We start from the raw sequence: 68,236 nt of genomic DNA on the forward strand, positions 1-68,236 counted from the left end.
TTGATGCCATTGTTAGCACTGCATGATACCTCAATAATCAAAAACATTATGGGGGCACTATGATACTTACAGATTTCAAAGCTTTTTCATCCAATGGAATAAAGGTGACTACTAAACCTGTATTTAGAACTTATTTTCCTCTCTTCTATGCTGTTTGCAAGATACTGGAAGTTCCTCCTCCAGCTCCTGTGACACCATGGCCCCCTGTTTCCAGGTCAGGCCAGTGACTGAAGCTAATTACATCCTTCTTGCATGGGAGGAACCATATTGAGTTGTTGATGTTTCATTCTACTATTTTGAAATCAAAAGACCTCTGCAATCCATGGAATGCATGGGCAAGCTATGAAAGTATTATGTGCAACAGTGTATATGATCAGAAGTCCTGAATACACTGTTGGACTAGCACCAACTTTATTAAATACAGGGTTGTTGGTTCAGTTGCAAAACAATTGCATTTCAAGTGCAAAAGTATCATGTCCTAAACACCTAAGGCTTTATGCACATCTTATAGCTTCGTATCAGCAGTGGATGCCCTTCTGGAGGGAATTTAGTCCAACCTGCTGCTTGAAGTACCATTGTCAAGTGGTACCATACTACTGGTGTCAAGTCAGCCACAGATTTGTTTTAGCTGGGTCTTGAAAAGTTCAGAGTAGTGACTCCATCTGAATACACCCAGAGCTGGGGTGTCCAGGATTTGGTTTTTATGCTGGGCAGCAGATAGAATGCTGTATAAGAAACATCTTCTGTTGCATTGGCTAGTTGAGGGCCAAACCCAGAAGCCAGAGCTTCTCACTATTTCCTGCAGAGAACATTTTACCCCAAGAGGGGTGGAAGTCTGGTAGTTAGTGATAATTATTGTGAAAGTGATATGCCACTAGGGATTGTCAAGCGTAGTCTGCTTAATGTTCTTCTAGGCAAAATAAAACTCAATGGCATTTTGTAGTCAAGATCTGTGCAAGAGGTGCAGCTCTCTCCCAGTAACCTGCTTTTTGCAGCTGCTGGTCTCTGGTAAATACTGTTAAAAGCTCTTTTTCTACTGGAGAACAGTATAAATAAATAATTATCACCATTCCCAAAGCTGTACTAATTGCCATTAAGTGGGCTCAGAAGGAAACAGCTTACTATTATCATGCAGACAGCCCACTAGAAACTACGCAGTTCCCAGTTTCTGAGAATGTGCACTTTTGGATGAATGGACAAGCAGTGCTGGCTTCTAATGCTTTATGGTGGAGGGGGCTGAATTACTGAATTGTGTGTTCCTCTGTGAAGAAAAGATGTCATTTATAATGTAGGTGTGTCACATGTAAAACTTTCAGTAGGTTTCTTCAAACTCCAATTTGTGCCTTGCTGAATGTTTCTCTTGTTCCTAGTGACTTTCATCTTCCTTCACAAATTCCACAAAAATTGGGCAGGAGAGATTTCTTCCAGTCAGAAATTGCATATTCCTTAACACATTGCCTTCCAAAATAAAGACAAAATTTATCTTAAAGGTGATATGGAAAAATGATACAGCCCCAGCAGTGGATCCTCTATGTAACAGAGAGTGAGTAAAACCGTCTGCGTTGCCTTCCCAGCCACTGCAATTTGGCTGTGAGCTGCAAAGGAAACTTCTCCAATTTGCTCTCCATAACTGAAGCCTTCAGGTTATCACCAATTTTCTGAATCAGTACCAAACATAATGATTTTTTTTTTTTTTTTTGTCTCATTCCTAATATAAAAGGGAGTCAAAACTAAGAATGCCATCTTATGGAAAAAAGAAGAGCTGCTATCATATAACTATAATCTTTCCTAACAACTGCCCTGTGTCTGATTTGTACCACTAAACCAAAGATATAAGACTAGAAGAAATTTCACAGAATCACAGAACTGTTAGGATTTGAAGGGACCTCTGGAGATCCAGTCCAAGCCTCCTGCCAAGGCAGAGTTACCTGAAGCAGGTGACACTGGAATGTATCCAGCTGGGTTTTTGGGTTTTGAATGTCTCCAGAGAGGGAGACTCCACGACTCACCAGGGCAGCCTGTCCCAGTGCTCTGCTACCCTCAATGTAAAGTAAAAAGAGGTGAAATTTATTTTATTTTAATTTATAGCCATTGCTCCTCATCCTTTAGCTGGACATCACTGAAAACAATCTGACATCATTCCTCTTTTCAGAGGTGAAAAACCTCTGACACTTACCTTTGAGGTATATATATGTATTGATGAGGTTCCTCTCAGTCTTCTCCAGACTGAACAGGCCCAGCTCCCACATCTCTCCTCATAAGAGAGACGCTCCAGACCTCTCATCACCCTCCTGGCCTCTGCCAGACCCTCTCCAGTAGCTCCTTGTCTCCTTACTGAGGAGCCCAGAAGTGGCCACAGCACTCCAGGTGTGGTCTGGATAGGGCTGAGAGGAGGGAGGGACCTCCTCCCTTGACCTGCTGGCCACACTCATCCTGAGGCACCCCAGGATACCACTGGCCCTTCTGGCCACAAGAATACATTGCCAGCTGATCCTTGGCTTGTCATCCAAGACTCCCAGGCCCTTCTCCACAGAGCTGCTCTCTGGTAGGTGAGCCCCCAGCCTGTGCTGGTACTTGGGGTTATTCCTCTCTTGGTGCAGCACCAAACACCTGCCCTTGTGGAACCTTATTAAGTTTCCTTCTGCCCAATCCTCCAGTGTGTCAAGGTCCTGCTGAATGTCAGCCCAGATTTCAGGTGTGTCAGCCACTCCCCCAGTTTCATTTCATCAGCAAACCTGCTGAGGGTACATTCTATACCTTCCCCAGGTCGTTGATAAACAAACTCAATTAGGCTGGACCTGGTGTTGATCTCTGAGGAACATCACTGACTATGGACCTCCAAGTGGATTCTGCTTTGCTGATCATCATGCTCTGAGCTCTGCCATTCAGCCAGTTCTTGATCCACCCCACTGCCCATTCATCTGACCCACATTTCCTGAGCTTACCTAGAAGGATATTACGGGAAACTTTCAAAAGCTTTGCTCAAGTTGAAGGAGACATCTACTGCTCCCCCCTTGTCTATCCATCCTGCCATGTCATCATAGAAGGCCATCAGGTTGGTCAAGCATGATTTCTCCTTAGTGAATCTATGCTGACTGCTCCTGGTGACCTTCTCTTCATCTCTATGCTTGTTGGTGACCCCCAGAATATCATATTCCATCTTGTTTCCAGAGATGGCAATAAGGCTGACTGCTCAGTGTTTTCTCAGGTCCTCCACCTTGCCCTCTTTGAATATCAGGATAGCATTGCTCAGCTTATCCATTAAATATTCTTTTTGCTTTTTTACTTTTTGAAATATTCCTGGTTATATCCAGGAATAGGTATTTCTCATTTCCTGTTAAAAAAAAAACCTGTAATGCTCACTGTTTTCTCATGACACTCATTCCTCTGTGTAAAATTAATTTGGTGTTTTGAATTCAAACAACACTTCATTTTTAATTGGCCTGTGAAAGTTAGAAAATGAGGAATTTGATGATATGAAAATGAGGTTTATCTCCTTCACAAAAATACATCTAAGCCTCAGAAATCAATCCTTCAGAGTTTTCCATTAACATTGCATTTCATGGTACAGGCAGGTAAAACTTGAATGAGGCTGCAGTTTCAACCAGATTTCTGAGAAATATAAATAGCATTGATTTTCTACTTGCTTTCTACAAGCAAGTCAGTGAAGTATATCCCGTGATTGCAACAAAAGTAAAGTCACCTGGGCTTATTTGGTTATTTTGTTTGGGTTTGTTTTTTTTTTGTCAGAATTTATGGTAATGCCAGAATCTCGGTCTTTATTTTTTTAAAAAAGGCAATTACTGTCTAGAAAGGAACATTTTGTCTCTCTGGACGTTCACTTTTGTTGAACTCATTCAAACTGGTAGTTGTCCTTGGAAAAGGCTATTTGAGTTGAGCTCCTTTTTCTCCTGCCCATACAGTTGAAAAACATTTTTTTTCTTTTCTCAGACTTTTTAACCTAGTTGTCCTGCCATTGAAAGTAAATTCTACTTAAATATCCATAACTGAAGCCATAAATACCTAGCTATGTGTGTGTAGCCATGGCATCCAAGGACGTAAGAGGAGAGCAGGCTCTTTGTTGCCAATGTGCCACATTTAGAAGATGCTATGGAGACCCTTTGTGGGAACAAGCTCTTTCTTGAGAGATTGCTGTGAAGCAGTTTCATATGTGGGACACATGCTGGTGCTCAAGTCCATGCATGACAGAAACATGTAGTTTTCTGTGGAAACCTTCTGTAGAAAAGATGCTAAACGGGAGGCACCATTTCTACCATGTCCCTCCTTGCTGCAGTTCCATGCAGGCATTTCCCATCTGAGGAGGGAAAGGCATGAAGCCTACATGAGCACTGAATAGAGAACTGACTATTCCTGCAAGCTGGCACTTGGGGACATGGCTGTGCCTGGGCACAGGGAATCACCAGCTCTGTGGATGGAGACAGCTGCACCCAGAGCAGAGACCAGCAGGGCTTAGTGTAGCTGCTGGATGCTGGATATGGATGCTGGACCTCAGCCCTCAAGGAGCCCATGGGAAAGCAGCTGGGCCTGGGCTGGTGCCAGCACAGAGGGACTGCATGGAGACAAAACATCCAAAATTTCTGCTTAGGCGATTTCAAGCTCCAGTTTTCTCTTGATGGCATGCTGGCCTGGAAATAAGCAACAGCAGGAGAGTCAAGAGCCCCTCACCCACTGCTGGATGGTCTCCAAAGCCTGGAGCAGTAGCTGCCATTGCTCCTGCTCCACTGTATAGCCATGGAAACTCTGGAAACGTCCCTCTTGGCCCAGCAGCCCCAGCAAGCACTCTTTGCATCTTAGCTGATTTCAGACAGCAGTGGCTTCCCTGTGTCTGAGGTACCCGAGGTGTCTCTGGCCACAGCTGACCAATGGTCCACAGCAGGAGTGCTCTGTGGGCCTGGCACAGCCTGGGTGTCCTGGCTGACCACAGGCACTGCCATGGGCTGCCACACGGGGGATGGGAGAGGGACAAGCCCTGGAGCCTGCTGGATGGAAGTGGCTGGAAGCCTGGTGGCACCCACTGCTGCAGCTCCAGGCAGCTACACTGGATCAAGGCCTGTGAATTCACTCCTGTGTCCAAAGACATGATCCTGCTGGCTCCAGAGGTCTAGGACATCCATGCTGCCTCCTGTGTCCTGAGTACTACAGAAGCCAGCATTGCCTTCTCCCTCCAGCCACGTGTACTTCTTGGGGCTGTGTTCTGAATAATCTACATGCTTATTTGACAAAACTTCTTTTTCCTAAAGAAACCAAAACAAAGAGAAAAACCACTTGCAATTGCACAACTTATTTCCAAAAGTATTTATTCTGTATTATTATTTGTTTTCCAGCCAAAACATGGAAATGTCTTTCCAAGCCGCTGTTGTCTTCCAGTTTAGCACCTGGCCTATTCAGCCATATCTTTTAACAAAATCTTTTAATTTAATCTTTTGATTAAGTCTTATGTAAGAAGAAACTCTGCCTTGATAAGGAGCATGTTTCTGTGTAGTTAGCCACTTGCAACCACCTGTAAACTCTCTGATGGTGAAAATGAGGAAGACTGATCAGACACATCTCAGGACTACAAAACAGGCTGAAAGCTGTTTGGTGCCTATTAAAATCAGGTTTAAATGGATGTGATTGTAAACTGAGCTGTGTGGTTTTTGCAATGTTTCAGAAGCATCCCTTGTTATAATAATGGATATCAAGGTAGAAAGCAAAAATGGTGTTCATATTATGGCCAGGGAATGGATGATACCACAGGCAGTAGCTTAAAAAGTTAAATACTTACTTTATGATACTTTTCAGGAAAAGCTTTACAGTTATCAGCAAGTGAAAATGGATCATTGAAATTTATTTTAAATGCATTCTAAATGTACAGTAAAGTTCTGGAAAGATTGTTGGATTGGGACTTTATACTGCTTTTTATAGTTGGAGCATTTAGATACTCTTGAAGGAAATTTTCCCTAGGACATTGAGTAGATAATTTTGGTTTTTTCTAACTCAATATTTGCCAGAATGAATAAAAATTTTGGAAAATTTCAGAGAAATTGCTGAAGTTCTGTGGAGTGCTGGAGGCAGCTGGAGGCCAGGTAGATAACCAAGGCACCTGTGGTTTTAGGCAACTGAAATGAGCCTCAAGTCAACCCAGTCAGTGGAGCCTGGTGTTCCATCTCACCATAAAGCAGACTCTTATTCACTGGTCAGTTAAACAGCAGCACAGGCTTTACAAACTGTACCAGGTAGATATCTGCTGAATATGAAGGGATTTATACATCCAGAGCACGGCTAGACACCCATTACTCAATTATCCCCCTCTTATGTCAAGATATCATTTCCAAATGATGAATTGTAATGGTATAATTAGATGATGTAAAGAATAAGTATGTTGTAAATTTTAAAAAATCTTTAATTTTTTCCTGAATCAAATTGGTTAAATGTAATACAAGTAAATGGACTGCTAATGGCAACTCAGATGTTAATTTTAGGTGACAAAATAATAGATTTTTATCTCCACTAATAAAAAGGCTTTATTTTTTAAAATCTTTTATTTCAGTAGTTTAATGTCAGTCATACATTTTGTTTCTCATCCCTTTCATTCATATCCAAATGGGCTGGAGACATAGCTCTAGGCATTGGCATACTATCTAAGGTAGTTTATTTCTAAAAAAACCTTGCTGATGAGCAGTTTGCACATATATTATACATGTACTTGGAAGGAATGTTGGAACTGATGCATGAACTGGCAGCTTGGAGAATTGTGTGTCTTTCAGCAGCAAGGTCAATAAACATCTCATGCATGCCACATGCACGCTCTTGTGGATAAAGTAACACTGCTTTTTTTATCAAGAATATTGATTTTTTTGGAAAGCGGAAAACAGGATGCGTATGTAGTGTGCTCACTGTGGATCAGAGAGAAATCTACCAGCAATGTATATTTATTACTTCCATAATCAAATTTTCTTTGGTAATAATATATGTTACTGGAAGGCAACAAATTTATCTAGTTTCATCTTACACATGTGCACACAAACAAATCTGCCTGTCTTTTACTGGAATGTAACTGGAGCATCAGTAACTCCTGCAGTTGTTTACACATTTACATTCTATATTTCTTTTTTCATGAGGGGGACAATTATTTCTTCTCAAAAACATTCATCTTTCTATTTTCAAATGCCTTGAATTTGGAGTTTCAAACAAGCAAACAAAAGAATTACTCATGTAAGTGTTTCTTTTGCGTTGGCTGAGTCTTATGGGAAGAATGAGAAAATAACTTCCCAGTGATCACTCATGGGGTTTTTTAAAGCAAATCTGGATCGAAAAACCAAAAAAGCATGGAGTGAGTCAAACATAAGCTCCATTGAAATGGAATATCTTATACTATGCCAGTGAAAACTGGACTTGATTTCAGTGGTTATAAGTTTTTTAAATCTGCTGCTTGGCAGGCCCAAGGCGCTTTGGCAGTGCAGCACTGAGTGAGCTGGGGAGCTGGCAAGGCTGACCCTCAACACATGGGTCACCAGCCCATGGGTGACACTGTTCCTGCTGTATGGGCATTTTGTATCAGAATGTGATGCCAAAACTTTCCTTTTTATATAGGTCTTTTTAGAGTGACTAATTGAACTCTGGCACTTACAAAGGCCCCAGAAACGTGGGCTGAAGGCCAAATCCCTCACCGGAATAAGGAATTGATGCCTGCTGGGGCCAGACCAGCACTCTCACTCTGACTAGAGTTTCCTCTCTTTGTTCCTCTCCCATCAGTACGCTTCCTCCTATCCCCTGACAGATCTATTGTCCCATTTTTTTGCCCACTGGGATAGGTTAATCTTACTGTCTTTAGGATAGACTTACCATGCAACATCTGAGCAGCTCTGACCTGCAGACCTAGAGAATATCTCTTGTAAACATTGTAGATACTGTAATTGTGGAAGGAGAGATATGTGCAGCTGGAACAGTAGTAAGGTTGAAATAATAATATGGTTTTCTATAGTCTGTTCTGGATTGATTCTATGTAGCAAGTGTTTGCACAGGAGCTTGTACTGAGGCACTGTGGTGGCTGTACTTCTGAGCACCTCATTCCTAAAGGTATCCTATTCATTTCAGGATATTCATATTCATTTCAGAATATCATATTCATATCCCTGTAGAGGAGAATTGAGATGGCAATCCTTATCTTGGCTTGAAGTGTCTGCTGCGGAAAAAACCCCAGTCTTCAGACCCAATCTATGCCTTCTATCTTTCTGCACTTAAAATGAATTTCTAGGGTAAATCCCACTGCTTTCAGCTACTGCTACTTTGGTGAAGCTGAACAGGAAGCATTTTGAACTGTGAAAAAATCATAATTTAAATGGGAATGTATATGACACACTGAAATGACACTTAGAAGATGTACGGTCCTGCAAGAGTGATAGTAGAGCAAGTTGTCTAGAGTCAAGCACAGACTGAAGCCCTCAGAAGGAAGAGACCCAAAGAGCTGTCCCACAAAATAGCTGAATACAGAGCAACTAGGAATCCAGCAGGTACCATGAGTGGAAGATATTTGACATCAGAACAGGATACAACCTTGAAGTTAAAAACAGAGTGACGTTTTACTTTACATCTGATTCTCCAGCTCTTTGCCAGGAGGGTGTTATGTTAAATTTGCTTTCATCTTCCTAGTAAAACATTGCAATTTTTAATGTTTTAAGGTATTTTTTTAAAGAACCCCAAACCCTCAAGGTCTGTCTGTATTGTCTGATTCATATTCTCCATAAGCAGCAAAAACATCAAGTAGATATAGAAGAGGTGACAGAGGAGATCAGGAGTCGCAGAAGGAAGAAGGAATACAAATCTCAAGGCATTTTGATGACATTGAAAAGTTTGCATGCCACTTTTTCCCCCCATCTAAGTCTATTTCTTTATTGATCTTGATCTATTTGTTACTTGATCTTTTGAAAATATGACAAACTTCACCTTCATTGTGACCATATTCATGATGAAGTTAATGTTTTCAAAGCCTCTTTAAAATTTGCTTGGTATAAATGGAGATTGCTAGGCCTTTGAAACGAGACTATAACCACATTAAAAACAGGTTAGCAGTCAATATACTTGATTTGGGAAGGGGTAGGGGGTGATTTTCCAGGGATATAAGTTAGCTCTATTCAAAACCATCTTCATTTTGGAAGTGGGATTCAGATATGCTCACAGACACGCTTTCACTTCTTAAAGAGGTGAGATAATGAGGCTTAAAGTGGATTTATCATTGCACAATAGCCAGTGTTTCACAATCTGAAATAAAATTACCCATGGCCCTCATAGTGCAAGCTCTGTGTTGCATGCACCTCCCAAGTGAAAGGCATATGGTTGAAGTGGTTTAAAAGCACACTGTGATTGCATCAGCCAGGTGAGAGGCTGCTGGAGAGGAGCCCCAGCCCTGAGTCAGCAGAGCGTGGTGTGATATCGGCTGTGCTGGAAGGGCTGCAGAACCTCCCTGCCTCAGCAGCTGCCTTGGGAAAGGTTTTGGCTGAGAAAGCTCTACTGACACCTACTCCCTCTACTGCTGTTTTCACATTTTCATAAAGGATGCATCTGTCTCCCTTTGGGGGAACATTCCCTAGGATGCCTTGAGGATAATAAGCAGGTTTTTTTTGCCCAGCATTTATAGGGATCATACAAAATGAACGTGGGAAGATGGGGAAAATGGAAATGGATATGTCCTTGTTCCAGACATGTGCATTAAGGCACATGTCACATCACTTGGTGTGACAAATGAATGTTCTGAAAAAGACTAAAGACCTTAGAAATTAAAGTGCTGGAGATGGTACAAATGCTATACTCAACAAGGAGGATTGTAGTATGACACAGCTTTTGTATTCTGCAAAGCAGTCTTCTCTGAATTGCTTAGCACATCTGCTTGGTGGATTATAGGATAAACAGGCAAGGGAGAAGTATCCATGATTTTTACTCATGAGACCACAAGGGATTGAAACCAACTACTCTTAGAGTAGTGTGAAGAAAGCTGTAATTTTCAGTTCTGTGCCCTTTACTGCCCTGAATAGGAATATCCATGTCAGCATGGTTGATCCTTTCACAGCAGTGAAAGAGTATCCTGCATCAGAGAGCAAAATTCCCCATCTAGCAAGTCTGGTACAGTACATTGCTGATGGAAAGAAGGCAGCTGCTGTATGCTCATTGCTCCAGGGGGAATGTAATCTATGAAGGAGGAATGCATCTGGGATCTCAGCATTTCGAAAGACACAATAATCAAGAACTCTGAATTAGAAAAGAGGTACCCTCTTAGAAAAAAAATAATAACTTCTCACTGACTCATCATTCTTTTCATTCTGTCTGTCTCACAGGACGAGGACATGCCTAGTTAGTATGACTTATATAAATGAATTTGTGTGAAAATTCAATCCTCTTGGAAATTCATTTCTTCAGAACCCCAAGCTGTATACACTAATAATGAGTTATTGAACACTTCTTTCTTTTGTTAAGCCTTTTACTGATTTTACTAGATGTGCTTCAATAGCTTAGACCTCTGACTATGTGAGGTAGCAAAAGAAGTGATGACAGGGCAGGATTGTGAATAGAGTTCAGTCACAATGTCACCAATGTACAGAATGCTGTCTTCAACAGAGGCATGAAAGATGCTTTGTGAACCAAGAGAAAAGCTGAGAAGGAACTGGATGGGTACAAAAGCTGACCCTAGCTATATATTCCAGTGCTGCCTACATGAGGAGATGTCATCACACATCATTACAATCTTAGATAATTCCTTAAAACCACAAAGACTGCAACGGCTAATTTTCTGCATATTTCTCCAGCATCAGTGGAAAATTTATATTGAGGTGAACAAATATAATTTAAACAAAAAATGTTAATACAAATATATATATATATATATATTAGCTGCTTGAATGGTTAGACCACACTTTAAATGGTGGTTACATCCACGCTATTTTTATATGCTTGAACTCCTTTGTTTCCTCTCTGCATTCAGAGACCTACAAATTTTCTGGTACTGGTTTGCAGGTGTTAGTGGTATAATTTGTGCCATTTCTGGACTAAGTGCTGAAATTATGTCTTATTACTCCTAATTGGTACACTGCTTTTAATTAAAAATAAATGCAATGAAACCACAATCATAAAATAGATTATAGACTAGGTTCCTAGCACCTGACCTTCATACAGTTGGCCGCACAAGCACACAGTCATTCACCTCATCTCCTCCTCTTGTTGCAATGTCTTAAAGACTTGAATTTATGCAATATAACTCTTAAAGCATGTGATCATCTCTTGGATGGTCTGGCATTTTGGCCACCCCTGGGAAAACTTAGGAAAAGATCTAGGAGAAAGCTGCCATTTTCTAGCAATGAATTTAGCCAATTCTCAAATGTCACCTGACAATGGGAAGGACTGTGGGGCCCTCATGGTGGAAGGCTGGTGGCCAAGGCTGGCTGGTTTGGACAGACCAGTTGGTTTGGCACTATGGAGAAGTCCCCTCCTATCGTTGTGGGAGCTTTGGGAAAGAGCAGGAAGAGCTGGTCCAGATTAACCAGCTTGTCAAGCCAGATATAATTGATTGGTTTGAGGTTTGACAACTCTGTACTAAGTAAATTAGTATTATACCCATTTTAGGACCTACATGCTCTTAGGAACAATGTAAGTGGAGATGTTTCATGATACTCTAGTGCTTAAGTGATATGCATTTTTCACTTAATGGTAAATTTTTAGTATCAAAAATTTTTTCCCAATCCTTATCCTTTGTGATTACTATCACAATGAATCTCACTAAAAGTGTCCTCCTTTTTTACAACTCTTGGTCTGAAAGAAAAAATTCAAGCCATGCCATATAGTTGGAAGTCCTGATATCTCTCTGTAAGTTATTTACATAATTCTGTAGTAATACCTTGTTATTGTTTTGGGTAGTTCTTCTTTTGCTCTTTAGTGACATATTAGATTTTAGTCACCCTCACTATTTTATTGGTGGGGAAGTGGTATAGGGAATATGAGTTAAGGCCACGTTCCCAGGAAGCTGGTTACAGTGCTATATAGAGGGTAAGTTTTTATAGAGTTCCTAATTCACTGGTGCCACCACTTCAGTTATGGCAGAACTTATGGGCTTGATGGTGAATCACAGAATTACAGAATATCCCAAGCTAGAAGGGACTCACAAAGGTCATCAAGTTCAGCTCCTGGGTCTGCACAGGAACATCCCCAAGTGTCACACCATGTGCCTTACAGCACTGTCCAAACCATTCTTGAACTCTTCCAGGCCTGGTGCTATGATGACTTCCCTGGAGAGCCTGTTCAGTGCCCAAACACCCTCTGGGGGGAAATCCTTTTTCTAATATCCAACCTAAACCTCTCCTGATACAACTTCAAGCCATTCCCTTGGGTAATGTCACTGGTCACCAGATAGAAGAGATCAGTGCCCCTCCTTTTCCCCTCACAAGGAAACTATAGATGGCAGTGAGGTCTCTCCTCATAACTTTACCAGGCACCAAAGTGCAATTGAGAGGCCTGTAGGTTTCAGGATCCTCCTTCTTGCCCCTTTAAAATCTGCCTCCTGAAAGCTTCCAGTCAACTAGGAACACTGGATTCCCAAGACAGCACAAAAATCATTGAGAGAGGTTTATGGATGACATTCAGCGCTTCAAGGATTCTCAGATGAGTCCAATCAGGTCCCATAGATTGTAAGGGATCCAGCTGGAGCAACAGATCTCACCCAGTTTCAGGGTCAGCTGCGAGTTGATTATTCTTGCAGTCACAGACCTCTAGTTCAGGGCTCTGAGACCCTTTTGGTCTGTCATCCACATTGAAGACAATGGCAAAGAGTGATAGATACCATATGTTGTGCCAGTTAGATCAGAAATTAGCTGCTTTTTGGCTTGAGAAAATTAGGAATTTAAGAAAACTGCTATTGCAAGCTCTGTAGAAAGTACTCTTTGAGCCGAACTTGCAGAAGGTGTGTTTGACTCTTGTGATGAAACTGATGGTGCTCAAGAAGATGCAACTCTGTCTAAACCCCTTTATCTAAACAGCAGTTGTAGCTGTAGGCTTACAAGGTGGACAGTCCTGATGCAAAAAAAGATACTGTCAGCCCACATCACAGAGTGTAAAGAAAAGAAGATAGTCTTGTCTTGGAAACATTTGGTGAACCATTTTGTTTTGCTACTGGTTGTTCAACACTGTTTCTGATCTGAGTGTTTCTGAATCAGTGTTTCTGACTGAAGATTTCAAAACTTTAACAGTAGCTCTCTAGAGATGCTGGAATATGGCATTATACAGATACCACCTTCTATTTTTAGAGAAGAAAAAGTTTCTTATTTTCTCTTCTTATTTTCTGAATATATTCAGAAGACTCTCACTTGAATGTGGCTTTTCCTGCAGATCAGGACAAATCCACTAGCATACTTGTCTGCAGTATAGTGGAAGTAAAAGGTACACTAAGCAAAATTCAATAAATGGAACATAATACTAGTGAACTAGAGGGGGGAGGAAAAGAATCAGCAGATGAACTTGGGAGTGATTTCTCCCTAGATGTTTATGAAATCTCATTTTAATCCTGAAAGCTTAAGCTGAGAAATGCTGAGAACGGTTTTGTTTGGGTGAACTGAGGTTTCCAGAGGTTTTGGTAATGGTTTTCACAGGTTTCATTAAATTGCTCTGTGTCTGGGAAAAGAGCCATGAATTTGTGACTGATTGGAAATACAGATGTAAATTTGAGCCATTTTTTGCGGCTGGACTCCAGTGGACGTAATAAACAGTTAAGGGAAAGTACAAAGTGTTCCTGAGGGAACATTTGGCAAGGGAGGAGTATGGACTGTCCCCCTTTTGGCAAGAAAGACTACCACTAGCAGTTTTAAAAAAATTACTTACAAGGGAATGTAGAATTATTTCTGAAGGAGATGTGCCATATTACTTTTTATAAAAAAAAGGCAAAAAGTTGTGCTTGTCTCAGGAAAGGAAATCAATAATTGCACATTTATCATAACGTTATTAGTTGCCTTGCTTGATTTCAAGGAGCTATAACTGCTCCAGAAAGAGATGTCCTTTTGGACATTCTGATTGAAGAACTACTTTGACAACTTCATCTGAACAGAGCACTGAGTATGGCACTGAAGCAAAGAAAGATCAAAAGGTGGCAGCCTGCCTGTTAACAGGTCAGACCTGCTCCTCAATCCTCTTCTATAGCTAAGCATGCTTTTAATGTATTAGGACAAAGGACTCTCAAGTAACACAATAGAGCCTAGAAAACGAGAATACTATAAAAAATGGCCTTTCTTAAACATACACGCCATTTTACTACTTATGTTGTGTAACGTCAATTTAGATTGATATATTTTTTTCTTGTCAATTTGTATCTTTTACTTCTAAGGGTTCTTCTTCAGTGACCAATTTCTTTGATCTCAACAGAAAACTGGGCTCCACTACATGCTGATGGGCAGAGACATGCCCTAGGAACTCCATGTCTGTCATATGAAGTAGTTTAAAGATCATGGGCTGCTGTAATCTCATAGGGGAAACAGTCTAAAACATTCTCTTCCATGACCACAGACTTAATTTGTTACTCTGGTTGTGCTGGGAGCAATGCTGAGCTTTGACTCTGGCTGTGTGGCTAATGAGCCTCAGGCAGGCTGGGGCAGTGCCCCACTGCTCCTGAGGGGAAAGCAGAAGGCAATCATCTCTCTCAGCACTTCTGTTGCTTCTTGGAGTACGTGAAGCTGCTCCAGGTATGCACTGTCTGTAGCCACACTTGTGCAATAATTTGGAGCCGTTGAGCCATCAGCTGTAAAACAGAAAATGGAGTTCTATGGAGATGCAGTTATGAATGGTATGACCTCCTTATCAAGATATCATGCAAGTAAATAGCCTCAGTTTGTGGTAGAAATGTTAAAGAAGTTAATTTGCTTAAATTTTGCGGGTCATATGAAGTCTGTAATCAGAGAACTACAGTTTCCTTGGGTGTTCCCTGTGGAGTACAGAGGTTGTTGCCCAAATACTGACCTGGCAAAACTTTCTCTCTTATAAGACAACAAGCAAGATATAACTCAGAAGTTATTTTTGCTTATGCAAAATAGTTCCAGCTATATTATGTTCCTCCTGCCTTTGCCTTGACCCATTAGCTGGCAAATCCTCACAGGCTTGTCTGAAAGAGAATTTTCTTCACCAAGTACCTTGCCATGACCCAAAGGGTGGATGGATGCACCTTTGAAAGGCTGACATCAAGGAGGAGGTCCCTACTAAAACACAATAATAACTATGACATTTTGCTACTTTGCAAAATGCTGTTACAGTATGGCAAATTTTTATTGCAAGAAAAGGGATGCAGTCAGAAATAGTTGCTGTATTTTGTTAATAAAAAAGAGTCTGCATTTCTGACTTTAGCATTGCTGTAGTTGGTAAGAGATCTGAAAACACATTTCAATAGTAATAGGATTTAATTTATAATTACATATTTCAATAGTAATAGGATTTAATTTATAATTACATATTATTACTGTCACAGCAGAGAAAATATTATCAATTGAGATCCACTACCAACAAGAGTTGTCATAGGCATTAACCTTTGTAACTGATTTTAGTCATCTGTGACTTGATTATGAAAATCCTAGACTTTTGCAATGCACTTGGAAATAGTAGACTGGCCATGTGAGTTGATGATTGTATTTTATCCTATCTCTTGTGACCCTTGGCCTATTTAAAGCAAATATCAGATCAGCTTTTGTGTTTTGTTTCATCAGCAAAGAAGACTGGATGTTTTAACTGCTGCTTTAATAAGCAGCTTTATGCAGCAACTGTGATGCAGGAGGGTGGATCAAAATTATGTTCAAGGTGGAAGTGTATTTCATTTAACTACAGTCACAGAGGAGTCCAGCACAGCCACTGAGGATTCCTCTGTGGGCAATGGACAAGGATTCCAGCAACCTAAGAAATCATTTACAAATTAGGTCAGTTGTCCCCTGGTGATTTTTGGTTTTCTCTGTCTGGTATAGTGAGTGCAAAAATGACTAGGTTATATCTAGACAATTTCCACCAACACTAACAAAGTTAGGGCAAAATAATTCCACTGGGAAAAGAACAAAGGTAAACTGAGCTCTAACAGGATGTGACCTCTGTACGGGATGCTGAGCAGTGGTACTTAAATGGCCTGTCAAATTGCCTCACTCATGAAAAGTAGTGTAAATCCAATCTGAGAATCAAATCAAAGTGGAACCAAGCAGAAGTCAAGAACTTGAAGCAGACAGGTCAGTCTTGGACAACACTTTGACAGGAGACACATATCCCAAAAGAGGGTAACTAAATTATGACCCTCCTAAGTATCCAGGCTTTGATAACCTTTGAATGAAACTAATAAGAGGGTATGAGAACTATTATTTTTTCAGTATGTATATTTATGTGGGGTTTTGTTGTTGTTGTTGTTTTTGGTTTTTTTTTTTTTTTTTTTTTGGCCATATTTTGTTGTTCGTTTTTTGTTGTGAATGTACATCACTCTGCCTGTCTGATAAAGGATGGCCTGGCTTGCTTTTTTTTTTTTTTTTTTTTTTTTTTTTAAGAGATCTCATGTTTCATATATTCATATTGGTGTTCCAGAACCAAAAAGTGATCGGTTCCTGATGTATTTCCTAGGCATGCCCACAGAGTCCTGGTCCCTATTCCAGGACACCCACCAAGATTCTTACCTCTCTCTTGCTGCAAGCTAGGAGTATTTAATCCTTGGTATGTTCTCATTTTGAGGAGCATTGCGTCTTTCCACGTTTCATACCACCACACCCATCAGGCTTTCACTAAAGTCTTCTCAAGGTGATTATCAATGCAGCACAATACTCCTGAGCAATGGAATGGCCTAATGGAGAATAAGGGGAAATCATTAGGATTAGGTCACATTTCCAAGCCATCAGAATCGTGCAGATCTGGAAAGCAAATGTTGAACTCAGGAAAACCTTTATGCCGCCCATTGTTAAGTGAAAGCCTGGGAGAAAAATGAACAAATACATTGCATGTTTTTCTAAATATTGCTGAACTGCTCAGAATAAATGTTCTAAAAATGCTCCTATGAAAGAATAGTGAATATAATAGACACATTTTTGTTGGGACATATTAATTAGCTTGAGGAACTATCCATTTCCTGATGACTTCCTCTCTTATTAGTACATGTTAGATCTTTCCAAACATGTTTGCCTTGTTGCCATTTAATCTGTTCATTGAGGAGAGGTGATTTAAATTTCATGTTTGTAGGGCATGTGAGAAGACTTACACCAATGGATCATTGAGAAGGAAATATCCCAGTTTGCTGTTGGAAGTGTCAGCTGAATGGAATAGTTTTGGGGTCTTTCACAACACCTTGCTGAAGGTATTGCTGTTTTTAGACACAAACGAGGCAGATGAAACTTTGTTCAGAGGGAAATGATATAGTACACCATGGTTGCCAGAATGTATTATTCCTTATCTTCATAATAAATTAAGATATGGAACTATTAATTTCCTAGGTAATGAGAGACATATTGGTTTTGCTCTTGATTTTGTACAATACCTCAAAAGAAATAATTTGTCTGCTATATTTAGCATCCAGAGTTTTTTTCTTGCACAGAGGTTCAAAGAAGATTTCAGTAAGAACTGAGGACTTTGACATTTTCACCACTAAAGGGTTTTTTCAGGTGCTATTGTTCTCAGCTAGAAGAATCTGGCCCCATGTTTCCTGCTGGGCAGGGCACATCAACCTGGATCTTCTGCAACTTTCCTGCTGTCCATCGCTCTTACTTTTCAAAGGTGACACTTGTGAATCAGCACTTCAGGCATGTCACATTCAGCTCTCCCATCATTGCCAAGACAAAAAAGTTCCACAGGCAACTCTTCCTCAAGCTCACCTCAGCTATTCAGTGGTTCTTCCACTCACTGCCTCATGTCCTGGTTTGCTTCTTAACCTCCACTCATGAGCTTTCTCCTTCTTTTATGACTTTTTGGAGAATGTGATCACTGGTTCTACTATTCTCTTGAAACTTATGTATATATATTTCCCAAGCTGGCCAATTGTTTTCTCTAGTGAACAAGAATTCAACATAGTTCAACATCCAGTCTGCAGAAATACCTTTACAACAATATTTTACCTACCTCCAGGAGTCATTCAATGTCCAAATGCAACTGTCTTGCACTGCATCCATGAGATGTTCATCTATAGATAATGACTGAGTGTTGCCAATGAATAATGACAAAAAAATTTTACTAACAAATGAGTTTGAAAGGCAATATTGTGAAAAGAAAGTTTTCTTTTTAAGGACTGCATTTGCTTTCAGGTAAAATTGTTTCATCTTTTTGTTTCATTGCTTTTCTTTGTCATGTTTTTTTCCAGGGTGTATCATCCATCCAATATAACGGAACTGTTTCCAACAATTAACTTCTCTTTTTCCACATTTCAGGATGAGGTTATACCCAAATCATTTCCCATGAAAAGTATTTTCTCTTCTAGCTATAAAATTTGGTGATCCTGTTATTCTCACTGAGATGGGAACTTAGAAGTGTGGACACCTTCTTCTTGGAGATTTTTAAGAACATAACATAGAAGGTTTCACAGGAAGAGATGGGCTAAGTGCTCATTACTGTTCTTACTCGTCTAAAATATTCCTACATTTGTCTACAATATCACTGTAAGCTGAGAGTGAAAGTGGTTTCATTCTGCCTCAAAGAAACAGAGCAGGCCATTACCAGAATAACTGGTGACACCACTGTCACACTGGCTCGAGATTATCTGGTGCATTAAGTGTGCATCATCAGGCACTTGCTCAGTTCTTTCCTTTAGACTGCTGTGTGCTGTGAAGCCACTCTAAAAAACTCCAGGGGTGTCTGTGGTGGAAATCCTTGTGCATAAATTGACCCTTTCCCGCATTCCAGTGTTCCTGCTTTGATATCCTGTTCTTACCTGCAGGCAGGCTGCACCGTTGCTGTCAAATTCAAGTATACTAATCTCACTGTGCATCAATGTTACTCAAAACTTCCTCCTGCCTGAGAAAACTTCCCAGCCACCTTCAGAGTGCTTGTGCTGTAACTTTGAAGTTACACTAACCCAGACAAGGCTGCCAGTAGGGAAAGCTCACTCTTTATTTCCTTTTCCTCTGTATGAAGTGTTGGATTTGCACCTTTTGCAAATCAACACAAGGCTGCTGAGGACAGAATAATAATAATCAAAGCCAGGTAAGTTCTTGTTCCTGAGGGCAGCTGGTCATAGGAAAAGATATCTGAGCTTGTGTTTAATCTACATCTGCATTTCCACAATCCTGCTTTACCATAAGTAGAGAAAATTAGGTTATTAAAAGTTAAAATAATACTCGATCATCTTCTGTTTCCCAACTTTCTGCCCTTCCAGACTGCTTTGAATATTTGTTTAAAATTTAAAACCAAAATAGGCAGCTTCACCTACCATATTCAATAGGAAATACTTGTGCTGCCTACTGGTCCCTGTCCAAAATCATTCTTTCACAAGAACCAGCCCACTGAATGATGAGAATGTTTCCATAGCTATCGTACTGTGTGGGCAAAAGGAAGCAGAATTTTCAGGGAAAGCTTTGTTCTTTATTAAACTAGCAGATAAAGGTGAAAAATTTAGGTGGCATTTCAGGCTCAGAATTCCTTCTTCAGTTAAACCAAAATCGTTGTGTTCCACTTATAAATATGATCTTCTATTGTTTGTTTCAGCCTTCTTACTGATGGACAAGGCTGTATAAGCTTCAGGTCTGGAAGGAAACAGAACATCACTCCTGTTGATCATTCCAGCTGTCAGCTTTGATCATTAATCTGGGAAGGACTGTGACTACATAAAAAGTCTCCATCTCTCAGTTTGTGCCTCATTCAGGGATCTCAGTTTTACCCAAAAAGGTTATTTGAGACAAACACATTTCCAAAGCTGAGCACTGGCATGCATGTGACACAGTCAAACCTCCCAAGACTGTTTTGTGAAGGAATCCATATGCTTGCTACTGTCAACTTTGCTTAATAGCTGTAAAGTTGCATTGATTTTCTCAGTACTGTAATGTCCCAATGACATTAGGCAAGAATGCCTGTACAAGTCTATTACCACATACTCAGCAAGTATTACCAGACAAGAAAGAAGTACAACTCTTCAAGTACTGGGAGAAAGGTTGTCCTAGTTCTTTGGAAATCTTCTTTCTTCTTTGACCTAGCAAAGACCTAAAACTGCCCAGTGGTTTCTTCAAGGTTTTGCAATCATGAGGCAGAGCCCGGCACCTTTATGAATTTTACTTGATAAAACGTTTAGAAATGAGATATCAAAAGAAGTGAAGCAGGACTAGCTATATTCACTCCTGGTAAAAAATAAAGGCTCAGGGCTGTGTCCCTCAGTGAGAAACTGAGGTCACTGTTCTGTGAGGAAGGGGCAAGGTTGTGATGGGTCAGACTGAGGCACATCTGGAGTTTCAAGCAGAGCAGAAAAAGTACAACGAATGGTAGAGCATTATTGTGATATTACCAGTTCCTTCTTTTTGCAGCACATGATGCAGAGTGGCACAAGAAAGATGCTTCAGATCTGGTATTCTATGACTTCTCTTGTATGTGGAGGCTGGCCAGGGATGCCTCAGTTGTCCTTGCACAAAGACATCCCTGACATCAATCTGCAATGGGCCCAGTCGTGTCAAGTGAACAGACTGTCTGGGACTGATGCACAGAAATCTCAAACGGAGGGATTTTTTACAAAGGCTTGTGAGGGGGATATCCTGTACTCCATCTTTTTTTTTTCTCTACTGCTCCTCTGGCCCCCTCCTCCCACTTCCACACCCTGAGCTCAAGTTTGTAAGCCTTTTGAACTATTTTAAAAAATGTACAGCTTGTCCTCTAAGACATAGGAAATTACATTTGATGGTCTATTGTATAAGAATTTCCATATTTAGACAAAAATCAACAGATGCAATCTCTGGTTTCCTTTCCCCTATACTCCTCATATTTGCCTCTTTTTGTATTGCTTGGTCTGCCATGATGTAGCAGAGGCAGATGTCATCAATTAGAAGATGGATTTATAACTAGTGAGAGATAAATTCAAAGAGCCTGCTCATTCAGATACTGTGTATTCACCCTGGTCTGAGTTGTCTGCCCCACAGCTCACATCTGCTTTTGATGCTTTCAAAGGTACTTCAAAGATAAGCTTCTACTCAGTCTGTGCAAAATATATGTCACATATAAGAAAATTTTGGCTCCCTGGTCTGCACATTCTGAAGCAGTCTTTCTAAGGCTTTATAAAACAGAGGTCAGTGATATTAGACTGGATTAATTATGTAGCTAAACTCCAAAAAAGGATTTATAAACCTAGATTTTTGGTTTCTTGGAGTTAACAATTTGGTAATCATGGTGTAAATTTTATCAGTGACAGTCAACTTAGCAGCAAAACTGATTGAAGAAGAAACTCAGTAACAAGAGCTCAATAACTTTGGAGTAGTTAAACTCATTTATAAAAAATTCTGGAGAGGAACACGAACAAGCAGAACAAAGTCAGAATAATGTGTTAAAATACCAATACAATAAAAATTAAGCTTTCTGATTTAAAATTAAAATCTGAAGACCGTTAAAAGTATGATTCTGGCTAATTTTAAAGCCAAGAAAATGGCTGATGAATTCAGTAAATAAGTAAAAAAAAATTCCAACCCCCCCACCCCCACAAAAACCAAAACCCTTATGAAATTAAATGAGCAGCTACAATTTATCATTTGCACTTGAGACAGGACTTTGGTCTTTGTCAATTTAGACAAGAAGAGTCATTCTTATACTCAGTTTCCAAACTGTGGGGTGGACTTCCTTTGAAACAAAAGATGCTTGCTAAGATCCAGTTTCTAATCTGACAACAGCACAGACATTAACCTTTCCTTTCCCAAAACAAGCACACATTTCTCTATCTACTGCATACATGAATTTGTTCCTTGGGTGGTGTTTAGGAGAAAATACATCACATACAGCAGGAGCTGGTCAAATGAAAAGTACAAATTAAAAGCTCCTGCACTTTTATACCCAAAGTGATCCAGGTGCCCATCTCTGATTGACAAGGATTCCAGTGTAGTTAAAACTAGTCTTTCATGAGGTGTTGTTTAAAAAATCTGAGGGCTCGAGTCCAAAGGAAAACATTTTGTTTTGTTGCATTAGATTTTTATTGCAAAATGAGGCAGACCATTATAAATGGAAAGTTTATGCTTTTTACTTTTAAGTCTCCAACTTCTCTAAGTATTTAGGATAGCCTTCACTGTTTAGAAAGCACATATAAGGTTTGCAAACTGGCCAATTTTCATGCAAAAGATCAATTTATAATAATATAGGTTCAGCTAACTTACCCATATTTTCCATTGTCAGCCTTTTGTCTTATTTATTAATCTACAAAGAGTGTTTGGCACTGTGAAATACCCATATAACTACAATGTTTGTATTCACATGGAGAAAATTATAAGCACATGAAAGTAAAGCACATTCCTCATGATCTTTATGCTGCTTGGAGATTAAGAATACAATAGATTAAAAGAATCCAGGAATAAGCTGGTCTCTGGGGAGCGGTCACAGTATTTGTGTAAGTCCATGCTGCTTTAACATATGAATTACAAATAAAGATCTAATAGAAATGTCTGAAATTTTTTTGAAACACACTAACTGTATGGCCTCACCCTCCTCTTTGTTTTTTGTGTTTCAGAAGTAAAGTTGATCAAAAAAGTTTGTCCCACGCATTAAATAAAAAAATTCAAAGTCCAGTCTGTGTTCAGTAAGGCTGTTCAAGATATGTAATTTTACAAAAACTAAGAAAGCATTCCCAGAAAAGCAGTGTTTCCAAATAAATGGATGCCCCTAAAAAATATTTATTTGCAGTATTTATGAAGTTTGACTTGTAGATTATCTCAAGACTCTAATAAATACTTGGAGCTAGAGTAAGTAAGTTCAATGTTGTTACGTTGATTGGCAGGATCTGAAAAATTACTTTTAACTGCTTCCATCAAGAAATCACAATCATTTTGTGACATGAAGCAAAAGTTGCTATGAAAAGATTAACAAAGTTGAAATCAAATATTAACATTTTAGGTCATGTTAAAATACAGTGGAGAATAGTAGATATTAAGAAGTCATCTAGTAAGTGTCATGTGGAAAGCAATAGAAACGGCAGTACCACAAAAACACAGGTGACACACTTCAGAAAGAGTTCTTAATTTGACTCTTTTCTTATCGTACCAGCTTGAGAACTGTCTTTAATCTTTTGGCATTAAATAATATTGCAGAAACAAGTAAGTGAAAATAGGCATCTGTTTCTTTTTGATGGTTCATGAAACTTTATCTTGCTCTGACTGTATGTCTTTATTCTTACTCAGTTTCAATAGCAACTACCTAAGTTAAAGTTGTATTTGGCAAATATTACCAGTCCTTCAGTTATCAGTAAGAAGCCAAAACCCCAGGGCTGAATGTAAATCTATACCCAGCAGGACTTGACTGTCAAGCATGCACTACCATATCTGCTGCTTTCTGTAGAGTTAAATTATTTGGAACCACATAAAAAAAGCCTTTAAGAATATTTTGCTATGTGTGACTGAAACCTGTAAATTAATTTTCATGATACTGAGGAAACAAAACTAATCTGAGGTGATCAACTGTGCAGGAAATATTTGCCCTAAAAGAAAATTCCCAGTTTGTTTATGCCTATTTGGCCCTGTGAGAGTATTGTGGGATTATGTGTTCTCCTGCCTCACTTTTAAATCTTTTGAATGATTTTAGGTCATCTTCTCTCAGAATCCAGGCAATGCCAAGTGACCTAAAGTCCAAACGTTGTTACTCCTTGTGAAAGTTCAGGAACTAATTAGTTCATCTGACCATGAGTTTGGGAAGAGCATTCTCCTTGGCCACTGTACTGGTGCCTTCAACCTGACCCAAAAGCTTCTCTGATTTTTAGATTTCATGGCCTGTTAACACCAGTGGGCATAACTGAATCACAGCTCTCTGGGCTCTGAATGCTCATGCATAAATTCAGTTTTTGGCCAGTGCTGCTTTGATGATTTCTGCATCAAGTTCTATTTTGTGGTGGAGGCATCCCTGTGTTAGTTAACCCAGAGGGAGCTTGCAAAACAGCCATTGTGAAATGCAGACAGTGTTATAACCAGGTGTTGTTGGCAATAAAGGCCTAATTAGACTCTAGTCCCATCCATGGTGCCAAACCCAAATGGGCTGTCATGCACGCACGCTTGTTGTGTGTCATATTTAATTGAATCCTTGGAAGGAATATAGGATTCTCATCCTGATGACTATAACCCCAATCTCCTTGAGGGTTAAATCCTCAAATGCTGTGGCCAGGAGGAGACTTCAAAGCAGAACTGCTGTCAGCTTTACCTCCTGTGCATGCTCCAGGAGCAGCAGGCCTGCAGTGCCCTGCTGGGATGTTGCTGGGGAGCAACCTCAGCATGGCAGGGAGCATGGGATGTACACCTTGGCAAGTGCTCCCCTCCATCCAGCCAAAGACCAACGTAGTCCCGCAGGATCCTCCCATTCCTGGTAAATATTACCCCTGGGAGCACAATAATGCTGTTCTGAGCAAACAGAAAAGTGTGCATGACACTGTTACACTTCCAACATTCTACACACACCCTCATTTTTCTTCTTGCATTCAAGAATAAAGACCCAGGTCTTGGACTGCTGATTTTCTTCAAGTATCTGAATGAGACTTCTACAAAACAATTGCCCAAAGGAGTTTTTTTATTGCAGAGCAAGGATATGCAGACCCATATTTTAATGCCTAAACAAAACATTTAGAGTGATATGCCTATATATCAATCTGAAGAATAAATAAATAAATTAGGTAGAAATAATCCCAGATTTTGCAAGGGAATTTGAAATGAGGCAAAGGTCTTGAAAAGGCTGCTTTCAGACATGAGGAAGTCCAAGATTGCTGTGACCTGAACTGTTTCTTGAGCATCCTGACCTCAGCAGAGGGAAACATAAGCGGGTTTGATGGTCCTGTCTTCTGGCACAAGTCAAATACATTCATACTGCTTTGGGCAGGGATTTCCTTTGTTGCTGGACATGCTTCAGCCTTGAATAGGTAATCAAGTAATTTTCTAATAATTGCAGCCAGTTAAATTTCACTGAAGTACAGGGGCAGGGCCGTTTGGTGTATTTTTATGAGTTTAAAGAAATGTAGCAAACAAGTCGTATTAGACAGAAGTTCGTTGAAAGGTGAGAGCAAGATACTTTTAATTTTTTTTTCAGACACTCATGCCCCTTACATTAAAAAGCAAATGATTTTGTTTCATGTCTGGTTCTGGTCAGGCATAAGTTTTTGTTAGCCTGGCTAGGCAGTCTGGTAGCATATTGGAGAAGGTTCTTATGTGGAATGGAATTTCAGAAATCAAAACAGTTTTGCTAAAGTCTACAGGGAATTTGAAAGATGACGTTCAAAAAGCTACAGACACACCCCTCTTTTAAAGATGGTTTACCCATTAAGATTCATAAATTGTCCTGGGATTTTAACTAGGAATTTTACCTCTGATTCAAGAGGACAGGATCACATTCCCAGTAATTAGCTCACTAAGCTCATCAGAGGCCATTTTTGTTCCTTTGTTGCATATGACTAGTATGTTCATGTCTAACACAGGTATTTCTGACCATGTGTGCTTTCACTTTTAAAGACACATAAGCTGAAAAAAGTAGAAGAGTGATCTCTGTGCACCTTTTTTTCACTATTTTAGTGGACAACAAAACATGAGCTCCTTTTTCAGTCAGGTGTTTACTTCTCCTTAACATATCTATCAAGTTTTTTGCATGAAAACTGAGTTAACAGTAGCATTTACTGTACAACACTACTGTGTTCAGTGCAATTGAGGATCCTGTAGTCTCCATTAACTTTGCAATATCAGGAAGTTTACTAAAATATCAGGAAGAGCTCAAACCGTTCTGTTAGTTGAGTTTTCCTGGACATTGGGGTGGAGGGGGCAATAAAATTTTAGAAATGTACCTAACATCAGAACCTCTTTTTATAACTGGAGAAAATGAAGTATAGAAAGATTGACTAACCATTTGATCTTTCAAACTAAAGTCCATCCTTAACTTGTGAAAAAACAATCAAGGTGATACAGACCTACAAAGTCATCTGGGGAAGATAAAGTGTGAATGGTTGTTTTCCTCTCTTCAACTTTTGCAGAATTCAAGGACTTCAGGCAGCTAACAGGCAAGCAGCAAAAAAGAAGCAAATTACTATGATTTTCATGTAGAGACTCAAATTTTTGTATGGTGGAAACTGAGGTCCCAGAATGGTGGGGAGGTCAAATGTATAAATTAATCTGTGGAGAGCAGCAACCAGACTCTTCAATGTAAGAATGTTCAAGTGAGCTCCAGCAGTGCCTCATTTGAAGTCTGGGGGGGATGTATGAGAAGGGAGGATCACTTGGTACATGCCCTGTTTACTCTTGTGTGCTCTTCTCATCACCCTTGGATAGCCACTGCTGGAGATCAGGTCTTAAAAGCACGTTCAGTCAGATCCAGTACAGCAATTCCCTTGTTATCTCTAGGTAAGCAATGCTTAGACACAGATTTATTTTAATGCATCTTTATCTCAAAAGCACTGTCAGGCAATTTCTAAGTAATTTGAATAATTCCTTTTCACCTCCCTAGTAAGCGATGCCAGGGAGCATTTGCTGTTCAGCATTTGTAAAAATGCTGATCTATAATAAGATAGTAATCTGTTCCTTGGCTGCCTGGAAAGAAAAAAAATGCCATAAATCCATAGCTGTCTCATGAGGGCTACAAGGATCAAATGCTTTTTGTTTCTCTCTTACATCCACAATAGCTTCCTTCACAAACTAGCTGCAGTAAGCAGTGGCACAGCAAATGAATTCCAAATCACTCCAGGCTTTGTTTGACCTAGAAGTCAATATACGACAGGGACACAACTGCATTATAGCTTCCTTCCCACAACACAGCATTGTTTGGAAGCTGCCCAAAGACTATTACACCACGGACTACATTCTTAGCCTAGTGGGTATCAGTAGTCCAGAAAATTGGTTCCCTCATTTGTTAGTTAGAGAACTTCCCACTTTTACCCAGTCCCCAAAGTTCTGCTGTCTATGTAGTACCATCAGACTCATTAACCACTGAAATAGCCTTATAAACAGACAAATTTTATGTCAGAGAATAAAAAGGTTCTCAATGGGAACTTTATAACATTTTTAATGACTGTTGATGAAACAGCAGATGCTGCTTTAAATATTTGCTTATTTAATGTCCTCTTCCTCCTTTCTCCCCTTCCACCCAAACTTGTCCTCAAATTTAAAATATTTAGTCTTGTTATCTTTCAAGTAGTAAGAAAAAAAGGAGTACATGGTCACTAGAAATAGGCATCTACCATGAATGTGCATGTTAGTGGCAGGTTACATGTTGTGATTAATACTCTATCAGTGAAAACCATTGTTCGTACTGGCAAGAGCATTACAACCTCTTCCTGTTCTCTAAAATAGGAACATGGTCACAAATTCCAGGGTACAAATTGCATTTTCAAGGTTAAGCACAAGCTTCACTCTTTCAGAGCTTAAGACTTGAAGACATAATATTGAAACCTAGCTATCAGTGAAGACAATTTGGGATAATTAATGAAAATTTAATAGTGCAATTAATCTGGCTACTACACAGATTAAGTATCATAGTCCTGATATAAACCTTTCTTTATTTAATGTTGAACATCCTTTGACCCTGTTCCAAAGCCCACTGAGGACAGCAGACATCTTCCCAGTTGCTTCAATAGGCTTCCAACCAGGCTGTTTGGTGTTACCTATTTATAAATTATGTTTATTGAACTTTCTTGCATTTTTACAGGACCTGAACAGCTGGTAATTAACCACATAGATGTATAATGGAGAACATTTACCTAAAGAGTGGTATGCCACTGGTGTGGCTTGGGGCAGAAAGCCCATGCTTGGCTCTGACAGCTTCCCTGGGGCAAAGTGCCAGCCTCACTTGAGCAGGTCCAAATCCCTGTGAAAGGAGGGAGGAGGGAGGCCCTGCCCTGCTAGAACAGGCTGTCAAACTGCTCAGGAAATGGCTTTCAGCCCTGGCCCCATTTATTGAGGGTTTCTATGAAGATGTTCAACTTTAATATCCAGCCCGGAGAATGGTCCTAAGAGAGTGGGCGGGGGGCTCACTGGCTTCCTTTGCTTTCCAGTGCTGCTCCTTGGACCCCACCCTGTGCAAAATATAGCCTGGAAAAGGAAAGTGGGCTCATAATATCCCAGTCTCCTTGCTTCAGGCTTCCTTGCCTTTCCCCAGCATCCTTGTGAGGGATCATAACAATCAGTTGTGCCCTGGGCACAGGGACTTGCAATACTGTGTGGAAGAGGTCTGGGCTGACTGTGGTCTCTGGAATATTCCAGCTAGGCACAGGGAGCATGGGCTGCTCTGCTCCCAGGAACACTCTGGCAGCTCAGGCAAGGACAGTCACAGGGCCTGTGTCTGGGCAAAGGTGCAGTGTGGGGTATCCCTGTGTGAAGGGCTTCCAGGTGACCAGTGGAGAAGATGCAGCGATTTAGAGGGGCTCCTTATGCTCTGAAATGTGAAATTGTTCCACAACACTCAAGATGGGAGACGAGAGGTACTTTTTACAAACTGAAATATCACTTAATAAAACTTCAGAAATTATGGGGGTTTCCTAACAAAGATATGGCATCTTTGGTGATTACAGTAATTCTTGCTTTGCTGCTCAAAAGTGACGTGAGCCTATACAAGTACACTGCAAGTACAAGTACAAGTATACAAGTATCAGATTTGGACAGTTGTTTTTACTTCCTGTGACTAGTCTTTATGGAAGATTATAAAAGTATATAATAAATAGAGATCAGTGTCTGTCCATGAAGATTTATTAACCCAATTTGAAAAAAGAAAAGAAAAAAAAAAAAAAAAAAAAAAAAAAAAAAAAAGGTGGGGGGGGCATTTAATAGCCAACAAGGCTCTCTAATTTTAAAAGAAGGTGTCCTGCCTACCAGTGAGTTGGCAACTGTGGTAAAGTTGTCACTGTTTGGTTGTTTTGTCTGGAGACTTCAACTCTGAAGAGGAATTGTACTGAAAGGAAGATTGTATGCATGAATTCAGATTTCTTAGTACTGCATAAGTCAAGTATGTTGCCTTTTGGAAGAGGTAATGTCTGAGAGAGACTGAAAATATTCCTCTTGAAAGTTATTGCTTGGCCTCAGGCCAGTGTCTCCTGCAGGAAAGGAGGTGCTCCAACCACCTTCCTTCCATTGCCATTTTGGTGTCACAATTTTGGGGATATTTCTTATCATTTTTTCTGATCAAAGTCTCATGTCTTGACACAGGCAGACCAAGAAATCAGCTTTCCAAAGTCTGTCTGGTGAGACCTGGCTCTAGAGCACTCATCCCAACTGCAACCACAGAGTCTGTGCTGTGCCTGTAGCTTCCTACCTGTGCTGGTACATTTAATAGCAGATCACAGTGTGTTCTTAGAGCTCAAAGTTCTCACTGCCCCAGACCACTTCCTTCTTACTCTTCTTTTCAACATTTAAAAACTCTCCTTGGATAACTGATATTTTCCTCTCCTAATATGGCCTAGATGACTCAAGGCACAGAAAGCAAGCTTTAGGCTTTGCACTTCTGGCCTGTCAGCTGGAATCCAGCACAAGATGACATGTTCTCATCAGCAGCTCTCAGAAGGAGAACTGAGGGCCATTTTCTATTTCCCATATGACTTACTACAGTGCCAGCTCTTGCATGATCTGCTATGTCTTTGCAGGGGTGGTAACAGGGATTAGGTGTCTCATTAGGCATATGCATCCTAATAATAAGCCAGGGATGATTTATGCTTAGAGCAAATATATATGGGGAAATTTGTCCCACTCTGCACTACTTAGGTCAGGCTGTCACACAGATAACTAATAATAGCAGTGCCATGTAGTCAGTGCAAGTGATGACTCAGAAGGAGTTTTTTTAGCTGAAAAACGTTCCTCAGAGGTGTCACCGAGGATGATAGATGCATGAGGAACATAACACTAGAATCTGGCCTTTTCATTTTTCTTTTAATTATTTGTCAACTTACACATTTCTTCATGCTCGTCTACTACACATTTGTTTTTAGCAGTAAGTTCAGTGCCCTATTGCCCTTGAAAATCATTTAACATAAAAAGATATAGAAGAAGAAAATAAAACTATGCATCATAGGCTACTCATGTACTTTGAAACTTTCAGGAATATATGAGCAAAATCCTCCTCCTTCCTTTTCCATCAAACTACCTGTTTCACATAACAGGTTTTTTGTTTGCCCCTGTTGCAACTGGCAGGGTCAAAATGAACAATACATCTTGAGACAGCAAATATTTTTGCTGTCATCAAGCAAATGTTTTTGATGTCATTGTTCATGTAGGGTCTTGAAGTATCTGCCTGTCTGGCTACAGGTAGTAACTGTGGGATGCTGAACTATAAACTTGCTCTGAATATGGAGATTTCTCCCATTTCTGAGCACCATGCTGAGTTTTCTGTGTGGTAATATTATTAATGTTGGAAAGCATTAATTCTTAATGAATATAAGTTTCTCTAATCAGCCACCAATCCAAATTCAATAGAAATACGCTGTAATGCATTTTATTGGCTTCAAAAACTTTCTGAGTTATGTTTGGTTAACTGCATCTTCCCCAAGACAGCTTTAAAATAAAAGAATAAGTACAATCAAGAGAGTCCCTGGCTTAGGGTGCATGTGACTTTTTAACATAGACCTTAATCCTGGGCACTGAAGCACTCACATGATTATTTAATACATATTTAAAATACCAAGAAAAGTACATGACTCTGTAATCACTGATTTACTATTTTCCTCTCTTGAAAAAAACCCAGCACTTTATACATGCAGCTGCTTTGTCTGATCTTCTGGGACATTGTTTGCTGCTGGATAGGAAATGAATTTTATAATCTGGGATTTATTCTCTGCCAAAATGTTGGTTTGGTTGTTGTTGTGGGTGGTTTTTTTGTTTGTTTGTTTTGTTTTGTTTTGTTTTGTTTTGTTTTTTCTGATTTAATCCAATACCTATCCTTTCAGTGTAATTTTAACTGGACAGGGCAAATCTGTTGAAAGCTTCCCTAGACAACCAGCTATAAAATAATGAATATATGAAGACATCATGTTGAACATGCTGGTTTGCATTAGCATATAAATCACGTTGAGGTTTTTAATATGCTTTGTGACATTGCTTCTGTTCACAGACCCGAGCAGTGGAGATGAAGGGAGGTGCCAATGGTTTCCCTATAAATGAAAGGGCAGTGACACCACACACCCAGAAAGTGCTGCAGACAGCCTTGCTAGCTGCAAATGCCATCTTCCCGGGCACCTGGGGAAAGGGAATTACACATAAAATGTAAACACAAGAGTTGCCTTGCAAAACAGACTGAAATCCTATGCTGACAGATAAGGTTAATGTAGCCTCCCAAGACTGTTTTTAGGGTCGGTGTGTCTGTGTAATTTCTCACTTGGGTCTGACCTGAGGAGGTCTTTTTCCTAGGCAGGTCTAAAAAGGAACAATGATATAGGCACTGCCATTGGTACAGTCAACTTTGCAAATTCTTGTCTTTTCATGGCAAACTACATCAGAGGTGTTCAGTGTCATCTCCCCAGGAGAGTCTGGCAACAAGTATGTTCAGAAAACACGTAGGCTGACCTTGTTCATGGTTTTTTAAATGCTCTTTGACACCCAAAAGCTATTGTTGATTTTTTATTATTTAATCTAATTCTTTCATTTCCTTTCCCAAACTGCTGTGTTTCAGTGAGACTTTATGAATCTCTATCACATATTGAAGGACCTTTCAAATACACACTCAATGAACACTGTTTCAAAATGCACAAGCACACACAGTAAACAGAAATAGAGAAACAAAGAAAGGAGAATTCCTGGACTTGTCATACTGGCAGGCATAGTTGATCTTTCAATACACACTGTGGATTCATAAGCCTGGGAAAGACTTGGTAAGAAATAATAGACAAAATATTAAATGTCAGGCTTCTTTTTATAATAGAGCTTTCAGTACAATAAGACTCATACAGCCCATCAATGCTGTCATGTAACACTCTATTTATATGTATGTAAAAGTAGAGTTTGTCTAGCTTTTGTGTTTATGGAGTCAATCAACTTTCTTTTCACATATGTTTTAAACTTTATTTAAACATGTTTATTACTTTGCTACTCTGTTCCTAAAACTGCCTCCTCCAGAGTAGTATTAATAGCTCAGAGCCTCAGTTTCATAAAAAAACTCCAAAACAGCCAGTGAAAAACAACAACAAGATAACCAGTCATCTCTTAGCAGGGAAAATGTGGTTGCTGGCAATGTAAGGACCAGATCTAATGAAAGAGCTGTGAAGTACTGTGAGTTTGGACAGTTTTTTAGGGTTCTGTATGTTTGGGGCCGATGACAATGAAATAATGAGGGCTAGTTAAGTATTTCTGTGAGCTGGGATTTCTGTGCAATGGTATGCAACACATGTTAGATCTGCACTTCTAGAAATCTTCCTTCCCCTAAGGTGGCATCAGGTCTGTTGTTAACCTCCTCTGCCTCTGTACTACATAAAAGGCAGCTGGCCGTGTTAAAACATCCGTCTGGAGAACAATATTGCAGTTTCCTCCAACAACATGTTGTCTCAGAAGTCTTTTAAAACAGTTTATAAAATTTCCAATAGACACAGCAAAACAGTAAGACGATAACTTCAGAAAATCATCAAAAGCAAACAAGGAAATGAAGCTTTCTAAAAAAATGTTGGGCATGAATGAAGACTGTCTATTCACTTTTTTGTGTAGAGGATGAAAACATATTGTAGTTGGATAAGGTGGAGCTATGCTGGGAATCTGTCAAGTTACCATTAGAGTTGCCTGCTTTTAGTAATAGCAGCTCCATGTCCACCAACTGGATGTGTCCTACACATTGTCTTCTTTGTTTTCTACAAGTGACAGCAAATATTTGTCCCAGATTTTTACCTTCATGATCTCCTAAATACAATTCGATGTTGTCTGTCTATTGATAATATTGTACGTAGTAGCTTAACAAGGCCAAGTGCAAGGTTCTGCACCTGAGTCAGGGTGGCTCTGGATGAACAGATTGAGAGCCCTGCTGAGAAGGACTGTGGGGTGCTGATGGGTGAGAGGCTGGACATGACCCAGCAAATGGACTTTTACAACTGTTTTTTTTTTATTTTCATCAAAGCATTTTTACCTTTTCAGTTACAAGTAGTATAGGTTTCTTTCATTCTTTCAATGAACTTTATCTTCAAGGTGCCCTAATCTGGAGTTTGTGACGTCTCCATTTTAATTCAAAGCTACTTTCTTCCAGGACAATTTGATAATAGGGAATAATCTTATTCACTCTATTCTCTCCAAAGTTCACAGGACTTCATTGTATATTTATGTGTATAAGCTACTATATAAGAAATTCCACACTCTCAAAAAGGCCTACACAAAAATGTAGCCAAATCTATTTACACAGGAACTCATCCCAGCTGTTGGATCATATTTCTAACTACTTGAGAGCTCTATGAGAAAATTCACAAAAAGATACAACATAAACCACCAAGTCCTATCCAAGTGGATTCCCTGAAATCCTTAGCACAAGAAGCCCAAACTTGTCATCATCAGAATCTGTGAGAGGGAAACCTGAGACAAGGAATGACCTGCCACCGATAAGGCAGTGCACAAGTGAGGAAAAGGGCTTGGGTACATTACCTGGACAGAGGAGAGACTGGCATGAGAATCCAAAGTTGGAAAGTGTAAAACCAGTGCGGAACAAAAGCAGGATCTTTGGAAGAATTCTTTTCTACTTTTTCCTGTTCACTTAGAGTCCTTTTAAGTGACTGATTAATGATTTTTCCCCGTGAGTGTTTTCAATCTAAACAGTACTGCTTTCTAATAAATGTGACCATATTTTTTGTTATTATTTTTCTTTTTCTGATTAGAGAACACTCACAGGATGAAAACAGTATGGTGTATTTCAGAATTTTTATTCAGAAACTTTATCGTTGAACAAAAAATAGTGTTCTTATTAAGCATTTATAAATAGCTTTTATTTCCTGCTTACAAACATTGCATGGAGTTACTCTTCAACCATTCACCCATCTTGGGTTTCATGCCTAATGTAGAAATAAATAATACATGTGTTGGATTTTATATGCTGGAGCCTTCCGTTGCCTGAGGGCTGTATTTCCTGCTATTGTTTGCCACAGGTGACTGAGTACACTCAGTTACCATGCTGAAGACCAGTGTTGTCTGAGGTGCCTTCTGGCCCAGTACCTACAGAGCACATTCTTTTGTTTGGATTAATAGTGGAAAAATAGAAAATACTCTTTTCTTTTCATTGAAAGGGTTTTCTGCCTTCTCTTTGAAATCAATGTCAGCTTTTTTATGTGATCAAGAGCTAATTCCCTAAGTGTCTTGAGAGACAGATTGTCATGCTGATTGAAGTGGAAAAGAAAAGCAGTGAGCTTCCAGTGTGTTCAAACAACAAACAAGTCAGTGCAAGGTGCTGTGCTTATGGGTTCTCTACATAATGACATAAAAAAACAATGTTCCCCTCTGCATCTTGACACTCTGCCCTTTTCACCTGTCTGCCACAGCTACCATTCACCTGTGGTGATCAAATTGTCATGTTCTAGTTTCCACCTCTATGAATATGACTCAGTTGTGCCTGGTGAGTCTGGTTGTGAAAATGGCACAGTAAAAAGTGGTTTGCCTTGCTGTGGATCAGCAAAGTTGGATCAGATCTGCTCAAGAAGATGACAGAACAGCAAATGTTGTGGTGATGATGGGGGAGAGGACATTCTGTCTGCCAAATCTAGTCTGCCTTTTTTTCAAAATGAGCATCACTTCCCAGATGCTGTCATAAGTAGCTACCAGTGGTTGCTTGTTATATTTTTGGATATTCACCCACTTAGATGTTGTAGTTTGGTTGTGCCACCAGGAGAGTGAACCCCACTGTTGGACAAACCCCAAGAGAAATAAATTCTGAAAAAATGAAAGGAATCAGTTTTGCAAGGACAACTGGGCAGCCTCATCTTTGTGAATATTCTCCCGCCCATGGAAATTGCTTGTATGCACTTCATAATCTCTCTCAGTTATAACCAGTGATTCCAAAAGGAGAGACTTTTTCTCCATTACTATTTAGGTGCTACACAGCAGTAAATCTGCCTTCTCAGAGACAGGTATGATACTCTGGTTCCTTGTACCATCAATTCCTTGGGACAGAAGCTGTCCTCTCTGTCAGTACAGTTTAGTGCGAAGAGTGCTCCTCCTGGTTTCATTGTATTGTTGCAGTTGGATTACAAATGTCCTTCACGTTAGGCAGAAGATCTGATAACAAATTGCTCTGCTTTCATATTGCTAGCAACAAGATAACTCATCAGATAATACATCCTTTAGAGGAATGTTTGTTTAAATTGTCAGCCTGTACTTTTTGTCTTATTATTGTAGGGGCTAGTCACATCCAAGAGAGAAAATAGGCATATATTTAGAGAAAAACATGACGCATTTTGATAGAAAGAAGTATCTTTTCTATAGAAATTGTAGGTGAAGTTCCCAAAAGGACAAAGGATGAAGAACTGTTTTATAGTCTATGGATGGATATCAAATGGACAAGAAAAAGAAAATCCAATGTTATTTTCAATTAACTGTTGTTAATAAGAATTAACAAAATACATTGGTGAGCTTTTTACTTTCCCACAAACTCTTACTAAGCTCACTTTTCTGTGAGTCCATGGGGTTTTTATAAGACCAAAGACCAGACAGGTGTCATAGAAAAGCCTCAGAAAGAAAGACTAAAGATGTGTAGGAGTATAGTCCTGCTAAGCTTTCAGGGTTACCTCTTCCTCATCAATCATTGCATGGGATTCAATCACACTAATTACTGCATTTTAAGCTCATGGATTTCCTCGACTATGTAAGGGAAACTAATGGATTGCTTGGGTTAACTAAGGAGAGCAGGTTTATTCTCTCTTTCTACCACACATTTAGACTCTAAAAAAGTTACTTCAAGGTTTCTGTCTTTTGGCCATGTCCTTTCTTTGTTACAGTTTGAGAGACTGGGTTTGTAAACAGCAGGAGTACATCAACTCTGTGTGTGTGTTTGTTTGTGTGTTATGAGAAGGATGTGTGTGGAAAGCCATGTGAATTGCAAAGGGTAGTGTCATCGTTTACAAGTTATTTCCTTTAACGAGTACTTCTATTCAAATCCAGATGGTGCTTGGAGAATTTTCTTCTATTGAAAAAAGACTTCCCTTCCTCTTGGCTGTGGTACATCCTTGCACCACACCTGGGAGTGACGCTGGTCACATTTCCATTGCCTGGCTTTGGATCTGAATGTTCCACCATGTGATCACAATGTGGATGCTCAACTCAAGTCCCTGGGGTGATGTTCCCCTTTTCTCTGGGACATAAACATCTTGCTGTCGTTGAACTCTAACATCATTTCCATGTTTCACCCTTTCCCCGTCTGCTGAAAGTTCTTTCCACAGACTTACCAAGAGAAGAGAAACTCGTTGCAAAGACTGCTCTTGAGAGTCCTGAGTAATTTCCTGATGAAAGGTCTGAAATGAAACATGAGAATCTTGTTTCTTTTTTTGTTGCTACTTTGTGAGTAGAAAAACTGCAGTATTTTTAGAAACAAATGAGGAACAAAGTTTTAAAGTTAGTTTTGCTTCCAGTATTTTGAGTGTTTCTCACTGTCAGAACAGACAATTGGGGATACAATCATCACAAAGTCACTCTAGGATATTTGGATTAATGAGAGTCTCCTGGGAGCCCAAACTAGGTTATGACAATACAACAGCATATTTCATCTAGTCAAGAAGGACTTTCTAGTTCCCCAAATTCCCCCACACTTTCCTAACACTACAATTAAAAACAAAATTAAGCTACTTCTGAGTTAGGATGGGAAATCACTTGGAAAGCAGCCATCAGTGCTGCCAAACCACTTAGCCCAAGGAGCAGGACAGGCTGTCAAATCCTTTGACAGAGCAGGAAGTGAGGCAGCAGCAAGCAAGGCAGCACAGGCATGCTGAGGCAAAAAACAGCACCACGTTTAACCACGTATGTCTGAATATGATCAGGACCATGCCTTCACAGCTGAGTGGAAGGCAACAGGACATCTTTGCTCATCTCAGTAGATGATCTTCAGTCATGTTAACAGAATTGATCCTGTTTAGAGAACATGGATTGAATTACTCAGATGGATATTGTGGTGTGTCACTGGCACAGAGTCAGACATGTGTGAGTGTTTTCATTGCATCACCAGCACACCACCCTCCAGCTGTATGATCCTTGGGGTTCTGACACCAAAAAGAGCTCATCCACAGACCTGTCAGCCAAAATAGTGGTGAGAGCTACCAAAACTTCAGCTCAGTGAGCTGTTACATCAAATATTGGACAATAACATAAATCCTTTATCAGGCAGTGAAAAAAAATGCATGTTTCTAAGCTGTTATTCATCTCCAAAAGATATTTAAAATACGTCAGATAAAGTATTACCTGAAGGTGCTTTTCATTCTCCAGGAACTGTAGTAGGGATGTATCTCAAATGTTAATGTCCGTGGTGGGTTAGAGGAAAATGTCTACGCTGCATTGAGGAGATCAGAGGCCAAGATTCAAGAGAAGAGGAGTGTTAAAATCAGCAATTCGCTTAGATCTAGATCAAGTAGTGTACATGTTAAAACTCGATATGAAACCAGGGCTTGACTGAGGAATGGTAACCTACAGGAAGACATGGTTGAGTCACAGGAGGCAGAAGAGGGATATCTGCCTGGGTTTACCAAATTCAGTGGCCCCACAAAGGTGAAGCTGATGCAGATCTCTGCCTCAGGCACAGTCAGCAGTAAGACTGGCCAAAAGATGCACATGGCCACACACATGCTACACTTACACCTATATGCATGGCCAGCACAGGCTGAAACATTTAGCACTCACACAAACAAGGACAGGTTCTGTTCTGCTTCCCTCCCTGATGACCAGGATGAAGCTCCATAATGGGATATTAGGTTAAACCTGTCATATAAGCAGGTATGGAAAATATGGAGTTAGAAGAAGAGGCAGAGAACAGCTGGTGCAAGCTGTGTGTGTGGTAAAAACAGATTTGGGGACAATGTCTGTGAGCAGTGCGGACTGCCAGGAGGAATAAACTTGATCTAAAGGCAAAAAAGGAGGAAATATGTTTTTTAATCCCCATGTGTTCATGGCCACACATCTAAATGCTGTGTAGAGGATTTACTTTGTTTGGTGGTTTGTTTTTCTTCTGGCAAAATGGATTCTAAGACGGTGTTTCCACCAGGGCAGAATGCTGCAAGCTGCTGGGGGATCCCTGCCGAATCCCTCCCTCGCTAGCTTTCCTGGATAGGAATGGATGTAGTCAGGCAGCAAGAACTGCACTTGCACCCTGAGTGTGGGCACATCCCAGACCTTTGTCCATAAGAGGTGAAGTACTTCAGGTGCACAGGGCAGGATCTCATATGGAGAAAGTGTTGGTTTGGCCAGGAAGTGATTTTTCAGGAAGTTATAGCTTGAAAAACCAATTAGAAGCTGATTGTGACCTCTACCTGGAGCAGGAAACTCAGGAGTGTCGTTTGCCCTTTGAGTATTCTACTCTTTTGTCGTAGTTCTTGTTCAAATTGTGTCTTCTTCATGTGTTTCCCTGTGAGAATATGTACTTGTGAAGCCAAGGAGAGGTGCACTGACTGAATGATGGCTGTCACAGCAAGAACTGCAGAGGTGAGTTAGCCTCTGCTGCATTGACTCCATGGCAGTTTCAGAGGTGGAGAACAGGAGCTTGGTCCTGTATCCCTGAATGTGACTAAACCACGTGTATGAATAGGTAGTTCTATATGTGTGTAGATCCTAGGAAAGATGTGCAACCACCTACCTTGGTGAAATTCCAAGGAACTTGTTGTGTCAGTCCAAGCCTTCTGTGCCTTAGACTGGTCTCACTTCCCTGAATTCCTTCTCCCTAGTAATTTCACATTTCCATTAAAAAAAATGTTTAGTAGGCCTCATTGCTGCTCTCTGAATTGTCTCCACTGAACCATTCATTTTGCATGGCATTGCCCAGAACTGAGAATGCATCCTAGGAGCTTTAGTAGTGACAAGTAGAGCATGTGGCTGACTGCACTTGCTGGTTATCCCCTGGACTGTCCATTCCAATAGGATGTTTGCGGTTTTTGGCAAGGACACATTCACCACTAACTTTCAGTCTGTGATCTGCTGTAAAGTCACCGTGTTTGCTCTAGTTCTTGCTCATTCTCCATCTGGTATTTGTGCTTGTGTACTTGTATTTGTGCTGATTTTTTGTACTTGTATTGCCCAGTGTATTTTTCTCCTCTTAAATGTCCCTCTGGCTTTTCAAACTATCACCTGGGTTTATTGAGATCATTTGAACCCTGCCCTCTGGTATGCTTGCATTTTCTCTCAGCTCTGTACACTCCACAAATAGTTACATCGTTATTACTGAGAAGATGGAACAGAACTGGACCAGCACAAATCCATGAGATACGTCCTTCCACTTTGAACCATTGGCTAGTGAAGTATGGTTTTGGCATCAGTTCATACCCTCTCTGTAGCAGCAGCTTTATCTGGTCTAATTTATAGCATGTTTATAGACACAGGATCATAGAATAGTTTGGTTTTGAAGGGACCCTGAAGATCATCTAGTTCCAAGCCCCCTGCCATGGGCATGGTCACCTTTTACTAGACCAGGTTACCCAAAGCCCCATCCAACAGGGCCTTGAACATTTCCACGGATGGGGCATCCACAACTTCTCTGGGCTACCTGTTCCAGTGACTCATCACTTTCACAGTAAAGAATTTCTTCCTTATGTTCAATCTAAGCCAGTCTGCTTTTATTTTTAAGGCCACATCCGCTTATCCTGTCACTACATGCCCTTGCAAAAAGATCCTCTCCAATTTTCTTGTAGGCCTTCTTGTAAGCCAATGTCTTCAGTCATATTGTTAAAACCTTTCAGAAGTCAGCAGAGGTGACTACTACTGTTTTTCTTCCTTCCACAAGACTTGTCACCCTGTGAGAGGAAAATGAGATAGGAAAATTTGAAATGCCTTATCCAAATAGGCCCCCATGATTTAAAAAAATGTTCTTTCTTGACACTACTTTTCCAAAGTCGGTAACTTAGACCATAGTGATTGCTTCTGTATTTCACAACATGCTCTCTGCCCAACTGGAGACAGAGCCAGGATAAACTGTTATGATGCTTCTTGATTACACCAAAATCCCCACAAAAAGGAAGCAGCAGGGAGAGTCTTAATCTTGGTTCCTGTGCTCCTGGCCAGAGGGCTCAGTTCCTATCTGGAAAGCACAGACATTTATGCACCTAACCTTTCATAATCTCACTGCTCTATCTCTTGTTAAATTAAATTAAAACATTTGTGTTGTCTGAGTAGTTAGGGGCCTTAAATATTATGTCTTACAGTCTCAAATTGCTTTGTAGTCTTTTCTTTTCCTACTGTTCATATGGAGAGGAGGTTTGTGAAGGGATTACAATGCATTTACCCATACAGATTCGTAGGAGTCAGTGGGCTATAAAACTCTGAATGTAATATGGTACTAGGTACAAGAAAGTGGCACAACACCACAGAAAGCTGTGAACCTCTGCTAAGAAATTATACGAGAAGACTGAGGGCCCCACCTTCACTGTCTTGCAGATTTTTTCACATCAAATGTGCAGAACTTCCAAGTAAATCTTATATATTAGATATATTTTAGATTTTTTAGCTTGGGAAATTCGTTCTAGGATCTGAGATAAATGAGACCACTGTTGGCACGTGTAAGTATTGCACAGTAGCTAGACACATTACATATCTCTCCTTTCCTGTAATTATGTCTACAGATTTCCAAAGCAACCCTATGTTCTGTCAAACTTGACACAGGCATGTCCCACGGCTCAAATCTATGAGCTTAAAAGACAAGATGAATCCTTGCAGTGTTTTTGACCCCACTGCTGACACAGGTGCCTCTTGTAGGAAGTCTTATCCTACAGATCAGTATGCGTCACAAGAGAGTGTGACAGGGAATGTGTTTAGTTTCAATTAAATAGAAGACCCTTTCTTCCTCCTCATCTTCTCACAAATAGTATGATTGATAGCAGTGATCACATTATAGCAAATATAAAAAACATTTTAAAATATTTTTATTAATTCCTCACTGAGAAACTGGAAACAAATCCATCTGTAATTCATTCACGCCACCCTTCCTAATCCCTGAATGATTGCATTTCTTCTAATTTTATTTTTAATTTTTTTCATAACATCTGAGGAAAGTATATTTAAATATTGATTTGTTTCTTGAAAGGTAAACAAAGCACACTTTCCTTTAAAAATAGTGTATGAATGATGTCTAACACAGCTTTCTCTCTCTGTAGTGTCTCAGGCACAGTATTATTCCCAATGTTGTTGTGCCTTTTAGTCCAAATAACATTTTCTTGTGTTTCTCATCTGCAGCAGATGGCCAATAGCCAACCACAACATTTTTCATTGAAATGGTGAGGATATGCTCTAATTACCTCCCTAACAAAGACCTTGATTACATCTAAATTCCAGGATTTCTGAAGGCAATTTTTTAATGGTGTCAGCCTATTTGTTTCTGACTGATTACCCCTTCAGTGCTAACCTTTCATTCCTTTGTATCCCAGAAAGCAACAGAACGTCTTTAATACAAAATGAAAATTAGGCAAGGTAGCAATGTCTTTAAAGGCACTGTTGAGCAATTTATAAACAGCACAGTGCTTATTGACGTAATAAGTTGCTTCTCAGAAAAAATGTGGTAAGTGGTGAGGACTTTCTATCAAGCACAATTGCTTTAGTAACACAGCCCAATCCCCCTCCCCAAATCTTTGCTGTTTCTAGAACTGCCCAGCCTCATGCTCGCTGTTCAGTCAAACCGTTCCAGCGGGTGACAAGGTTTCTGTATAAAACAATGGAAAATCTATACATTGGGCACCTGGATGTGTGTGAATTCACTTTACAGGAATACATTTGCTCCCAAAATGGACTTCGAGTAGATGGACAAGGGAAGGTGAAAGCTGTAGGAGAGTCTATATTCTCTGCTCCATTGCATATGGAAAAAATGGGATGCAGGATCCAATATTCCGGGTATAGCTGTACATCTCCAGGAGATGTTTTCTATCACAAATTGCCAAATTTTGCTCAGTCCAAGGAAACAGCTTTGGTACATGGAGTACAGATGCAGCTTTCATTTGATTTCAGTGCTCCCCGAGGGAGCACAGGGACTGAGAGGGGCTCTTGCCATCACAGCTTGCTTCTCCTTTCCCAGCAGATGTCAGAGAGGGCAGAGGCAGGGAATTCTGCCAGACCTGCAGCAACTGGAGGATGAATTTCCCATGCAGACAATTTCTACCACCTCTGGAGATGCAGACAAAACAGAGGTGTGGCAGAGCCTTTAAAAACTTACAGAAAGTGACCAATGGCAAAAGAATCTGAATGTGGTAGTCTAAAGTCTTACTACTGTTCTGGTATCCCAGCCAGGACTTCATTGCCTGGGGTGGGTGCTAGATCAAGCTGATTGCTTGAAATAATGCTATTTATACACCAACATCAGACTGCCAATATTTCTAGGCTAAGTCAATACACAGGCCAGGAAAATAGCAAATGGACTTGTTTGTCAATGTGAAAGTACAGTTCAAGACACAGATATTGTACCCCGGCCTAGATGTTGCTTCCAGAAGTAGCTGGCCTGTATAAAAAGTTTAAGAAAGAAGAAAACAAATTTACAGTAAGACATGAAGAAGACCTTGAGACTAAAAAATTCATATTCCCCCTAAATTCTCCTGGAGACCCTAAAACTGCTTTACAGACAGCAGTAGCCCAAAGAACTCCATTCCTATGCTGACTTGGACCACCTGCCCTATTGTTTTTGCCTTCAACACTATCAGTGCTCCTGCACTTATCCTGTTTTGGAAAGTCTCCAACTCTCATGACAATTTTAAGGGACCTTTGTATAGAGTGAAAGTGCCAAATACTAGGCTCCAAAACAGCATATCTGTATTTAGTTAGGAACTTAATACCCCAAAGCCATCATTATTTTAATTTCAAATCTCTGGGGAAAAAAAAAATGCAGCTAAACTTTTCTTTAGAAGAGGGAGAGATGTCACAGAAATGGAGACGACAGTAAATAAATAAATGAAGAGTAAGTGAGAAGTCCTTTGTTTTTATTCTGTTACTGTTTCCAGATCCAGAAAAACTATAGTTTGTAGTGAAGTAAATGTTTATTTCCATTGCCTAAGGAAATAAAAAGCTGGAAACGAATATTCTATTGGAGAGGAGATTTTGCATTTAACTTAAGAAGAATTTACAGGTTGCATCAGGAAAAGTCAAGGAAATACAGAGCTTGTTTGCAGCAGCATCTTCTCCCTTGCCTGTGGCTCAGGGGTGGGAGGTGAGCTTAAAAGGCTCTGGACAAGTTCCAGCTCCCAAGAGCCAGGCTGGGGTGAGCAGCTCCAGCAGCCTCACTGGGACTCTGTTATACTACAAGGGAAGGGAGTGAAGAAACTGCAGAGCAAAAATCCAGATTCACAAGTCCATTTCAGGCAGATTTCAAGCTGTAAGAAATGTCTCTTTGGCTCTCTGTTAAAAGACTAGGAGAATACTCTGGAAGGCCATGTATAATTAGAGTTCACACTGTATGACTGTTCTTATGGGATCCTGGTAGAACATCTTCACTCAAAATACATGATTACATTCTGTTTGCAAAGATGATACAAGAGGCACCATTCTGCCTCCATTCCTTGTTACAATCACTGAGGACTTGGAATCTCAGAAACTCTGACACTCATAGAGGTGAGTTTTAATAGTAAAGATGAGGCATTTGTCCCTTCATCTAGGTTAGAGACCAGGATAAATTTTTCCCTAATACTGCTGTCCATAAATCTCACAGCTTTCTCTCACTACTCATATTTTTCTAGCATTCATCCTGTTTTCTTTCTGGCAGCTGCCTGCAGTTAGACTGCATCTACATAAAAATGTATCCAAAGCTGGGACCAGATTCTGGCTTTTCCAGTGGTGGGTAGAGAAGAAAGGCGACCTTCATATCTTTCATTTGCATATGATATCCATCTCTTCACTCTCTGCTTGGTTAAACCAGTTTAGATTCTGACGTTCAGAATCTGTCTTAGCCTTGAGAATTTGTATTCTTGCCTGTAAAACCAGTAGGCTAAGGTTCATATCAGCTCTGCTGTTCGTAATGAGCCAAAGTAAACACGTGAGCCTCTCACAGTAGCTTTAACCCCGCACAGGAGGCGGGAGCTCTTTGTGATGGTATGGAAGCAATGACACAGGATGAAATTACATAGATAATATGAATGTGGCAGCAATACTGAACACTGGCCAATGGAGACAAATATTAATAACCTGTCACAGTGCTTTTTGGTTAAATAGATTTCCAGAAGTTTAGGTTTGCCTTCTCTGTTTTTTTGCTTAGATAAAAGCAGAGTTAGTGCAGCGGAAGGAATGAACACTTTACCTACTCAGTTAGGCTTGACAGCAAACTCTACGCAATGCAACCTCTGAGTGCTTAATATTAAGCATACACTTAAATACCATGCTGGAAGTAGGCTTGATTGCTGAGCACTTTTAAAATTAAGCCCTGTAGCCTTAAGACTTCTAGAGTTCATTCACACCTACTCCACACTTTGTTTCACAGGTTTATCTGGTCTTTTGGCAGACAAATATGGAATATATTCCAATTTTTTTTCCCCTCTAGTATCTGTTTTCTTCCAATTAAATGCTAGTATATAAATCCTGGTACTAAAACAAGTATAAGCTTTTTGGGATGAGTATGAAACAATGATGTGCCAATACTATAAGGCTACAATGATATATTATATTGAAAGTCAAAAATTCTGGTGGTAAAGATAATTTTCCCTATAGGAGCTATTCAGCAATAAAATCTTTTGCAGGAAAACAATATTGAGTCCATAAAATCATATTTTTTTGCACATACCAAAGAAGCAGTGTAAGCCCTCTCTCAGATAGGGATGACTTATCTTTTACCATTTTACTCAGAAATAGTCTGACCTTTTGTACAGACACTATCAGCACAAAAGACAGCACTAGTCAAGAAAGTACATGTAAATCATTCATGCGGAGCCAAACACTATTTTCTGTGTTGAGAAGTTTTTATTGGATAAATATTTTTATACACCACAATATTTTGGATTAGTTACACTATGGCTCTGAAATATCAAATTATAGTGCAGTCATTTCCCCAATAAAAGGAAATAAAATAAAGAAGCACAGAGCATGAGGCTTTGGTCACTGAACTAAGCCGAAGTTTTAGAGCCAGTTCCAGTTCGGTGCAGAGAGGGAACTTCTTCACACTCTTTCATAAACTCTAGTGCAGACAATCCCTTTCATGGCATATTCCTAAGGTATAAAGGAAAATATTAATATAAAAACTTTGCTGACAGAAGTTGTGTGTAGTGCAGTAACCTCTGAAGTCAATGAAAATCCAGATGCCACATTTTACATCTATACATACTTGCAGAACTTTTAGAGCAAACAGCAAAGCTATTTTTATATTGCAAATAGAGATGTTTCTATTTTTACAGCTTTAAACTTCATTAAGTGGCATTTAAGGACAAAAATATTTCAAAATTAGGCTCATCTTCCACAAACAAATTTACTTTCCTTGGTATTATTGCTGGCTTGTCAGAAATATTAGCCCCACCTAGTCTTTATATCGTGGCCCACCAACAATTTCACACTTTCAAAGTAGTAAGGAATTTTTAGTATAGAAGCAGAAGTAGCCTGGGTATGTCAAAGGTCAGGCTTCTGGCCTAAAAAACTTTGCTCTTCTGAGTCGCAAAATATTTCTCTTGACCCTCTCACCCCAGTGGCCTTCAGTGGTTGCTGATGACTCACAGCCACAGGATGCATGCGACAAAGGCAACAGGATGTTAAAAAATACTTCCTTGGTCTGCAGAAGATGAGGAGTCCTCCACGACCTTGAATGAGGCAAGGGGCAGATAGCAGGATGCTGAGAGAAGAGGCACCTTACCTCTCTGCTTTATGAAGAGGGTTTAATTATTAGAAAATCTTACACAGAAATGGAGCCATGAAGAGATGCAAAAACAAATCAACCTTCCTACATAAAGGGTGGTTTTAAGAGAGCTGGAGTGGACTGTTTACAGGGATGTGTAGTGGTGGGACAAAGGGCAATGGCTTTAAACCAAGAAAGGGGAGGTTTTGGTTAGATATTAGGAAGAAATTCTTTACTGTGATGGTAGTGAGGCACTGAACAGATAGCCCAGAGACGTTGTGGATGCTCCATCCCTGGAAATGTTCAAGGCCAGACTGGATGGGGCATTGGTTAACCTGGTCTAGTGGAAGGTGTCCTTGCTCATGACAGTGGGTTGGAACTAGATGATCTCTAAGGTTCTTTTCAACCCAAACCATTCTATGATTCTATGTATAAGAACTTATAACAAAAGATAGTCAGAACAAGCTAACACATAAAATTGTAATCCTGTTGACTTCAAACAAGTTGCCAAAATTAGTTTGACTCCAATATCTAAAAACTTTAATGAACAAAGTGAAATCTTAATTTTAATAGAGACCCTTACAACCAGAATCCCTAAAATGTTTTATCTCCAAGATAGGGAAAAGGAAAGATAGGGAAAGGAAATAATTGTTTGAGGAACAGCAAACAATTGTAAACTGCTTGTAAACTTTTGTTTCCTTTTCACAGGTTTCTGTTATTTTTAAACCTTACTCCTTTTAAGAACAATAATGGTGAGAGCAGTAAGTATGCTGTCAATTTATGGCAGCTCTATCAATATAGTTGCTTTAAAGACAAGTTGCTGTATGCAATAATATTTATTTCCATCCAGCTGTTTTCTAAGCTTGGTTCCCTTTTTCTCACCTTTAATTTGTCTCATTATTCAAAGAGTGAGCCAAAATTAAAAATTCTAAAAATTCTGTTTGTATAGAAAAGTACTGAAGGCTGTATCCTTCTGACCTTTAGCAGTGTACGAGGTGTGTGAACTTACCACCACCATCTTCCCATCAACAAGTCTTCTTTTTATCATGGTCTCTTTGCCATTCCACTTCTGCACTTGCACCAATGACCCTTTCTCCAAGGTTATAACACTCTGCAAATTCCAAGAGAAGACTTTCAAACTGCAGGCTGAGCTTTGCAGATTAGAGTAGCCATTCAGTTTACATTCAGCAAGATATGCGCTCTGGAATAATGACATGCTCAGTAATATTATATTCAGCACCATGGTGTTTATTCTTTCAGTGTTTTATTTTAATAGTTTTGAAAACTCAAGGTGCGCTAAGGGAGTAGGTAAAATTTCCCCTAGGAGAAATCTTCTAGGAGATGTTCAGACCACTAAGAGATCATCAGCCCTCTTGCTTACCTTGACTTTCCGGTCATCTGCTGTTGTTTCATCAAACTGCTGGCCCAGTTTGAAAGAGATGGTTGTATTTTTGAACGTGCTTTCTGTTCTGATGGTCACTATGTCCCCTTTCATACTGATGATCACATCAGGCCTTGCCAGGCCACCTAGTTTCCGGGTAGCTAAGCCCACTCCTAGAAATCAGAAACAAAACAATCATTACATTCTAGAAGCAAGAAACTCAGTATCTTTTAATGATTCTTCAGTGGAAGAATAAGGAAGACTTTGTTCTTGAATACTTCAATGCCTGATTGAAATGAAACACTAATTCTTTAAATGAGACACCACTGAGAGGTGGGAATGGGAATCTCAGCATTCAGGGGCTGAGACAGCCTCATCTGATAAGAGTGCACCTTCAGCAGGAAGCAAAGATATACACAATTATAGAGCTGTGCACATTTAGCTAAGAGGAAATATGGTTGCTTACAAATCTGCATTAATTCAATATAGATAGATTAAGTAGAAAAATTCAGAAAAAGGATCTGGTTCTCACAAAAATTTATAAAAATACTTTTAAAAAAAATCCTTGAAAAATCTGAGAATTTGTACCTTTGTTAATAGTTGCAAGAAAGAAACTGGACACTGAATTGCCAATATGCTGATATTTGTTTGTTAAAACATACTGAAGACTGGGTAACTCCTAAGTTGTTATTAACATCCCTTAAGGATCCTTGCATCTAAACCTTGGTGAAAAGTACAAGTATGAAATATAAAAAATGTTGAGGTGTAAGGGCTGCAAGCTGCAAAGAGCTTCCAGGAAAATCCCATACCAAAAGCCTTTTGTATTGCCTGGTCCTTTCCAATCCAGTTCATTGTCTACAGGCTGTGAGGCTTGGGGCAAGTAGGAATGAAGCCACTGGCAATGTATCGCTGCTCCATAAAAGCAGAAAAGAGATAGTTGCAGTTAGTGCCTTTGTTAATGCTATGCCATGCTCTGATGAAAAGATCTGTAAAAAAGGGTATAAACTTATCTGCAAAGTATAAAACTACTTGCAGGAATTATTCCATATTAAGCGATTACATTCAGGTGTTCAGAAAAATAACTGCAGCTGGACTTTCCTCCCACATTCACCCTGGCTAATTAATTAACTACAATTCTTTTGTTATTCAGTCTAACATTTCAAATAGAGGGAATCAGTGAATCATTTATATAGCAAAAGCAATACACCGGCTGACTGTGCACTTGGCATACAAGAATGAAGCCAGCATTAAAATGAAAAACAATGTTTAATTTGTTACATTCCTGGCATTCTTCAGAAACAGATAGATTCATTCATAGTACTTAGATGTCTGAAACTACAGTGTCATGAGACATCAGCTCCATTATATATTGTAAATTATCATAAGTCACAAGTTTAGTAGTGGAATCAAGAGGAAACATAAAAAAATCTGTATCTCCATAGATTACTCTAGTGACAGAAAAACATATTAGAGCAGTTCATATCAGTTAGATGGAAGTAAATTTACAATAGTAATTCATCACCTACCTTTTTCAATTTAGATGCTAAAGAAAAGAAATTAAATTATGTTAGAAGAGTTAGAAAAGTAATTAAGTGGGTTTGTTTTTGGGGTTTTTGGCCAGAAATAAGGCACCATCCATGAGCAGAACCTTCCCAAATGAAACTTAAACAAACTAAAAAAACAAAACAAAACAAAACAAAACAAACCCACAATATTTCTCACCTAATTCTTTCATATAGTCATCAAAATTTTCACTGGAGATGAGTTTCCAGGTTCCTACAAATCGGTTACACATCGCACAGGCTTTGTGAGGCGCTGGTCCTGCAGAGAGAGGCAGTGGCCACAACAGCTCTTGGTGGCAGTCGGAGAGACTGTGTGCCCAACTGAGATGTAGTGGTCTCCCTTTAAAGAGGTCCAGTCCCTGTGGAAGTCGGGGTTGGCCAATAGGGGAGGCAGTACCAGGGTGAACAATGTGCACCTTGTCCAAGGCAGCCGTGCCAGTACCAAGGCTCTGGGTGACGCTGCCTTGGCTTCCTCCACTGAATGTGCCAGGAATTGGGGATGGGCCGCTACCACTGCACCCTCTGAGCAGTTAGGGCTCACGGCAGTGGGGTGTCAGCAACACAGGGACAAGTACAGGAGCACTGCCTCCCTACAAAACCCAGCTCCCAATGTCCTCCCAGTGTGTCCGCTATTTCGGGACACACAGAGGACAGCAGGCAGCAGCAGGTCAATTAAGGAAAACTTCTCTTTATTTTTTGATTCCATCAACTTATATACATTTTGTACAAAAGCCAAAGATTGGCTAAAAAGGTTAACACCTCATGAACTTCGTTGGTCGCCATTACCATCAATCAAGTTCATCCTCCCAGAGGAGAACTATGTAAACACATTTATAAATTCTAAAAATACATATAGTTTACATGAAGCCGCATGAGAATCATGCTGTGAAGATTCAAAGACTCAAAACCAAGAAAATTCAGGGTGACGCTCCCAGTGCTCTTCTCCTGCTACCACCATAGAGAACATAAGTCTATAACAACCATCTCATCCAACTCCCTGACCAATCCAGGGCTGACCAAAAGTTGCAGCATATTGTCAAGCCGTTGTCCAAATGCCTCTTAAATACTGACAAGCCTGGGGCTTTGACCACCTCTCTAGGAAGCCTGTTTCAGTGTATGATCACTCTCTCACTAAATAAGTGCTTCCTAATGACAAATCTGAATGCCCCTTGCCACAGCTTTGAACCATTCCACACATCCCATCCCTGGATACCAGGCAGAAGAGATCAGTACCTTCCCCTCCACTTCCTCTCCTCAGGAAGCTGTAGAGTGTTACCACTATTGTCACCTTTGTGGTAGTCAGATAAATCAAAGTATGAAGGAACTGTCAAGAAGATGATGTATGAAGTGGTTCGTTGGTTTTTTTTCACCTTTGTGATCCATCCTGGAAAGGGTCTGTATTTTTTATCATTTAAAGGCAGAACTGAATTATTCTGTTCTGTTTTCTCCCTTTGCACCAGAGAAATAATCCAAGCTGTGGATTCTTCCCTGCACATATCCCAGATAGGATCACAAAAAGAAGAATCAGACAATATTAGCTGGTTCCTTTTTACAACTGGACATATTCAGAAGATCAGTGCATCAGTGTCGATCAACTCTTTTGCTTGACAGGTGGATGGCATGAAAAGAGGTTGAGTCATTAAAGTGCTTATTCTTAGTTCAAAGTCACTTTGTGAGAGGCAAGAAGCTTTGCTTACTTGAGAGGGGGACATATTCTGTTTTCTTTTTGTCTTTCTGCACATTGATACTTGTTCTGTCATAAGGTAAAGGGAAGATTTAAGCCAGCACAATCATATAAGGCATTGCATTCAAATGTGTCTTACTATTGTGAGATTTCCTCAGGTTTCCTGAATATGAAGAGATGCCATGATCTCCTTGGATCTGTGTATTGCTTATAGTGGGGAGCCCTGAACTGGACCCAGCATTCCAGCTGTGGCCTGATCAATGCTGCCTAGAGAGGAAGGATAATGTCCTTCAACCTCCAGCTTTCCTAATGCAGCCCAGGATACCACTCACCCTTTCCTCCAATGCATGTGCTTGGTTCATATTCAGCTTTATGTACACTAGGACCCCAGAACATTTTTTTCCAAGCCAAATTTGAAATATTGAAAGATTAGAGTTTTCAGCATTTAAAACTGTTTTTTTAAGTCCACATTTAGAACTACTGTCTAACAGTTAGTAAAAAACAGACACAAAGAACAATTCCATAAACCACGTGTGTATGTGACAGGCAGGAATTTAAAATGTTATAATTCAAGACACCTCAAACTATCTGAAACTATTTAGTGCAAGACCCTATCAGATCTAATTCTATCCTTCCCATTCCTAAACCATCATTCTGGAGAAAATTTTGCTTGGTACATGCAAAGATTAGTCTTCTTTCCAACTTAGGTGGACAATAGTTACCTGTTTACCCTTTTTGTGTGGCTCTAGTTTCCAGGTTATGACAACCTATAAAGACTTCAGATCTACATTTTAAGGGCAGAGACACTGGGATTATAGGCTGTGAGACCAAATTTCTTGTGTTCAGAGTTGAAAGAATGAGCTGGAAATGGTGGTGTGCAAGGAGGTTGAGGTCTGGGTCCTGATTTGAAAGCTGTCATAAGGAAGAAAGGGAACATACTGGAACAGGTAAACAATAGAGTCTGAGGAATTAAATTGCTGTAGTCTTTGGTTTATGTGGTGGTTGTGGGAAATATGTCTTCATTCACATATTTTGGTGGCATATGCAAAATGTTTTTAAAGCCCACAATCATTACATCAGCAGGGGAAGCTGAACAGAATTTCCCTTGTTGGACAGAACTAATGACAGTTTAGTACAGAGAGCAAAAGTCTGGAGTGATTGAAAATATAAACAAGGAAAAGAACTCTTTCTCCCCCACAGTAGGAAGCAGATGCTGTATCTGTAATAAGTAAGTAAATTACAGTCTTCGAAACTCTTCTAAAGCAGAGATGCATAATATCACGTTTTGTATAAAGAATAGCAAGCTCTTTTATCCCATCTCTGGAAATAAGAAAATTACTTCTAAATCAAACTATCCAATATTGCTCAAGAAATAATATGAAAATGTCCTACTGTTGCTCCTCAAGCATTCTTTGTTCTTTTATTTAATTGTCTTATCCACATAAAGGAACTTTAACAAGACAAGGCTGGTCCCTTTGGGAAATAAAAGATGATTGGGATGTTGTAAAATCAAGCCCAAAGAAATTCAAAAAGAGCAAATTAGTCAGAATAGAACAGCTACACTGCAGTACCAGTAACCTTTAGAACAAAAGTAACAGAGAATTATTTATTCAGACAAAACCCCAGTCTTAAGCAGTCTCAAACAATGTTGACATTGCTACCATCTATCTCTTTGTCACTAAGAAAAATCAGTACTTTCATTTAAAGGACTTAGAGTTTAGAAAGGACAAGAGTAGGGAATTATATCTCAGTAGAAATAATTGTGGAAAGCAATCTTTTCTTCAAGTTTAAAGGGGAAAAAATTGCCAAGGATTGTGAGTAGATAAGGGAAAGCCTTGATGCCCTTTTCTTGTTTATGGTTGATGTAAAACAGGATTTGAAATCATTGAACTTGGAGATTGTGAAGAAGCACAAGCGATAAAGGTAAAACTTGATAGAAATGGAGAACTAAAAATTCAAAGTATTAGAAATAAAGACACTATTTAAAGAAATACAGAAAATAAATTTATGTGAAGTTCTTTAAAGAAAACATGATCTGGGCAAACTCAGGGCCAAAAAAGCTTAAATAGATCCCCAGGAGAGCAATGAAGTAAACAGAAATAGAAGGGGAGAACAGAGGTCAAAGAGGAACTTGCTGTGAGGACACTGAAGGATGCTTTAGCATTGACTCTATGAAGCTGAAGGATCAACCCTGAACATTGGGCCAACAGCCTCCTTTTCCCCAATAGCTACATTGGAGGCTGCAAATAGCTTCTTGTCCCCTTAGCTGGAACATCCTACAAGACTAGTCCAGGACAACTGGGCTGGGGGAGCAAGTCCAGACTGCACTGCACACACGGGGCTTGACTGGCCAGGACACAAAAGTCCTTCAAGTTCTTTCCAGTGGAAATAAACAGTTAAAAGAAAAAGGGAAAAACAACTGATAGGTCAACGCTCAGAATAAGCCTTTGCTCATCCTTCTGCTGAACTGCCAAAAATCTGTAGGTGTGAGTTGCCTTTCCCTTTGGTCATCCAAGAAACCTGTAAAGGAGTAGTGAGTGGATATGGTGAGGGGCAGAGATCTTCTCCTGTCAGCATCCAAGGAGCCTGCTGTGATAGGTGTGCTGCCCATGGGTTTGTAGGGGTTTAATAAGATTCTTCTTTGGCAGAAAGGAGGGCTCTGGGGTGTTTACTGACTTTTGGTCTATGGTTCAGCATGACAGAAGAGAGAGGGAGACCTGTGCTGCTCTGCAGGTAAGGACAAGACACTGATCTGACTTTAGCTCTTAGAAATGTGTACTCTCACCTGCCTCTGGGTCTGAGAGCACACACCTTTTCTTGACAGAGAGGAATCATCTCCATTTATTCAAGCAGTCACTAGACTGCCACCGTTTTCATTCAATAAATTTTGTCTTTTTTAAGTATAAATTCCAAATATGTTCATATTCTAAGAAAAGCATCACTAATATTTCCTTATGATGCTGTTCCTGTTCAGGTTTATAGACAGAATGTAACTTTATTGAAATTTTAAAAACTTTAAGTTTTAAGTATCTTGACTCACTCACAAAGTTCAAAATCATTCACTAGGTACCAAAATAAATGGTGATGCTTTTAGAAGAAATTACCCTTTGCTGAAATAGGCTGTGAATGTCACAATTCTAACTGCTGACTGCATTCAGAATGTAAGATTTCTGGAAAATAAAATCTGCTATATGAATATCAGAATATTTGAAATTTTACCTCTGAGAGAGTATTTCCAAATCTGTGTATGATAGAATACTATGGGCTGATATTTAATGTCTATATGTACTTTATTTAAGTCAATGTTTCTACTTCTTACAACCATCACTCTTGTGTAGATTTTCTACTGCTAAACTGTAGTTGTAGCCTAACTGTCATAAATAATTTTGGTTTTGTTAAGTGCTAAGTAGATTTAGTACTGTACATATAGAGTAGGCTGAAGCATTCTTCCATCCCATATGCAACTGCTGTTCTCTAAATTGGTGAGATTACACAAGCCAATGAAGCCAAGGTTAAAACACGGGAGTTGTTTGTTCATGGTTATTTCAACATTTTCTACAGAATTTATTGATAGTCTTTGGCATAATTTTTAAATGACTCCTCAGCTCATGTACAATGTAAAAGTCCTTCTATTTCCCTATCCAGTTGTATAAATAGTGCAAAAACTTGGGAACAATCTGAGTTATGCAGAGGAAAGTTCAAGTGTACGAGAGGTCTCTGCTGCTAGCAGTAGAGACTCAGCACCATCACCTCTGACAGCTGACTTCAGGAATGTCAGGAGTATGTGGAATTTGGTTCACAGATGTTAACTGCCTGAGATACAGTAATTTCCCCATTTAGTGCTTAAGGCACACATTTTTATACCTATTGTCTAGATTTTCCCTAGAAATCTCAATTTGATTTTTTTTTTTTTTGGTCCTCAATTTAAGCCCTCCCAGGTGTAGAAAACATGGGATCTGTAGATGTAAAGTTTTGAAACAGGAGACCAGGCCTATGGGCAGTAGAAGGTAGCAGTTCAAAAATAAGTAAAGTTGAAAACCATGGTGTCCAAAGGGCTGTGTATCTAGAAAGGCTCATGTTCCCAAGACTTATCAAGCCTAATGAGCAAATAGAAAATGCATGTAGGTAGGTTGTACCACTAGCAAACTTGTACAGGCTTTTAGTAAATCTGAGTATTTTTTTAAACTATGATTCTTAATTCAAGACTTTTAGCCTATCTAGGACAAAAGGAGATGTTCAAGATAGGCACATTGACAAAATAATCACAGGTGAAAACTCTAACTGCTATAATATCACACCTGAGGGGGAAAAGAACAAGATCAAGCTGCTTCAAATGGTCACTGGGTTTAAAATCGTCTGCATTTGTGCACAGAGGAGGTGCCTGCTACCCTGCTCATGTTTGGAAGCCAAAACTGGGCATCCACAGATCATTTTCTTCCCTGCCCCAGGAAAAACCACCTCTTCTTGAAGCTGAGAAGAGCAGCCCTGTTATTCTCCTGGCTGCACACAGACTCCCTACAGGGGGTAGCCCACATGCAGCACTCACCAGATGATGTTGGTGTGTTCAGGTGTCCATCTGCCATTGTGACACAAGTGCCACTCACTGGACAGCCTTGGGTGCTCTTTCTGCAGGTGACATGGCTGGGTGTGGTACTGGCTCTCACACTGTGCTTCCCTGCACAGCACCCCTTCCCACACTGCATTGCCCCCAAGCCCCTTTCTGACAAACTCCAGCATAAGCACACATTGTAGAAAGCAGAACATTTTATTGAATAGGCACAACAAATTAGACTTAATGTGTGTAACTGCTTTGGGATATATGAGAAAAAAAGTGCAGTTCTCTTTAAAACAGATTTGTGGGGCTTTTCTCCTTTGGTTAAGTTGTTTTATTCCAGCTTTAAGCATTAGTCCTGTGTGAAGGTGGCTTCTTCATGCTTTTTCATAAGTTCTTTTGCAGGAAACATTATTCATGGTGCATTCCTGGAAAAAAAGATAATTCAATAAGCTTTTAACTCTTACTAAATGTTTGTTTGTCAGAAGGTAGAGATTTACTTATCTATCAGGAACCAGTTCAAGAAAAATTTTCATTCTCTGCCTCTAAAGACAATTGCTAAAAGAGTGGAACTCAGTTTTGAGAGCTTCAGCAACAGAAGACTGGAAAACAAGTACAGGACTGAATTAATTTTTCAAGAACTGCTCTACTACAACCCCCAGGAGATTTCTAATCTTTTCTTAAAAATCTCTAAAGAAGGCTCCTAGGACTTCTGTGGAGGCTGACTGAACCTTGGAGTTGGGCACTAACCGTTTTTTTCCTTCACCTTTTGCAGCTGTGGCTTGTCTTCTTCACACACGTGAGCACAACACATGCACACACAGAGAGCTTTCAGACTTGCAGCTGCTAGTGTCAGCCTCTGCATGTTAGGCTCTGTCCTCATCTATTTTTCAGTTAGATCAAACTCTGTTTTGTTCAAGTTTTCTTAATAAGTTGTTATTAAAAATGATTTCTATTTCTTCTCTGGTCTCTATCCAAAGACATTTAAATATTGAATTTATGGACACGTTATTTTTCCCTAGGGGAGGGCAGAATTCTTCAGGAATTTTGTATATGTGTACGGTTTTTCAACATGTAGGAATCTCAGCTGCCTTTTATGAACATAGATTTAGTCGTGTCCCAGATTCTTCAAAGTATGTTTTCTAAAACTGTAGAGCAGAGCTGGGAAGCCCCAGACTGTAGGTGGGCCTTACTGGCACCAAGTCAAGCACAATAGTCTCTGACCAGATAAAACCAACCAACAGAGCCTGGACACGTTTCCCTGCTCTAACATCATCTTATTTACACAGTTGTTGGTGATGCATAGCAGGATTCCCACAGATGGTTCTAAGCCTCTGCTGAAGATGAACAGGAGTATTCTGCATCAGCCTAGTTTGGATGTATTTAATGTGGGCTTTTGCTAATGCTGTATTGTCCAGAATTTAGAGATTCTGATATTTATAGGTTTCCCTTGTAGGGATGTTGGGTTTGTCTTCCTACATTTTCTCAATCATGTCTTGCTATGCAGAACAGCCACATCCATACCATTCCATAAGTTTAACAGCTTTTCAGTTTTAACCTACACTCTAGACTCAATCAGAGAGACTTCTCACCAAGTGCACAGAGCCCTTTCTCTCCCTGTGTTTGAATCCAAAGTCATACAGCAGCTAAACATGAATTCTGAACACTGAATTCAGCGATGAAGTAACAAAAATTAACTTACCACCACCAGATTCCCATCCACCACTTTTCTCTTTATGATAGTCTCTTTTCCGTCCCACTTCTGCACCTGCTTCAGCACACCGTTGTCTAGGGTAATGACATTCTACCAAAGTAAAAAAAATACAAAATGTGGCTGTTTCATCAAGGTACTCTGGTCTCAGAAGAAGACTCTTCCAGGTCCAAACAGCACTAAGCACAAGCACTAAGCACTAAGCACATAAGAGTCTTACCTGCAGAGGCAGCATTTCTGCACTGGATGTCAAAATCACAACTCTGCCCATCAGTTTTGAGAGATGTATTTGCAAAATGCCATTTGAGGACTCACCTTTGTTTTTCTGTCATCTGCTGTGGTCTCATCAAACTCTTCACCCAGCTTGAAAGAGACCTCTGTATTTTTGAAGGTACTTTCTGTTTTGATGGTTATCACATCACCATTGATGCTGATAGTTACATTAGGCTTGGCCACACCAGCCATCTTCCTGGTAGCAAACCCCACACCTATAAATAAGATAAGATATTATGAAATTTTTATCTTTTCTCAATCTTTTTGTCTTATAAGTTGGAAAAAAAACCCTCAGTGCTTTCTCCCCTATTGCTTTCACAGTGTTATAGGGCTATAGACCAAGCTGGGTGGGTGGATGTAAGGAAATTCTCTATCCTGTCATTGTCAACATAGTAAAAGCAATATTTTGAAGACTGAGATTATATGAATGCGAGATATTTACACATAGAGCTGTCCAGAAGAACTTTCGTAGCCAGTACTCTAACTTGTATGCTAATTGTATCTAAATGTAAATAAGCAGGAATATATGTCAGTATCTGAGCCACAAAAGCAACAAAACAAACAAACAAGGAAAAAAAAGCAAGCTTTTTCTATTTACAAGTGGGTAAGTTGAATATAAGGAAATGATTAAGAAATAGCTGGCAATGTTTATATCCTGAGTAAAATCTGGAGTAAAGATTAAGAGTGCAAGAGTCTCACTCATTGGAAGCTGTCAGGATAAGTCACAGTAAGTATTTTACCCCAAACTGCAAATAATCCCCCCAGCTTTTTAGCATGTACTAATTGTATCACTGCAAGTCACCCCCTGCTTCCTCTACACTAACGGAATGTTGAAACCTTTTAAATCCCAATTTTAATTATAAGTGAGAAGTCTACACCTTTAGAGAAAAGTGTTAGACACCAAATCTTGCAAGTATCTGCACGAATCTATGCAATTGTCAATTAATATTCACTGCAGGCAGCTACAGAGTTTCATTCAGTATAATAACCATGGCAACTAACTGGTGTCCTAATCCAGTAGCATTTTAATGTTGTTTAAGTGTGTTGTTCAGAGACATAAGGAAATTTGCTGCTTTCTAGCATCACACTGATTTGCATGTCCAAGGATAAAAGCTAATTCACACAAAATAATGCAGTGATGTGTTTTACTTCCATTTATAACACTACTAATAAGGCATGCATAGACTTGGCTTACCTGAAATCCTTCCCATCAATCACAGTTTTTCTGCTTTATAGGAATTTAATACCATTTATTGAAACAGATTAATTCTCCAGTTAAGGACTATCTGATCAAAATAGCAAATGAACCCCCCCTTGATAAACAGCACAGCCAGAAAAAGCAAGTAAAGTTCAAAATTGGCATTCCTTCCCTGTTCCAGATACAAGAAGTTGAAATAACATTTCTCACCCAGTTCTTTCATATAGTCCTCAAAGTTTTCACTAGAAAGGAGCTTCCAGGTGCCCACAAACTGGTCGCACATTTTGTCAGGCTAGAAGGTTGTCTTCCACAGGTTCAAACAGAAATGCAGGACAGGAGGGTATAATGAGCTCCAGGAGAAGAGTACTTATCTTTAAAAAGGAGCTGTGGCCACATGATGCTCTGGGATGACCAATGAAGAGGGAGTCCCTGTGACCAGAGTTTTTCTTCCTCCCCTACCCCTCCTCTGCCAGTGGGTCATAGTGCTATTATTCATATGCCTTACTAGCACAAAGATCACTGCCTTGTTTTTATTTAATTATTTTTGTTATTCAAGAACACTCTACCTTAAAGGCAAATAATTAAAGCAAATTACCTTTCAGAATAAAAAGGTAGGCTCAAGCTTAACCCACAAAAATTAATGTTCTCTCCCCTACTCTTTCATTTTAGTCCACTATATCAAATGGACACAGCTCAGTTCCTAGACTTTCAGATCCAAAAAGCTAATTGGGATAATTGCAGGTTTTCAGTACCACTGCAATCAGAAATTTCCACTGGAGAAATATAGAACTACAGGAAGAAGTGGATTTGGAGCACAAAGAGAGAATGCTGGGGTTATAGAAGGCTAAGGCAATAAAATTGCTCCCTTGATTGGGATCTGCTTGTCCTTGCACCACCTGAATCAATTTAACAAAAGGTCTGTAATATGCTTTTATGTAATGGAGAGGGGATATGGGGTTCTGTGAGAAGAAAAGTAACAAAACAGAGGTTTTCTGTCCCTTTTACTCCCATGCTTTCAGAAGAATTATGTCTCAATGACTAGCATTTTGAGTAGTTATGGCATAAAGCTAGGCCCTAATATTGACCTACTAAAGGTCCCTGGACACTTCATTTCTTTTCTGTTTGTGCTGTTCAGGCAATAATTTGAGGCAAGTTGTGCACAGGCCTGACATAATGAGTCCATCTTGACTGATCCTCTAAGCCCTGTCATACTTCAGTTCACAAAAAAACTATCAGAAAGCAGTCAAGCAAGTTCTTAGACCTTCCTTTGTCTGTAATGTGCTATTGCAATGGCAAAAAGCAGCTAATAAGTGCATAGTCCAGCCTCTGCAATTCTCTCTATGTGGATTTCCAGGAATTGCTCTGCTGGTTGCTAGGCATCGATATTGTGGACCACATATTTTTCTACTTGTTGTCTTCGTAAGTAACAATGCTATAGAAGAGTTATTTATATAGGATTGCAAGATCATAGGGGGTTTTGTAGGGGAAGGAAAGTGAGGGGGTCTCTAGTGCATCCTTCCATTTAGGCAGGGTCACCTCTGAGCCCACATCAGGCTGTTTAGAGCTGTGTCCTTTTGTGGATCAGAAAACTCTCGGGATGGAGCCAGCACAGTTTCCCCAGGAAACACACACCCCTGCTCAGCTGTCCCAAAGGGGAAAGGGTCTCCTTATCTTCTCTCTGGACCTCTCTACTTTCAGCTTGGGTTCACAATTTCACATCCCCCCCCCCCCCCCCCCCCCTATTCACCACCAGGTTCCAACTCCTTGGTTACTTTCCCACGGGTGTTGAGGGTTGTTTGTAAGCACTCCCAAAGCTGAGCCAGGATGAACCACTTCAGTCTCACAGCCTCTTCTCACAGGGCAAGTGCTCCAGACTCCTGAGGATCCTGTGGGTGCTCTGCTGAACTCACCTTAAAACTGGATGCAGTACTCTGGATGCATCCTAATGATGGCTGAGATGAGGGGCAGAATCACTTCCATCAGCTCCTGGCTGTACTTCTGAATGTACAGCACAGGATATTTTTGACCTTTTCTGCTGCCAGGTCTTAGCTCGCTGCTCACCCAGATCCTGAGGGCCATTTCTGCAGAGCTTCTCCCTAGGCAGTGTGTCCCCAGCCTGGATTGCTCTGAGAGCTGGGAATGTTTGTACATGTACTGTTAGTTACCCACTTGTGCCTTTAAGATGTCAGTCTATGGGGACTAGAATAGTTAATCTTAGATTTGGCCTATTCTTTTAAAATTATTTTGCATATTTACTGACTTTAGCCTAATCTCAAAATAAATAAAACTGCATTCTAATTGTAAAGCATCTGGCACCTTTTCTGGTTGGTTTTTGCAGTGTCACATGCTCAAGTGTTCTTTAAAAGGAAATTCCGAGGTCACTCAAGTTTGTGTCATTATCTTGAGGTATTTTTACTTCAGATTATTGGCTTGAGAAACTCTGTATTGTGTGTGAGCAGATGGTAGGAACATGAAAACTCAAATCCAGCATTTAAATAATGAGAACTGAAAGTACTAGCTGAGGATTGTTTCAGTGGCCCAGATAGAAAGGCTGTGGTGTGGATGAAATCAGTTCCTATTTGTACTTTTCTTGCCTTTTGGGAGCTATTCTGTGTGCAGCTTACTTCAACCAGCATTCGTGTGGAGGGAAAATATGGCTTTTATATTCAAAACTACAGTCCGGGAGAGGTAATTGAATTATCCTTCCTTTGGTGTTAACAGCTGTCTGCAATGCTTGTGATATTGGAAGAGTTTTTGGGGAGAATAGAAGCACCTTTCCATGCAAATCGATTTGGAGCAAACAAGTGCACCCCTCCCCCAGGCAGTCAAATACTTGCACTTATTTAAAGTGAATCTGAGCTATTCATAGATATCTTGTGAATGTGATGACTTAAAAATGCAAGAAGAAAGCCAGCTTGTGGGTTGACTTGCATGTTTACTTCAACAAGCAGCTATCTGGAAGCACACTTATGGCTGTCTCCTGGAAAGTATCCTACCAATGGTATCCTTTTCCCCAGAAGAGACTTCCAGTAAGAGGAGATAAACTTATGGCACTGATGTCATCTAACATAAATCATGCCTGCTCTCTGAGGCAAATGGATGCAGTCTGCTGATACAGACCAGAGATTTTATGGTCATGAAGAAATCAGTGAGGCTTCTGAGCCTGGAAGTTTAAGCAAGAGATTCATGTCACTTGCAGAAGTGTCTTGACAGCAAGAGCTGGGCAATCTGGCTGAACAGCCCCATGGTTATTGACACTGATGTCATCTCATACCACCAAAAACAAGGGCATCCTCAAAAGTGTAGAAACTTATTTCAAAATAAGCAGAAATTCCAAAGAAACCACAGCAGGTAAGAGGTAAACCAAGAAAAGGAAGCTGGTGAGGGTCCAGTACGGGAAATGCTGACAAAGAAAATTCATCTCTTAATCCTGGTATGAACTGATGCAGATCAAGTCTGCAAATAACAATGATACACTGTCTGCAGTGTGGTCTTGGGGTGCTGTGACATCGAGGATAGTTCCTGACGCAGGACATGCAGAAGTGATCACAGATCACAGAATTCTGTGGTTCTATGAAGTGTAGCAGCAAAGCCGCAGCTGTACAGGGAAAATCAGTAGATGGGAAGGTAGCAATGATGGGTTAAATCTCACTCTGTGACTCAGACCAAAGGTGGAGATCTACTTGAGATAAACTGCTTTTTATAAAAATAAGCACAATAGTAACCTCCCTTTGGCTCTTTCGGGCTTGCAGGAGCAATGACGCTCTTCCACTAGAGTATGGGAAAAAGAGGATGTTTATTTCTGTAGGGAAGATCTGCCACTTTAGGATACCTTTCAATTGAGCATTGTGCTAAACCTTCCCTGGTACTTTATGTATGGAATTGTCAAAGTAAAAGCACATCTTACTCTCAAATGTAACATAAATTAATAGTTATGACTGTTTAAAAGGAGGCTTCTTTCTTGAGTTCCTTCTTGCCCCAGAAGGGCAACAGAGTAAAACTCCTCTGAACGCTCTGGCTGTCAAAGTGGTGACTACAAATGGGCAGCAGTGTATTGTGCTTACACACTTGTCTCCATCGTTCTGCCACTCTTTGGATAAAAACTGGCATGAAAAGACATCCATGCTCAATTCCATGGCTGATGACATTGGCAATGGCTTCCTTTGAAAACTTCCTTAAAAGGAACCTGGCCTCTATATTGGGTTATTACTGGCACAGGTGGCAATATTCAGAGTAAGAAGAAATATGTATTCTTGGCAAAGCTATTAAAAAATGGAGATTTTTCCTTATGCAGGGGGAAGAACTGTGGCTTTGATGCAAGCTTCCTGTTCAGGCACAATAACACCTGTTGAGAAGATGGACTATAACAGGTCTCATGTTAGGAAGGAGGGACCAAATCACACATTCTGGTACTGCTGCAACTTAGACAAAGCAAAAACCTTTCTTAATGTTTGTCTGGCTGGGAATTTGTTTTAAGGCCCCAGGGTAGCTATAAGAAAGGTGATACAACTCTGGAGCAGACAAGAATAGGTAAAGGAATGCCATCTCTGCTCACAAAGTTGCTACTTTCGTTTCTGATTAATATTTGTAACAGGCGAATTGCCTTGGACTTCTGTTTAGTCAGGAAAAGGTATAACTAAAGCTTCAGAACTCATAATGTGACACACTGACGTTACAAAATACTGGCTTCAGTTGGCTTGAAAGTTCAACAGGCAAGTAGTTTTTCTCTCTCTCTTGGGGAAAGAGGTGAGCAGGAGAAAAAACAGGTCCTTTTTCCTGTGCTCAGGTGTGTGACCTCCTGTGACCAAGCTGATGTTCCCTCACTTGTGATTGTGGCGTTAGACCTCCCTCAGAACTGAGAGTACTATTGCAAATGGTCGCTTTGTTGAAGGAGTCAGATTTGCCAGCAACAACAAATCTGCTGTTTCCTTGAGTGGGTATTGGTACCTCTTGACCCAGTCACGCTGCTGGGCTGTGACATTTGGGGACCTCAGGCTGCTGTTCTCCAGCACCTGCTTTTTTACTTTTTGTGATTCTGGGTTCTTTTATTTCCTCCTGAACTTTAGGCCAATCAGTGAGTCTCCACACCCTTAAATAGATTTCCAATATATGAAAGCAAGACCATGAAAATTAAAACATTTAAAAGGTGTTTCTGAAGCACTAAGCTAAGTTTGTGGTAAAGCTTTTAAGAACAGAAATGAAATCTCATAACTCTGAGGCACAGTTAGATCAAACCCCCAAAACCCAGTTGTTGATTCCATTAACTTGCAATTAAAATATGCATAATTATATTTTCTGAACTTGCTTTAAAGATGAAGAAAAAAATGCAGATATGTCTGGAGGGTACAGCAAAACTCTGGACCCTTATCTTCTGAGAAACAGCTGAGATTCTGGATTTTCTCAGCAGATGGCATGGCAATAACATAGGCTCTCAAACATCTGTGGCTCATACCTGAGGAAAACCTGGACTTCTCATACTCTCCCCTAACAAGTATGTCCCTCATTCCTGCAGCGAGGCAGCTGGCAGTGTGAATTTTATGAATTGCAGATTGTGAGTTAAAAGGAGTATCAGAATATCAGAAAAGTAATAAAGAAGGAATATTTGCATATTGGGTTTGTTGTTTTATTTCATAGCAATGAGAAGAAATGCAGGTATACTAACCCTTACAGGCATGCAGGTGATGGGCTTACAGAAGATCATGTGGACATTTCTGTATAAGGATTTTCAAAATGTCAGAGGTCCACCTCATATATCCTGTATTCAGCAAATGCCACAGTGGGATTAGTGATTAATCAAACTTCATGATTTATGAATGTTTGTATGAGAGAAGATCTTAATTTGCTGGCTATAATGTCGGCATTGCAGAGGGCTCATGTTTCCAACTACCTACGGATTTCCCTGATCTAAAGAACAAGTTTAAGGTTGTCTAAAGTTGTTCTGATATTCAAATCTGTCCAACTTATTTGTATGTATTGTATAAGTCTTGCATCTAACATCGGGGCTTCTCCACTTGAGGGTGTATAATGAAAGTTGACCTTTTTCTGAATCCTGCTTTGTCTTGTCCATGGATTTACCTCAGAGCGCATAAATCCTTGCTGTTCTTCCTCTCTACCTTCCCCCTACCCCACAAATAAGAAGGCAATTTTCTTTTCTTATTTTTTTTATCCCTAAACTTCACTCTAAATTTAGGTATTGCAGCAAAGTTAGTTGCAAATGGAAAAAGTAGTATGTTTCCCAAAGCACTTTTGGGTTTCTTCTAGCAATTTGAAGACTTGCTAGAAGACTAGACTGGCTAATACTATTCTGAAAATCCCTTTGTAGTCCTTCCCCGGATGATCTTCTGAGTTATCCCAGATCATCCAGCTGACACCCTCTCTCAAAGCCTCCCTCTGAACAAAGGAAGAAAACTGTTGGTTACATCTACTTTGGGACTGCCCGAGAAGATTCCATCTTAGAGGACTCTGCCTTGTTACTGCAGCTCATGCAATACCACCTGTTTTATTTCCATACAGATCTGCTTTTAGAAACCTTCCATGGCTTTGTTTGTTTGTTTCTTGTTAAACATTTTATATCAAGCTGAAGAAAAAATCTTTAAATAGGGATGAGAGAGTAATACATATTGGTAACATGTAATGTCTTGTAAATTTAAGCTATTCCTATCAGTGGTTGTCCTTCTCTTAACAGCTGCTCTCTTGTGAAGCAAGAGCACTCCCACAATTTAACTTATTTCTAACCCAACAAAGAAAGAACAAAGTGAAGGAGCAATATTTCAACAAGACCAAAAAGACCCTGTACAAAACATTTAAGCTCTGCCGAACCTGCACCCTGAGTGGTTTGGCAGGCCCCTTTATGCATGTCTTCTTTATGCATGCTGCAGTTTCTGGCTTCCTATGCTTTCAATCTGACAGCTTGCTCTGAGACTTGTAGAGAACTCCTCCTTGCATTTGCCAGAAAACTATCTATTATTGCTGATGCATTTGGATACATCCAAAGACCTAGTTCTCTATGTAAAGGAAAGTAAAAAAATCCGAATATGAAATGCCCTGCAGAGTTAAAGCCTTCCCGAGACCAGCCCTATGGTGAGGAGCTGGTGGGTGCGAAGGCTGGCAGCTCTCTGCCTCTCACCAGCAGATCTCTGATCCTCTGCAGCTGAGTGCTGCCCCTGGGCGCTGCCAGCTGAGGGAGGGAGAGGGAGCCAGCAACTGCTGCCCAGCCACTGACCTGCCAGGGCCAGGGGCCTCTTGCAGCTGCCCTCGCTGCAGCCTCACTGCTGGAGCTCATTGTCACTGCCCATCCCATTTCATCTCACCCTGTACCACACATAATAAATTGGGAATTAAAAGGATCTCTGAGGAAAGAATAGCTAACGTTCTCTAAAGCAATCCATCATACCTGCCCTTCCCAGTCTGGACAGCTCTCTTGCCAGGAACTAGTCAATGTTGTTTATGATCAACATGTAAAAACTCACATCAAACCTCCAACAAGGGAGTGTCTGTAAAATGCATTGTTTAATATAAGTTAGTAATGCAGGTCCTTGTTGAGATGCTGTTTTGGGACAAGAAGCATGGGGCAGCTTGCACAGGGAGGATGGAGTTTGCTATCATATGTGCTCCATCCCTCCCAACACCATCTTCAGCAGATGTGGGCAAGGAATGTCACTACAGCTCTTTTGCCCAAATACTTAATTATATCCAAGCCTTATTTTTGGTACACAGAGTCTCTAAGTCTGCTACCCTGAAGCCCAAAAATTACTTTATAATGCTGTCTACCTTCTACTTTTTCCCCTCTAGAAGATTCCATTACAGCTGTTAGGCATGACAAATTGTATGTCTCTATTGGAGATGCATGCCATGAGGTTAAATGCATGCACTTTTTTAACAGAAAATGTTTCTTCCTTAGCACCTGCATATTCCTAATTCTCTGATATCATTTTAGTCTTGCTGACAAATTTATTTAAGCTGTACATAACTTAATTGCTTTTATGGTCTGATATGGCTTTAGGTTGTACATATCTCTGTTCTAACAGTATTCTGCATTAGCTTTGTTAATGTAGCTTCTGGTAAGCCAATACTAACTTGCTGAATTTGTATTGAAGTATCTGAAAATCTCTCCTGTCATTTTTAATTTAGTGCCTGCCTTATTTCTCCTTCAAGCTGCTCACCTCAATTATGGCATAACTGTGCCCAGTCATTGGCACTGTCCCCAAGTCTTCCATGAAGAAGACCCCTGCCCAAGAAAGCTGATACACTGAGTGTGTTAGTGGGAGTGGGGTATGCAGGCTTGAATTCCTCAGCCTGAAGTGGCTACTGAAGCTACATCTGATACTAAGAGAGTGGGAGACAGAGAAGTTTTGTTCAGCTGTTTTGGTTATTTATAGTTGTTATATAGTTCTTCCTCTGTCTGTATAACAGCTCACAGAATCACAGAATCATTTAGATTGGAAAAGACCTCCAAGATCATTGAGTCCAACCTAAGCAATCTCCAGTTAGAGCATAGCACTAAATGCCATGTCCAGTTGTCTCTTGAATATTTTTCCAAGGATGTTGACTACACCACCTCCCTGGGCAGTCCATTCCAATGCTTAACAATTCTTTTTGTGAAGACAATTTTCCTGATGTCCGAGCTGAACTTCCCTTGGTGCAGATTGAAGCTATGTCCATTTGTCCTGTCACTGGTTGCCTGGGAGAAGAAACTGACTCCAACCTTGCTACAACTTCCTTGCAGGTGTCTGCAGAGAGTGATGAAGTCTCCCCTGAGCCTCTTTTTCTCTTAAACACCCCCAGCTCCCTCAGCTGCTCCTCATGGGACTTATGTTCCAGCCCCTTCCCCAGCTCTGTTGTCCTTCTCTGGACATGCTCCAGCATCTCCATGTCCTCGCTGTGAGGGGTCCAAAACTGAACACAGTATTTGAGGTGTGGCCTCACCAGTGCCCAATGCCTGTGAACAGTCACTGCCCTGATCTTGCTGGCCACACTATTGCTGAGAGAGGCCATTGGCCTTCTTGGCCACCTGGGCACTGCTGGCTCGTGTTCACCTGCTATTGACCAGCACCCCAGGGTCCTTTTCCACCAGTCTGCTTTCCTGCTATTTTCCTCCCAGCCTGTAATACTGCATGGGATGGTTGTAACTAGTGTGCAGCACCTGGGACTTTGCCTTGTTGAACTTCACACCACTGGTCTCAGTTCATCAATCCAAGTTCAGTCTAAGACTGAATTTTGAGCTGCAAACCTAGAAGATTACATGGTTTGGTTCCTTGATCACCACGGTATATGCTGAAGCTGAATTCTTTGTCTTTAGAGAGGATAAGATATAATTTTTACTATCTCACTCCCTATAGAAACATACACTTGCTGAAGTGGAAACAGCATTATATCTTTCTTATCTTGCCTTACAGCTACTTCTCAGACAACACGGTATTAAGCATTTGGTCCAATTAGCAGTAAAAGAACTTGGCTGCAAAACACAACGTTGGAGACTCAAGCCAGAGAGGTTTATTTGCCAGTTCCAGCAAGTGTCTAGAAGGAAAATGATTATACTTATACTACCTGCTGCTAGTCAGAAGATATGCAGTTAGGGACAGTACTGAAGCTACTGTGTCTTGCAGACCACATTGACACAATTAAGAAAACTCCTACCATCTGGTTCCATAGGATAAGTGGTGGTACACATCTATCATATGCTTGGAAGTGTTTAGCTACAACTAAATACAAACTAGTCCAGGTCAGTGTACTGGCTCATTCTTGGGTGACCATAGCTGTCTATAACCAAACAACTCAAAATGGTTGGCACCACAAAACCACTATGTGCTTAATATGATCTAATCTAGCTGCATAACCTCTTCTGCTCTGTGAAGCAGAAAATATTGGAGA

At 40.1% G+C, this 68,236-nt stretch overlaps 2 protein-coding genes across 2 annotated transcripts; both read right to left on the bottom strand.

Annotated features, from left to right (window-relative positions):
• Positions 1–45,154: 45,154 nt before the first annotated feature.
• Positions 45,155–49,248, bottom strand: LOC310915571 (myelin P2 protein-like). Its single transcript, XM_083872545.1, has 4 exons — positions 49,109–49,248; positions 47,387–47,559; positions 47,015–47,116; positions 45,155–45,389 (listed from the first exon to the last, which is right to left on the bottom strand). Exons 1-4 carry the CDS (start codon positions 49,179–49,181, stop codon positions 45,339–45,341), a joined length of 399 nt encoding a protein of 132 aa, XP_083728671.1. The 5' UTR covers positions 49,182–49,248; the 3' UTR covers positions 45,155–45,338.
• Positions 49,249–55,378: 6,130 nt separating this feature from the next.
• LOC310915565 (fatty acid-binding protein, adipocyte) lies at positions 55,379–58,784 on the bottom strand. The gene is made up of 4 exons (XM_083872531.1): positions 58,577–58,784; positions 57,211–57,383; positions 56,887–56,988; positions 55,379–55,612 (listed from the first exon to the last, which is right to left on the bottom strand). The coding sequence occupies exons 1-4, from the start codon at positions 58,647–58,649 to the stop codon at positions 55,562–55,564; spliced, it is 399 nt and encodes a 132-aa protein (XP_083728657.1). The 5' UTR covers positions 58,650–58,784; the 3' UTR covers positions 55,379–55,561.
• Positions 58,785–68,236: the final 9,452 nt, after the last annotated feature.

Source organism: Zosterops lateralis, assembly GCF_965231275.1.
Source record: "Zosterops lateralis genome assembly, chromosome: 1".
Taxonomy (NCBI): Eukaryota; Metazoa; Chordata; class Aves; order Passeriformes; family Zosteropidae; genus Zosterops; species Zosterops lateralis.

Coding starts and splice junctions, on each gene's coding strand:
- LOC310915571 (XM_083872545.1), bottom strand. CDS start 49,181: ATGTGTAACCGATTTGTAGGAACCTGGAAACTCATCTCCAGTGAAAAT. Junction 47,560..49,108: donor TGACTATATGAAAGAATTAG/GTGAGAAATATT, acceptor TCTGATTTCTAG/GAGTGGGCTTAGCTACCCGG. Junction 47,117..47,386: donor CAGATGACCGGAAAGTCAAG/GTAAGCAAGAGG, acceptor TGGAATTTGCAG/AGTGTTATAACCTTGGAGAA.
- LOC310915565 (XM_083872531.1), bottom strand. CDS start 58,649: ATGTGCGACCAGTTTGTGGGCACCTGGAAGCTCCTTTCTAGTGAAAAC. Junction 56,989..57,210: donor CAGATGACAGAAAAACAAAG/GTGAGTCCTCAA, acceptor TTACTTTGGTAG/AATGTCATTACCCTAGACAA. Junction 55,613..56,886: donor TGGATGGGAATCTGGTGGTG/GTAAGTTAATTT, acceptor CTTTTTTTCCAG/GAATGCACCATGAATAATGT.